The sequence below is a fragment of the Rhinichthys klamathensis genome, unplaced genomic scaffold (assembly GCF_029890125.1).
Source record: "Rhinichthys klamathensis goyatoka isolate OS25496 unplaced genomic scaffold, OSU_Roscu_1.1 h1tg000176l_1, whole genome shotgun sequence".
In the NCBI taxonomy this organism is placed as follows: Eukaryota; Metazoa; Chordata; class Actinopteri; order Cypriniformes; family Leuciscidae; genus Rhinichthys; species Rhinichthys klamathensis.
In genome coordinates, this window is record NW_026606705.1 from 11,258,395 (window position 1) to 11,319,900 (window position 61,506).

General features: G+C 36.5%; 2 protein-coding genes across 5 annotated transcripts; both read left to right on the forward strand.

Moving 5' to 3' along the window:
• Nucleotides 1-25,527: 25,527 nt before the first annotated feature.
• Nucleotides 25,528-45,479, forward strand: rbm17 (RNA binding motif protein 17). Of its 2 annotated transcripts, XM_056260446.1 has the most exons (14): nt 25,528-25,607; nt 25,947-26,094; nt 26,495-26,611; nt 30,619-30,785; nt 30,956-31,021; nt 34,498-34,613; nt 34,766-34,816; nt 35,123-35,249; nt 35,884-36,035; nt 36,252-36,299; nt 37,495-37,571; nt 38,220-38,318; nt 38,418-38,490; nt 44,649-45,479. In XM_056260446.1, exons 2-14 carry the CDS (start codon nt 25,972-25,974, stop codon nt 44,750-44,752), a joined length of 1,320 nt encoding a protein of 439 aa, XP_056116421.1. In that variant the 5' UTR covers nt 25,528-25,607; nt 25,947-25,971; the 3' UTR covers nt 44,753-45,479. The 2 variants fall into 2 exon arrangements, with proteins under 2 accessions (XP_056116421.1, XP_056116422.1); XM_056260447.1 differs by lacking the exon at nt 30,956-31,021.
• A 6,700-nt stretch (nt 45,480-52,179) lies between these two features.
• pfkfb3 (6-phosphofructo-2-kinase/fructose-2,6-biphosphatase 3) lies at nt 52,180-60,734 on the forward strand. Of its 3 annotated transcripts, none has more exons than XM_056260450.1 (16): nt 52,180-52,432; nt 54,533-54,661; nt 54,837-54,933; nt 55,096-55,162; nt 55,243-55,317; nt 55,399-55,455; nt 55,579-55,703; nt 55,788-55,995; nt 56,262-56,408; nt 56,498-56,602; nt 56,685-56,814; nt 58,071-58,133; nt 58,230-58,294; nt 58,391-58,570; nt 58,729-58,751; nt 59,966-60,734. In XM_056260450.1, the coding sequence occupies exons 1-16, from the start codon at nt 52,351-52,353 to the stop codon at nt 59,970-59,972; spliced, it is 1,560 nt and encodes a 519-aa protein (XP_056116425.1). In that variant the 5' UTR covers nt 52,180-52,350; the 3' UTR covers nt 59,973-60,734. The 3 variants fall into 3 exon arrangements, with proteins under 3 accessions (XP_056116425.1, XP_056116423.1, XP_056116424.1); XM_056260448.1 differs by lacking the exon at nt 59,966-60,734 and adding an exon at nt 59,431-59,596; XM_056260449.1 differs by lacking the exon at nt 58,729-58,751.
• The last annotated feature ends 772 nt before the right edge of the window (nt 60,735-61,506 follow it).

The window sequence follows — 61,506 nt, forward strand, 5'->3', positions numbered from 1 at the left end:
ATCAAATATGTGCAGTTGAGATGGTATTTCATGGACTGCTATGGGCAAAGTCTTTAACAGGAGCCTGTTTGTGTTGTCTGCACCATGGGCGGAACCTGTTTGTGGTTGATTTGTGTCTTTGACAGAGTCTGTTGTGGGCTTGTTGACTGCTATGTTTGATCAGTGCTCAGATGCACCAACTGTACGGGTATGTAGAACGCTTCTGGACTATCTCTTTCTCGATGTCTTAACCTGTGGGTTGGAGGGTGAAAACAATTCAATAAGAAGCTGCAAAAAAACTACAAAATAAAACATTCCACAATAGATTTTATACAACATACCTCCACCTCCACCAGATAAGGAATACTGCTGCCAGGCAGATGATAATTATGCTTGTAACTCCAACTACTGTTGCTGAGTGTTGAAGAAAGAAAGAAAGAAAGAAAGAAAGAAAGAAAGAAAGAAAGAAAGAAAGAAAGAAAGAAAGAAAGAAAGAAAGAAAGAAAGAAAGAAAGAAAGAAAGAAAGAAAGAAAGAAAGAAAGAAAGAAAGAAAGAAAGAAAGAAAGAAAGAAAGAGAGAAAGAAAGAAAGAAACCATTTTTTTTTTTAATACAATGAAGAGCACAAAGTGGAGAAATATTTTTTTTTTCAGGAAATAAACAGCATTAAATGGAACTCACATGTGTAATACCCAGTGATGGCTTCCGGTTTATCAATTTCTAAATTAAAGAAATTTGAATGGGTTAGTTTGTTCAAAAATAAAAATTCTGTCATGAGTTCCTCACACTTGAGTTGTTCCAAACCCAAATTGCTTTCTTTCACTAAAAATGATGAATAATGTATGCTTTTGTGGAAAAAGCATGAACCGAGCATGGCCAAAAGCTGTAGAGCTCCAAAACAATGAACACACCATAAACATATAGCTCTTATGATGCCTTCGGAAGCCATTCATCAGCTTTCTGTGATGGACAGACATATTTTTTTTTCATTTATCATGTTCCCTCTATCATATATTTAATCTCATGTGCACTTACTTACTTACTGTTTTTACATCTAGTGTGATGCATTACATGCAAGAACATGTCAAATGTGTTTTCATCTTCAATGTTTTAATATGCACATATGTAATTTACATTAAATAGCTATAACAGAGGGGAAGATTTCCAATTAATAACAACTTGAATTTCTGTCTGCTCGTATGGCTTCGGGAGATTTACTATATAGTGCACGAGTATGCATGAGTATGGACTACTTTAATGGTGGGAGCTTGACAGTACCTTTAAATTCTATGAACGCTTTGAGAGTGAAGCATACTACCAGAAAAAAAAACTTACTTTTACTTAAACATACACTAAAATTGTTCTACATTTCGTGCTTTAAATTATTATTATGTTTGGAATGATTGTGAGAGAAAGGAACTCCTTAAATGTTATAGGCTGCATCAGAAATCGCATACATAGAATGGAGGTGAAGCGAAACAACTAATGCTGGTAGGTAACATGATGTCCAGATTACATTCATACTACTACACTCTAAACAATGCTGGGTTGTTTTAACCCAAATTTGGGTCAAATATGGACAAACCCAAATGTTGGGTTAAAAATGTCATTTAAAATTTTAACCCAACTTCAACTTTCACTTTCAACTGTACATTTTTTAATTACATTTTTAACCCAACATTTGGGTTTGTCCATATTTGACTCAAATTTGGGTTGAAACAACCCAGCATTTTTTAGAGTGTATATAAAAAATAGTTTTAGCGCTCGTGAAGTAATTACTTATTAAAAATAAGTACCTACTCAAGAGAGTATGTGATTTCAGAAGCAGCCATACTGTTGTAATAAAAATGAAGCTGGTTGAGATAATGTCCAGAGATGTAATCTAGGCTGCTTTGAAGAATCCCAAATATAAGAGTTTTTATTTGTTTAACAAGTAGTCACTGCATAATACCTACTTCCATGTATGTGATTTTATTTGTAATGATTTTACTATTATTCTAAAGTGTATCTAATCTAATCTAAAATCTAACCTAATCTAATCTAATATAATATAAAAGTTAGAGGATATTTAACTACAAGCAAAGAAATTACCTTCAGAAACAGTAGAGGTGTTCACACATACATTGACTCCTAATAAAAATGGGAGAAGGAGAGAATTACAATGAGAGTGAGTTTTGACAGAGCGAGTGCAATAACATGAGGGTGAGATAAGTTTAGCATTATTATTACTGTCAGTTATATTGTAATGGTGATTAACTCTCTAGTTCATGGATTGAAAGCCAACATGTGGTAAATGTTAATCGACCATGTCAAAGACGTCATTCAAGAGGCCATATCATGAGGAATGTTTTGAGATAAAGGAGTTCATAAAGATGCAGCAGCAAAAAACAAACAAACAAAACAACCAAGTAATTTATTGTAAAGGTCAGAAAGTAAAATAAAAAACTGAAAAATGGTCATGAAATACGTATGTTTCGGCAAAAATACTTTACAACAATACAAGACTTAATTTAAATAATAATAAAATGATGGCCTAAATTATAAAAAAATGTAGGCCTACGATATATTATCCTTTTAAAGGTATAGTTCACTCCTATTGTAAATACTCACCATAATGTGAGAATCCACTTACTTATCACAAAAGGAGAAATTTTGAAATTTATACAAACATTTTAAAAAAATGAACACTATAAGTGTAGACACACTTATGTGACAGAATAGCATCATAAAATCAGTCAATACGATTTTTCTTCCAAGTCTTACCAAGTCGTACTATAGATTTATGTTAGGAGCAGCTGCTGTTAATAACTCATTTTATTGCATTCCCTCAAGTCAAATGAGTTTTGAAAAACAGGTGGGTGAGCCAATTTTGGATGACTTATTCCTTTACTTACTGGCATCTGCAGTGTTTTTTGTTAAAAAAAAAAAAAAGGAAGAAAAAAAGACTACGAGCCAGAACTCGCGCGACGATGCTATGTGTCTGAGCCAATCCCAGCTTCACGACACACCATTTTTATTAATCTCAGGGGGGTTTGCGGTTAAAATCGCATTCCAGGGGTGGGAGTAGGGGTGGTAGTAGGGGCGGACGGGCCATCTGGAGCACCGGGACATTTCCTGGTGGCCTGGCGGTCATTCTCTGGCCTGTCATGCAGTCAGCTTGACGTGTGATAGGCTGATATGTAGCTAGGAATAAATTGACGGACCTCAGAATCTACGAATCAGGCAATCCCGTGTGAAAAGGACACCACCACATGACACAACGTCAGCGACGCACTACCTGTTTGGCTATACGACAACCCCTGGCCACAGACATAGAAAGATGCTGAAAAATCACAGCCATGTTCGCCAGTAATGAGCAGATCGGTCAGAATTACCTACACACACGCTGCACGCATCTACAGCATCGCTAGCTATCGCCTAATAAGTCCACTTTGTGCAAGCTAATGGTGTTCCCAAAATATTTTTAAGAAAAAATAATGATAGAAGCTTTAAAAGAGCATGTTGTAACATCTTAGAAAATGACAAACAAGCACACTGTTTTAGAGACGGGGATACAGTATTTTCGAGTGAAAAATTTGACCAGGAATTTCCATTTAAAGGACTCTCTGCTATGTTGGGTGTTAGTGTACCCTAAACTAGCCTACAATATCTAGTAATGTACAGGGTTTCTGCGGGTCTTCAAAAGTCTTCAATTTAGTTGTAGCAAATTTAAGGCCATAAACATCTTAAACGGTACAAGAAAGTCGGATCACTGCCCACAAGGCCTAACTTTTCGTGTCAGTTTTGTGTGGTTAGTTATATAACATTGCGGGTTTTGCAATATGGAGGTAATTTATTCTGAAAAACAGGAAGTAAGATCTAAGCAAGTGTGGTTTACATCCTGTTTTGCTTCAAGTTAAAGTTCAACTAAAGTCTCTATATGTCAAATACTATTTCATCACAGTAATCAGTAAATAATGACTAAACAATCCCCACAGGAATCACTTAATTTTGAAAACATATTTAGATTTTAGGAATAACGTAGATCAGGCAATGGTGCAAACACACACACACAAAACAGAATTACTTTAGTCTCTTTTAACTAAAACAATGATATTTTTGTTAAAAATATCAGGGGTTGGCAATGCCTTCGGCTGGTTACAATTACCATTGCCATAATTGCTAGAAAGTGCACTCAAACGTCTTTTTTATATAGCTTAGGCTACGTTCATTTACTTTCATTTGGCAGTGATAGTGCAATACAAATTGTGCTGGGCAATTTTTGTGAATGTACCGCAATTTGTAGCCGGCCTAAAGGAGGCGTGTTTGCACAAAAAGGAGAGTCAACGGCTTTATTTAAATATTGAAGACGGAGTACAATATCAGCTCTGCACCAACTAAACTGCATTGTGGATGGTTAGTCAATAACAGTAATAGTAAATGGTAAGTATTATGCTGATGTACCATGTGCAAAAGTGGTGCAACTGTTTAGTGATTTTTACTGTATAAGCGTTAGTACATTTATATAAACATAGCTCTAGCGAAATTAAGATTAATAACATTTTAAATTCTGTCATCAATTATGTTTTTCCAAACCTCTATGACTTTTTCAAACTTGTTGTGACATATATTGCAGTAGAAAGTTTAAAAATTAGCTAATAAAGAGCTAAACAAATCTTGGTTATTATTTGTTGTGGAAAAGAGCAGTGTGAACATTCTGCTAAACTTCTCTTTTTGGGTTCTATGGAAGAAAGAAAGTCATGCTGGTTTGGAACAACACGAGTGTGAGTAAATAATGACCGGATGTTAATTTTGTAGGTGAACTATTCCATTAAAGTTAGTCCCATGCATTTCAACCCATCACAGTGAAAGGCGTCACCTTTTATTGAAGTGAAAGAGCTTGACGGGGTATGTGACGATGTTGTTGTCTTATAATCTCTGCTTGTGAAGTTGCTGGATGTTGAATTTGTTGAAGTGATTTCATTGGTTGTTGTAAAAGACTCTGCATCTTTTGTCGTGCTCTTCAAAGTTGTCTGGCGTGTAGTTCTTCTTGTTTTGGTTGTGACAACTTCATTTGTTGTTGTCAAAGATATATGCCCTGTTGCTGGAGTGTGTCATATAATAAACATAAATGTGGTTCTACCCAAAAATATCAACACATACAAGTATAATATAACATTTATACCTGTGGTTGGCCTGCTTGTGCCAAGAAATGTGGGATTCTTTATTTCTGTTCTTTCTGTGGTGGATGTTGTAGTCTCTGCTGAAGCAAATAAATAAAACAGGACACTTTAGTCTTGAGCCAATCTTTGTAAGTCATAGGGTTTAAAGGTAATGTGTGCAATTTTTTGTTGTTGTTAAAATACGTTTTATATCATAAGACATCTATACGTAAACTATTTGTTGATTAATTCCCCAAAAAATTGTAAACACACTGTAAGCGCTATTAAAAGATTGCTTGTTTAAGTATCCCGACACAGTGACTGGCTCAGTGTGACCAATGTTAATGTTAAAACCACTTAGCATGAATTACAAACTTCACTTTTCACTTTATCAACATACACAGAAAGACAGGGAGGAATTGATACTTAAGATTGTACTTACTTGTCACAGGTGGCTTTTTGGGATCAGCTGCAAAGAAGGAATAATAAAATCACCACATTGATCATCTGATTTCTGTTAGAATGTAAAACTAAACCAACTTATACATTTTAGAATCATCAGAAGAAAATGTGATGTTTCCTAATGATGTTGTGAGTGGTTGCCAAGGCATTGTTATGAAATTACTAAGGTGTTCCGAGTGTTTTTTAGCATGTCGTTATTGTCGTTATTTGTTTTGAGTGTTTTTTAAAGGCCAATTCACTCTGCACAAACAGACGACGACCAATGACAATGGTGACATACTATGGAGCTAATAATATGACAAAATGATTTGAATTTGAATTGTGTTAATTTGAATTATTTGCAAGTGTAATCTAACAAAATGTAATTTTAGGTGGTAGTTTAAATAGTTCTGAATTTGATTTTTTTTAAACAAATATTGAACATTTGAAATTGAACAAATTGAAATGTTTTGAATTTTATAGACGTATGTATTTTCAAACAGCTAGTTTTTTTTTTTTGGTTCTGAATTCTTATAGCTACTGCAAATATTCAGTTTAAAAAAATACAGATTCAAGTTTTCAACTTCAAGATGAAGAAATTCGGAACTTCAAATTCAGTTTTATAAAATTCAATCTCAAAAAATCAAACTCAAAAATTCAGATCTTACAGACAGTAGGTCACAGGTCATCCACAGGGAAGAGTAGATGATCTTAGAAAAGTCGAACAGAGCATTTTGGCCAATTAGGGACTGCAGAAGTTTTCCAGCGTGAACGTGGTGGTGGTTCATGATTCATGATCATGACACATGATTTTGTGTTTATATGTTAGGTTAGCGTTCTCAGCACGTGAGACATTTGTCTAAGCAGTCTCTGGTGTTTGTTTTAAGGTTTATTTTGTGTAAAATTGATTAGAACGCCACCGTGTCGGCGCATAAGGCAAGTAAGCTGTTATACCTTTTATTTTACTTTATTTGTATATTTGGAAATGTATTTGGTATTAATTTATCCTTGCACTCAATGGACTGAAAACTAGTTAACGTTATATTGTCCTAAAGTGTATTCTCAACGTGTACCACCTGCAGAAACACTGCATCCGTAGGGGCTGCCATTGTTGTTTTGTATGGTTTCGTGATGTCAGAGCTCGTAACTGGGAGTACATCGATCTAGTACGAGTTCACGGGTGGGGACTTGGAAGTCACGGGTTTGACTGCCGTTCCAGTGCACTTTTACGGGTATAAGGTTGGAAAAACACGGGTTACAGGTTGCCTGGAACACGCGCCATTATTCACGAGACAGCACTAGCCTTGAGTACCTTATTGCCTAATTCACTTATGCTTACATGTACGACGCAGTCTAGACCGGACGCTAGCGTTGCGACGCGACCCGTGAAATCCCCAACAGCACACGGATTCCCCATCCTATTTCTGACCTAGTATATAAATTATATTTATATTATTTTGCTGTATATGTGTAATTATCTGTACTTTTTCTGTCTAAAACTAAACCATTTTAAAGGTGCAGAATGTGAGATTGACAACTAGTGTTTGAAATGGGTACTGCAGTCCAAATTGAAAATTTTGAAGAGAGTTGTTTCCCCTGCCCCGTCCTGCTCAGACTCAATGCTCATGCGGGTTAACAGATTGAGGACACGCAACAGGAACAAGCGCAACTGACAATGGAAGGCGAAAAGACTTGCAAGTTGATGAGTTGATTTATTGATTTATGATGAGTTGATATCACATTTTATTATGCTCCTGTTCATATAGATTTCTAGATGGGTGTGGAGGCTTTTTAGGTCGGGTAGAATCTGCGATCTCTGACCCAGTTTGTTTGCTGGATTTCATGGCTGTAATATGCTGTGTTTCCCGCCCAACTGGCATCCCGGGGTGTCGAAATACTGTTGGGTAAATTGACAACGTGCAGTATCGCACAGACCAAAACAAAAACAAACACTCCGACACGGAACGCACATTTCAAAGTAAAATAACTAGCTGGATCATTGTTTCTCAGAGAAACGAGTATGTGAACTCAGCATGTTTCCTAAATATCTGCAAACATATTATGGTAGTTTTATGCTTTAGTACAGTCAAAAACTTACACAAAGCACCTTTAAAGGTGAAAAAAAAATCATTGTGCAATCTCTATTTTAAAACCAATCAGCCGCCACTGCTTTAGTCAAAAGAGCCAGACACAGACTCTGATTAGTACATTGATAATTCAGTGGCTTTAATTATCAATTTGCCAAAACAACTAAGACAAAAAATGTTAGAAGGAATCCATGGAATATCTAGAACCTCGCACATGACATTCAAAGTAAAAAATACAAGCCGTGGCCACAAAATAAGAATTCTGCCCCATGATTTATTAATTTGTTCCCTCATTTTATTGATATAGTGGTCATGATTTAGCTAAAGTAAAAAAAAGGGAGCAGACATGTCATGAGCCCTGGACATCTCTCTGCAATAAGCAAGAATCTTACGTATGCACTTGAGGGGAGGGCTGTTATGCCAGGATATGTTGCCATTATTTTCTTTGCAGATGATCAGGCTGGATGTTCCTGCTTTCCTCACGTAGCCCTCTGCACACTGAATGCGAATCCTCGTATTAACGGGTTGTTCCTCAACAGGAATTGCATCTGTTGTATTATTCCAGGCTCCACAGAAACCTGAGACAAAAGAGGAATAATGTCAAAAAATATCACACATGTAAACAAATACACTCATAGATAAAATCCAATTAATCATTATTGCATTGATATTATAAATAATTGATTCTCTGTAATGCGCACAAATCAAGATGCACAATCCATCTGTTAACAGAAAATACCACTGACTTTATGGCATAGTTTCTCTCTTTTTTCCCCTTTCAGTTTTTCTTTTTTTAAGGAAGAGTTTGGAGCTTGGAATAGAGGGGAAAAGTATACATCATCTACAGTTTTTATAATCCTGCATAGTTTAGTGCTACAAAAATGGAAAAATGGTAAATGGAAAAACTGAAAGAAAGACCGAAACTGGACTTTGAGCCAATTGGAGCTGCATGACTTTTTATTCATCTTTAAAGGGATACTTCACCCAAAAATGAAAATTCTGCCATCATTTACTCACCCTCAAGTTGTTGCAAACCTGTATGAGTTTCTTTCTTCTGCTGAACACAAAGGAAGATATTTTGAAGAACGATTGGAACTTTGGCACCATTGACTTCCATAGTAGTTTCTACTATGGCAGTCAATGGTGCCAAACAACTGTTTGGTTCCAATCGTTCTTCAAAATATCTACCTTTGTGTTCAGCAAAAGAAAGAAACTCATACAGGTTTGCAACAACTTGAGGGTGAGTAAATGATGACAGAATTTTCATTTTTGGGTGGAGTATCCCTTTAATAAAAATGAGTTTACATAATGAATCACATTTTGGAATACTTATATACAGCATCAAGTGAATACCGAAAGTGTGGTACCACAGAGTGGTACACCATTTCTTCACAGATTGGTAGGTGACACCGTTACAATGTAATGCACTGGGGCAGGAAGCATTATCACGGCTATTAAAGGTATAGCGGAGGATTTTCTTTATCCGGGTGGGTAGCCTATACTATTGGTCCACCTAAGGGTCAATCATTCTGGTGATATGTTTACGTAAGGCCGTCGTACGTGCTCGTCCCTGTGTAGTTTTCGCTTTCTGCGCATGCGCACTTTCAGGTGTATTATGTGTGATGAGTTACGGTTTCAGCCATTCCTTTGAAAATGGCTGAGGGTCGAAAGAGAAAAAATGTTTACGAAGTGTATGATAAGAAGAGAAAGGCCGCAGAATATAGAAACAAGACCAGAGTGATTTTGGGTGAATATTTCTCACGCTGGCGTGCGCTAAAAGCACATGTTGGGCTTCCCACTGATGCCGCAGTCGCGAAGATACTACTAGACAGGTAAAGTTTGTCATGCTATTTGGAGAAATCCATTTAAAATCACTGCTAGTAAAAGTTAATGTAAGCTATCATGCTCTCTCGTGCACACGTTTAATAGGCGATCCCTCTCGGGAGCAAATAGAGTGTTGCGCATGTGCATTTTTTAAAAAATTGGAGAGGGCGGGTCTTCTCTAAAATTCGGAAAGATCCTCCGCTATACCTTTAAGTTTTGGTACTCTCATTTCACTTGTGGAGAAGTCATTTATATCAAAGTCTTGAAGGGTTAGTTCACCCAAAAATGAAAATTATGTCATTAATGACTCACCCTCATGTCGTCCCAAGCCCGTAAGACCTCCGTTCATCTTCGGAACACAGTTTAAGATATTTCAGATTTAGTCCGAGAGCTTTCTGTCCCTCCATTGAAAATGTATGTACGGTATACTGTCCTTGTCCAGAAAGGAAATAAAGACATCATCAAAGTAGTCCATGTGACATCAGTGGGTTAGTTAGAATGTTTTGAAGCATCGAAAATACATTTTGGCCCAAAAATAACAAAAACTACGACTTTATTCAGCATTGTATTGTCTTCCGGTTCTGTTGTCAATCCGCGTTCAGTGACGCTGCTGACGTAAGACGCTGCTGACGTGTGTCTGGTGCGCCCGAGCTTCGTTTACAGTCTGAGGGAGACACACGCTGTAAACAAAACAATCTTCGCAAACATGTCTAAGGTTTTCGACACAGAGGAAGACTTGCATTTTTTTGCCCAGCCATATTTATTTGAACCTGAATACACGGGCGCACCAGACACACGTCAGCAGCGGCACTGAACGCGGATCGACAACAGAACCGGAAGAGAATACAATGCTGAATAAAGTCAAAGTTTTTGTTATTTTTGGACCCAAATGTATTTTCGATGCTTCAAAACATTCTAACTAACCCACTGATGTACCATGGACTACTTTGATGATGTCTTTATTTCCTTTCTGGACAAGGACAGTATACCGTACATACATTTTTAATGGAGGGACAGAAAGCTCTCTGACTAAATCTGAAATATCTTAAACTGTGTTCCGAAGATGAACGGAGGTCTTACGGGCTTGGAACGATATGAGGTTGAGTCATTAATGACATCATTTTTATTTTTGAGCGAACTAACCCTTTAAAGCCATGTAGCAAAAATCAGCCCATATTGTAAAGTTGAACTGTAACCTCAGTGTGTTTTCAGAGTTTGCTTTGGTTCGTGTAAAAAAAAAAAACAGTGGTTTTCCGAACTGGTGCAGACCCTGAGTACATTTGAGAAAAGAAAAAAAATGGGTCCATTTGTGATCTTAGCTCTTCCTGGTCACATGGAAATTTTGTTATTACTTTTTACTTGATGGTTACACTACATATTTCTTATTGTTAAATTAAAAAAAAAAATCTTTGACATTTTATAAAAAAAAGTCTGTTTAAAATCATTTGAAACCAACATGAAGTCTGAAAACACCATATGGTTCAGAGGAAGGTCATGATAAAACAAAATAATTGTGATACAAAAACCCTTGAGCACATTTTGCTGTGCAAAAACTCTCCAGTACATTTTTGGACAAGACAGTGCACATCTGTTAAAAAAGGAGAGAATAAAGTTACAGTTTGGAGGGGTATATTATTCCTCCTCTAATGGAATGAGGAAATAGTGAAACACTATTTATAATCATTTATCATCCACCTACACATATTTAAAAACAGCCCTGAAACACAATCACTTCAAAATAGTACTTATCAAACTAGCGTTTAGTGAATTGGAAACAAGCCTAAATTTTGACAACATAACCATTATTTAAAAGGATACAATACTGTGTGGGGAGCACTTGTGCATTGGTGCTTTCGCAATCTGTCGGACCCATCTTGAAGCACTATGCAACACCACTCCTAGAAATGCACTCTCCAGCTCAAATTGAGCATCAGAGTGGGGAAGAAAGTATATTTAAGTGATTTTGGCATGGAATGGTTGTTGGTGCCAGACAGGCTGGTCTGAGTATTTCAGAAACTGCTGATCTCCTGGGATTTTCACACACAGCCGTCTCTAGGGTTTACAGAGAGTGGTCCGAAAAAGAGAAAATATCCATTGAGCGGCAGTTCTGTTGGTGAAAATGCCTTGTTGATGCCAGAGGTCAGAGGAGAAAGACCAGAAAGGTTCAAGTTGATAGAAAGGCAACAGTAACTCAAATAACCCCTCATCACAACAGAGGTCTGCAGCAGAAGAGCCTCTCTGAACACACACTATGTCGAACCTTAAAGCAGAAGGGCTACAGCAGCAGAAGATCCCCCGGTCCCACTCCTGTAAGCTCACCAAAATTGGGCAATGGAAGATTGGAAAAAAGTTGCCTGGTCTGATGAGTCTATTCTGCTGCAACATTCAGATGGTAGGGTGAGAATTTGGCATAAACAACATGAAAGGATGTATCCATCCTGCCTTGTATCGATGGTTCAGGCTGGTTCTGATATTTTTTGGCACGGTTTGGGCCCCTTAGTACCAATTATTGAATCGTTTAAAACGCCACAGTCTACCTGAGTATTGTTGCTGACCATGTCCATCTCTTTATGACCACAGTGTACTCATCTTTTGATGGCTACTTCCAGCAGGATAATGCATGTCACAAAGCTCAAATCATCTCAAACTGGTTTCTTGAACATGACAATAAGTTATGTGATAGAAAGACCTTGAAGTTGTCTTCCATCACCGTTTGTACTGTGTTCTTACTGTTGCTATGCATTTTATAATATTTACATGGGGTTTGCTATTTTACATTTCCTGTTTTAGCTGAGTGGGCATGGCCATAAAGAAAGTGCGAACTGGAGGGGAGCGCTCATTTTAGCTATTTATGGAAATGTTTGTGCAAATGCATGTGGTGGTTTTATTTGGTCCCTTTTATTGCATTTTTGACTGGTTTTAACTCTTGTTCTTAAAAATCTTGTGTATTTATTTATTTATTAATCATGCTGAGGCAAGAGTTAGTTTTCTTTAAAAAATGGTATGCTCCAGTAAGTAAGCGGGAAAATGTGAATTTAAGGCAGCCGTCACTAGTAGAAGCGGATTGGAGGACGGATCATGGTATTTGAGGGAATTTGAACAAGGTTATTGTATCGCTGCTTGAGCCAGTCCTCAATAGATGAAGAGGAGAGTTTGTACTGTTTTAGTACATAACAGTTCTAGTTTTTAGACTGATAACCTGTTTTATTTATACTCTTAAAGGTGCAATGTGTGATATTTCTGAGGATCTATTGACAGAAATGCAATATAAGATCCATAACTATGTGTTCAGTGGTGTATAAAGACCTTACTCAATGAACCGTTATGTTTTTATTACCTTAGAATGAGACATTTATATCTACATAACCGCGGGCACCCCCTTCTATGAAGGTCGACATATTGTGACGCCATGTTTCTACCGTAGCCGACAGCGAACAAACAGCGCTACAGAGCGCGTTTCATTCATACCTTGAAAGAGAAGCGGCAGAAAGCTAGAAGCTAGCCATAGACAACGATTCAGTGACTTTTTGATTGTTTCATGTAACTCGCTGTATTATGGCTAGGACAATCAGCTGATTTACTATTGACCGTAAAACAGTAACGTTACAGGAGTCACCAACCCGTCGATCGCGGTCGACAAGTCGATCTTGGTAGCATTTTAAGTCGATCGCAAAGAGTTTTCAAAACCAGAGGTGGAGTCATTCAAATGCCTAGGCACTTTCATCACTAACAACTTGAAATGGGAAGAAAACTGTTCCTTCATTATCAAGAGGGCTCACAGTGGAATGTTTTTCCTAAGGCAGTTAACCAAACTGAACATTTCCAGCTCTTTTTTTCCTTAAGTCCAAGAGCCATTCCCTTTTTCCAAGAGCCATTTCCCTCCTGAATAGCGGATCCAGTGCCTCACTCAACCCTCTGGACTATTTTAAATTGGGACTATTTTATTTAATTGATATAATTTATTTTAAACATGCTGTATGTAACTACACGTATATATGGTTTGTGTCGAGTTACTGACTGCCATAACAAATTCCTGTGTGTCTGCTGCTGATGCATTTGGCGAATAAAGTGATTCTGATTCTGATTCTGAACAGCTCGTATTAGCCAGCTAAACTTTTACTACCCTGTTAGAAAAAATATGTAGTTGGATAGTTTCATGTGGTTCTTCTTCCTCGCTGTATTATGGGTTTGCTATGTGGGGAGAAATGTGCTGGTTACGTTCATGAGATAGTCAGCTGATTACTATTATTATATTATATATTAAGACCCTTGATCCTCACCTGACTATGGCTTTGTAAACTTTATCCATGATGTGATAAAGGAACAGAAACAGTGACAATGTTACACACTCTTGGCTTACTCTGGCTATTCTCTGCTGTCTCAGATGACACTATTTGTCCCGTTTTAGCCACCGTAGCTTCTTCGAAAGGGAGGGGTGAGCAGTGGGCTGAGCCCTTAGTGCAACTCGCAACCGAACCGCTAGATGCCGCTAAAATCTACACACTGCACCTTTAACCATATTTATTTGCACATCTGCTTTGCACACAGCCGCTCCTACGTTTACATCTTGGTGCGATTCTCCTTTTGACCGCTCTGGTCACACAAGTTCACTAATCTCAAATGGCCTCCGCAGTCACCAGATCGCAATCCAATAGAGGACCTTTGGGATCTGGTGGAGCCGGAGATTCACATCATGGATGTGCAGCTGACAAATCTGCAGCAACTGTGTGATGCTATCATATGGACCAAAATCTTTGAGGAATGAGCAACTTGTTGAATCTATGCCACGAAGATAGTTGAAGGCAAAAAGGGTGTCCAGGGCGATTGTAGGCTACCTAATAAAGATCCCGGTGAGTGTATACATTGTTTTACATCAAGGGTATAATACAAATACATGATAATATGTCTAGAGTGTATAAATATTGACTTTATGAATTGACTTTTTCATCCTCGAAAGTAGTTTTTTTTTCTCAATGGAACAGAAACGAATGATATAAGGGCTTTCGCACCAGAGGAACCTTTTCATAGTTCCTAGAACTATTTGCGGAAGTACCTGGATGTTGCCGTGTTGGTACTGTAGGAACTAGGAACGATTTTAGTTCTAGGAATTCCTTTTGGAGGAACTAATTTAGCTCCTGCTTCAGAGTCGGGTCTAAACCAGCACTTTAGGAACTACCAGTGACGTTAGTGTACGCTGATTGGCCGAACACACGCGAAACACTGGCACCCGCCATTTAAAAAAAAAAGCCGTGCACACACAGATTATAGCCTATATTTACTCTAGAAACTAACTCTACGAACATGAAAAACAGTGCTAGATGGACCTCTCAAACTTTACACTAAGGAGAAAATCCAACGCAACTTTGAGTCGATCGAGTGAAACATGATTTCTGCTCAGCTATCGACACTGGACATCAACCACATGGCAAACGCTAATACTTTTTCATATACTGTCTACTTTGTATAACAGTTCTATCTAATAATGTATTAGACAGGTCTGTTAAACAGATCGTAAACTAATGAAGATGGAGAATGGGAGCACTGTGTGCTCAGGCTTTGGCGTTCTCAGCGCCGTCAAAATAAAAGTCACAACAACAAGCGCGGCTTACGTCACTTCAGAGTTCCTACTGCTGGTGCGAATGCAACCAGGAAAATGTTCCTATGGGAACCTTTAGTTCTTGGGGATCAACCCTGGTGGCTAGTTCCTAGAACTACCTGGTGCGAAGGCCTAACCCTTACTAACCCCAACTACCTGGTTTACAACATCTGAAAAGTTACAAAAATGACCATTGCACTAACAATTATTTTGCATTTCTGTTACAATAAAAATCTCTTGGCAATATGTTTCAATAATTATAAGAAACACAAAAAAACTGCATGAACTAGCTGTTTTAAAGGTGAACTGAAGGAGATGTCATTTGTGATGATGCAACTTCCTGTGGCAGATCAAAAACTCGCCACACACACCACATCATTTGTCCACATTTCTTATAAAGTCCAAAAAAAGGCTACTCTGACTCTGATGACTCCTTAACTACTGAACATGAATAGAACAGATGTCAACCGTGCTTATCTGCTGGTGTAATAATTCCAAGGAAATCTGACAAATTATAAATGAGTTTTGTTATTTAAGGTTCAGTGGGCGGAAATATGTGGGCTTATAACGGAAACCATGTACAAACCTCAGCTATTTTTATTATTTCTAAATTATGGACCACAAGTCATCACTATTCTCCCCTTAATCAAGATTTTCTTATACATGATTAACCTCAGTATAAGAAGAACCACTAGTTTAAAAAAAGATTTGTGAACAATGACTCGAATGTAGTTCTGTTTATCACACAAAAAAAATATGGCTTTAGAAAACGAGTCATACACTCACCGACATCTTTATTAGGTACACTTACTAGTATCAGGTTAGACCCCTTTTGCCTTCAGAACTGCCTTATGGCATAGTTTCAACATTTCTCAAAAAATGTTGGTCTACATTGCAATATAGTATCACACAGTTGTTACAGATTTGTCAGCTGCACATGCATGATGTGAATCTCCCATTCCACCACATTTCAAAGTTCCTCTATTGGATTGAAATCTGCTGACTGTGGAGGCTGTTTGAGTTTAGTGAACTCACTGTCATGTTCAAGAAACCAGTTTGAGATTATTTGAGCTTTGTGACATGCATTATCCTGCTGGAAGAACTGTATATCCATCAAAAGATGAGTACACTGTGGTTATAAAGAGATGGACATGGTCAGCAACAATACTCAGGTTGGCATGTGGCCAAAAAATATCCCTCACACTATTACAGGAGCACCATCAGCCTGAACCGTTGATACAAAGTGGTATGGATCCATGATTTCATGTTGTATATGCCAAATTTTGACCCTGAATGTGGGAGCAGAAATCGACACCAATGTTTTCCCAATCTTCTATTGTCCAATTTTGGCGAGCCCGTATGAATTGTAACCTCATTTTCCTATTCTTAGCTAACAGGAGTGGCAGCCGGTGTCATCTGCTGCTGGCACAGGTGTACCGAGTGGCCAGTGAGTGTATGTACTTCATCTATGCTTTTTTGGAGCTTGACAGACATGGTATGAACTGCTGTTGTATTAAAAAGGAGGTAACACTTTACAATAACGTCTCATTTGTTAACATTAGTTAATGCATTCACTAAAATGAACTAACAACGAGCAATATATTTGTCACAGTAGCCTATTTATTATTCTTTGTTAATGTTAGTTAATAAAAACCAAGCTCGTGGTTTGTTCATTTTAGTTCAGTGCATTAACTAATGTTAACACATACTAAATTTAATTGAATAATTTATTAGTAAATTTTGATATTAACATTAACCAATATTAATCAATACAGTAGAGGTTTCATTAATTCTTAGTTCTAACAATTAACTAATGAAACCCATTGTAGTGTTCCCCTAAAGGACTAATTTTTGGTACAACATAAACAATATTAGCATACAGGTTTAAAAGAAACTTAGAAAAGGTAATGACACAACTTTCTTTTTTGGGAGAACAATTAGCTTAATTCCAATAGCCTACATATTGTAATGTAACAATATAAACTTCCAATTTCTCAATAACTACCTCAAGATCCCCAAAGTGGATAACTCAAATGTATAACTTGATACAAAACTGTACTGCTTTTTTATATAGGCTAAATTAATTAATACATTATATTTTTCACTATAATGAGTTAAGACAGTATAGGTCACAGCCTACTGAAAACCATTGCTGACTGTTTTGGATCAAATTCAGCAGTCTTTTAATCAGGCATTTACCCTCCCAATATTCCCAGTATGGAAAAAGGACAATATTTAATAATAAATAAATAAACAACCAAAGCTGCAAATCATATAATTATTATAGGCTATCAATAAGGCTATCTAGGAGACTAGGAGTTTTCCTATACGTCATATTTCAGTTAAAGTTTCTTCTAGTTTCTTTTTCTAAGACGTGGTTTCGTTTTTTTGTGTCTTTATTTTTTTTTTTTTTTTACTTGAAGGCCATGTGATGCACGAGCAATTAATGAAAAACGTTTTTTTTAGCCAAGCAATTCAATTTAGTATTTGTACGGTCCACAGTTACAAAGTAACGCTAAACCTCAACATAATATGTGCAATAACCTGAAATAACACTGTTCAGGTTTGCCGAACATATAAATGTATTTTTTCTTTTCCCCGTGATGTTCCTCAACTTACCGCTTGCTCTGGCAATAGTAGTATTATGCTGATAAGCGGCCGTCATTAAAATCAATATAACCAGCATATGCATGTCCACTTGTCCCGGTGAAAGGAACACAGACGTGTAAATCCTCACGTATGTGTATGAAATCGCACCGCCAGGCAGAGAGCTGCTACACATTTGTGTTTGATAGGAAACGTCACTTTCTGCCCACAGCATCTTTCACTTTCACTTTGAGGGCGCGCCCGTGCGAACTGCGCGATTGCAGTTCCTGCAGGAAATAGCAGAGCTTACAAGGCACTTACCCTTTTGAACTTGAATAGTACACAGTTAAGGACAAGTAGCCTATGTTTTACTCTTATGTTGTGTGTGTACTGTAAACGAACGCCTATACACAATGCTGCCACAAGACCGTGCCGCTGTCACGACGCTCAGTGAACGTCTTTTCTCTATAGGTTAAATTTAAGGCGAGATTGTGAAATAGCAATTATAAAGAAAGGACTAATCACAATTCATTATGCAAGTAGCTACACGCGAGAAAGAGAATCCCCAACGTGTGCAGGGAAAATAATAACGAACAAAGGCTTTCGAAATCGCAGCATATCATATTTCATAGCCTACTAGATTAGTCCACTAATGTCGTCCACTATAATACATTCGTCCGCTAATGTAGTCCACTTTAATACATTAGTCCATTTCAATGTAGTCCACTAGGCTACAACTGTAGCAGGGAAACGCCACACGTCTTCTACGTCCCAGTGCAGCTTACTATGCCCTAAAAGTAGGCTACTAGTGTTTTTGTGAAGAGACAGTATAGCCTACTATTGAGTGTGTGCAGGCACGCTTTAGGACAAACTAGCTATACATTGATTATTTAACGGACAGCTGAGCTCTGTCGCTTTAAGTTCGAGTTGACTTGCCTACGTGCATCCTCCCAGACAGACAGCAACATGTGTCGGCTTTGTGTCGGCATCATGTGTCTGGGCTGTCAGCAGGGACGGACTGGGACTAAAAAACGGCCCGAACACCTGCCCAAAGAAATCGGCGCGCGGAAACTCGACAACAATAACGCCTGCCGCCTGGCATGAGTGTCACATGACTTCAATTGTGGCTCATGATACTACCATCCAAATTATAGCAAACAGCATATTATACAATCTATTCCATGCTGTCTTAAAATGAATTTATTACTTAATAATCTTAATTAATGTATGCAGTAATTAATCTTAGCTACTGCACAAATAATAATACCACATCTTAATGAAAATAGGCTAGGCCCTACACTATTACAAATGTAACTTCTGTATTACGGTAAAAATCTTCAAAGTTTGTAAGCATTAACTGTAACGTTATCAACATTTTTAAAAGTAAAAGCACAACATATTTCTTATTAGCTACTGCATGTTGCATTTTACAGCTAAAATGTTGAAGTTTAGCTGTTTTAACTACTGTAATCATTAAAAATGTAGCAAGCTGAATATCACTTGCTAACATCATCCCTAGCAAGTAACTTGCAAATTAATTTCTGATTAATTCGGTTCGGGAGTAGTAAAGATAAAAGCCAGCCCGCACTGGTTGGATCCTTGTATGCGCTTTGTGAGGCACACACACACACACTAGCACACACACGCAAGGTCTCTAGCTCGCTCCCTCTCTCTGCCGTGCGCGCGCTACGCATGCGCGCTCTAGATTCCGGGAGATTTTAACTAATTTCCGGGCATCAGGGAGCCGCTATTAATATGCGGGAGACTCCCGGAACTTCCGGGAGACTTGGTATGTCTGTGACTGCGTGTGTGGCGGGTGGTGGGCCGGCCCACCGGCCATCCTGGAGTACCGGCTGTTCTGTGATTCTCCAGTTCACACAGATGGCCAGTCCGTGTCACCATTCAACTGTCCTGTCAATCATCTAGTCACAAGCTGCGTTTACATGGTTCAATCGGAATAAAATCAATCCGATTGATGAATCCGAACACGGTGTTTACATGAACGATAAATAAAGTAATCAGGTTGATGTGCGCGTTTATATGTCACAAGATTCAAATCGGAATTGATTTTTTGACATGCGCACACTGCACGAATATGCCGCTGTTCGCGCATAACTATTCTCCTCTATTGGTTCTTTATTTAAACAGCAGACTTAATATTTATTCGTCTCTGTCATGATTTGGAGACGATGCATGAACCGGTTTGCCACGCTGCTTATATTGATCACGCTGTAAAACCCCGCGCCCAAAACCAGTCGTCCGTCCATGGATGAGAGTCTGAAACAAGCACTGGTGGGACGTTGTCCTGCTCCACTTCACAGACGCTGAGTGAAATGAGATTTTTTTAATAACGGAACCTCATTTATATTCACTTTATTCAACAGGAAGAACAGCTCGTTCCGTGCGTCATACGTCATTACGCTATTTCAACGTCATTGCACATGCGCAGTCCTTTTAGTTTCGGTTTTCAATCCGATCAAGTGTTTACATGTTCTCTCGATCGTATTACAAAAGGAGTAAACCACCCCTTTCAATCCGATCGAAATTTCAATCGGATCGAGCTCAATCGGATCGATTAAGGTGTTTACATGAAGGTTTTTTTAGTCCGATTGAGGCGTCAATCCGATTATAAGTGTCCATGTAAACGCAGCTACAGTTAAAGTCCTCCATGGAAGCTTACGCTGCTATTTTGAACATTATTTACAGTCTATGTTTTGAACCAATAATCGGAACAAAAGGCAGTTGAAGGATGACGTGTATAATTCAAATATGTATCTGACTAATCTGACTCCATTAAAGTGTGTGTTATTCTTTAACCTCTTAATCTTTAAAGGTAAAGGTCTTAGAACTGATAAACGTAGGGTTTGACCTGAATGTTTAAATAACAAAAGTTATAATCACTTTAGCTTTTGACATTATCAGTGATAAAAGGAAAGATTCGCAAAGTCTTTAAAGCAGGCAAAGTTATTTATTAAGTTACATGTTTAAATATACAGACAGTAGACTGGAACAACACACTGTATAGAAAACTTAGTTGTAACAAGTAATTTAATGGTTGTGCAAACGAGGCCGTAAAAGCCTTTCTTGGAGTAGGCTGTGAGGTTCCGCACCGGTGTGCTGGAGTGGTGGGGTTAAAGCCTTTCTCCCAAATCAACAGTTACATTTCCTTCTTACGCCCTGAGCAAAGCATTGTTAAAAATGAGTGGAATACCAACACAGAAACCGACCTACAGGAAACCAAATGATGAGGCAAATGGGTGGTGATCAAGAGGGGGAGAAGAACATTAAAATATTCTCCTCAATGCATGTTTAACCAATAGCACCTACAAATGTCTATTAAGTTCACCACCATTCATTTCAGTGTATAAACTGTCAGATGAGACCAAACATGACATAATTACATATTAGAACACACTAGTAAATAAACAGTAGTTGAAAGCATGTGAACCAAATGGTACAGATGTGCCATTGAGGTGCAAATCTCGACAGAACCATCCCGTGCCTGGAGTGTCCCAACAGTCCTCAATCAGCATATTGATGAAATCCCTTGCACTAGATAGCCATTAGCATACTGTGATAATGAAGGCCATTGCGCCATGTTTAATTCACATGATGTATACCTTTAAAAGGCTTTTTGAAGTACTAGGGCAGTAAAGAGTTCTGCCCATATTTGCTCACCCCTACAGTAGCCTACCTTAATTTAATTTCCTACTGTTTCGGAGAGAAATGTAGTAGCACATTGATCTGTCAGTCGTGGGTCTTTCATGCGGAGAACTCTACATTGCAATTTGCAAAATGATGCATATAAAATTAAATGACTCATAGCCTATCTTTACAAAAGTTCACGTTGTTGCAGATGACAAATTAGGTGGATAACATTGAATTAATATCTTTACTGATTATTAATCACTCAAACCCCTTTATATAAACCTCTTAACCGTACATCCAACCGTTTGTAGTATTTTTACACTTTTTATTCGTGTTTGTAGTTCTAATCGAAAGTTATTGCAGCAGCTATTTACATTACACAGTTTACAGTGCTTTTGGATAATATTGACCCCTTCATCTATGCTAAAATGCTTAAATTTCTTTTTTAAACAAATCTATACTCCATAAAAAAAAACAGATTTCTTATAAAAAATTAAAAAAAATTAAAAGAAAAAATTTAACCTATTCAGACCCTTTGTGCGAAGACACTTAAAATTTAGCTCAGGTGCACCATATTTGACATGCGCTGCGTTCGAAATCGAATACTTCCCTACTCTCTGAAAATATTAGACATGCGCTGCGTTCGAAATCGTATACTTCCCTACAATCTGAAAAAAAGTTTTCCAGCAGAGTAGCCTATGTCCAAATACACAGTATAATACACTGATAGAGTCCAGCTGTGGCAAATTCAATTGATTTATGACATGATTTGGAAAGGCACTCACCTGTCCGAAAGCTGAAAAATGCTGACTCCGCAGCAGCATATGGCAATGTCCAAATCCAATGATCATGTAACATTCTGTCTATTGAGATTTTTGAAGGCAACATATGCATCATGTATTCTTCATTGTCTATGATATCTCACTATCTCATGCGTTCGATTCCATGACAGTTGAGCGAAAAAATTAAAATGGCATTAGAAATTGGGGCTGGTGGTCAGTTTGTGAGTAAAAGTATATTTTTGACCAACCTTTTCCACTTTTGATGTAATTTCTATCGAGAAACAGTGGGGTAAGCGCCACCTACTGTCAGAGAGTCAATATGCATTTTCATTCAGTCCGTCTGCTGTTTTTGTTTTGTGCAGTTTAATGTTGCATAATTATTTCACAAAGATAAAGTTAGACCATTCTGTTTTTGCTTTAAATCTTGAAATTCTAATTTAAATCAAAAACAACTGCTCATGCTACATGTGTGCAGCATCTTTTCACGATCCAAAGTTTGGATCGTGATTAAAATGCACTGCAAATAAGTTCCAGGCCCATGTTTGACCTGTAATATATAATAAACGACAAATAAATTAAAGAAGAAAAGAAAAGAAAACAGCTGCCGGTATCGGGACAGATCCCAAGAAGAGGTCTCCGACAGGTGAGAGTCGAGCCAGAGAAACGACAGATTAGACAAGCACAAAAACACACGGGCAATTATAAAGGACAGAAGGAAAAGACTATATAAAGCGGAATCAAGAGGGGAGTAGAGACAGTGAGCGGATGCCAACTGGAAAGAATGAAAACAAAAACAACTGCTTGAATTGATTAGATCGATTAGAGAGCAGACAGTTCAGCATACGGTTTACATTTGTAAAAGTATCTGTTCATTAGTGAATCCTGGAAAAGGACATGTGTTTTGCACAACCATTTTCAACAGTGATAGCATGTGTTTCAGCATATTAGAAGGATTGTGTAACACTGTTATAGTTTACTGAGTTACATTTTTTTTTTTTTGAATGCTTTGCACAGCTACTATCACGTGCTCAGGGCATATACATATTTTTGTCCAATAAAATGCTCTAAGAGTATCTGCACTCATTCTTGTGGCACCATCAGCCTGTCATGATATCATTTTCATGATACAATTAGTCCAGAACAATTTCATAACAATTAGTCACCTGGCATTTAAAGCTCAAGTGACTGGCCTAAACGATATTTGAGATTTGAGATACTTGGTTGTAGACTTAAAATATTAAAATATACTTAGAAAATTAAGCTTTTTCCCATTTGTTGTTTAATCAATGGGATCGGACACCAGTTATTTTGCGAAGAGATCTCTTTTATTTATTTTATGTATCAGCATGGAGAAAGACCGTTTACTGGAGAAATGTTCACATACCCATTTTTCTCATTCTCTGTCCCTCTGGACAAAGAGGTTGCGTTTTATATGCTCAGTGGAACATATTTTTATTTATTTAGCATGGAATGTGTACCCAATCATTATCACCTATGAAACAGTATATAAACTAAACTTATGTCTCCCACTCTCACACATGTTCATGTAGTGCTTGTCTCATGTCTCTCTTACACACATGCATTCAAGAACACTATGATTCACAAAATTGAATGATTACAAATGATTATGAATACTAATAAAGAATAATAATATTAAACAATAAACATTTTGTCTTAATTGGTATGTGCAAAAATACCACATTTCAAATTGCACATTTACGGAGGTTCTTGATCAACTGCCATGGAGTTAAAGTCCCCATGAAATCAAAATTGTTTTATGTTTTATGGCTTTTAGTATGAATATGTTAGCCTTACTGTTATCTATGTGCTTCAAAACAATGACAAAATTTGCATTTAGAGGATAAGCATTCAAAACTAACAGTCTCTCACTTTCGCCAATATGGAACAGTGATTTTGATGACATCACTCTGCACTTCAGCTTCTCATCGGATTTTCTGTCCAATCAAATGCTCTAAAATCTGAAGCATCCCGACCCCTACATTATACATTGATGTTGAAGCTGCAGCTGAAATTGGTCTCTTGTTCCCACATTTACTGTTTTCCACATGGTGAATGGCACATAGTGCACTATATAGGGGATAGGGATTGATTCAGACAGTGTAAATAGGCGAATAAAGTCTGGTTTCACGTTAGTCAGGCAAACCGCTGCAGTGCGCACACAGTCTGCTTCGGTCCAGAGACACGATAGCACAGAGCGGATCATATGCGCGAGTCGGTGCATACCAGAAAATGTATCAGAACCATTTGAATTCTGCACAGAATGCTATATTTTAAAGCAGCATATTAGGATATTAGTAGGAGAAACGGTTCGAGATTAGGAGGAAACTGCGGCTTTACCAAGCTCAACAGCTCTGGGAGGTTCAAAGGTAAAACTTGAACTCTGATTTCCCTTATGGAACAAAAAATATATGGGAATATACTGCAAAGTATAATGTGATATTACATAATACATTTCCATATGGGAAACGAGTGCTTATATTTTTCAATATACTGCAATATATGCTTTGAACATGTATTGCATTGATACATAAAAGATTTAGAAATGCATTACATGTAATTCTCATAAAGTTTTATCCTTTATTATGTACATATATTGCACATACATGTTCCCATATAAATGTGAATGTATGTGTACACACATTCACGGAATGAGTTATGTCAGTAGTTACAGACTTCTAGTTCCCAGCATGCTTTGCTTCTGACTGTTAAAGGAGAGTAAATGTTAAATTATAAGTGTTAATATTAAATATAGTGCTCAATATTATATAGGGGGGGAGATACATACTTCCGAGTCTACCGTACATACGTTTAATTCTTAATCACTGTTATAATAGAGGTGAAAACTGGCAGAACGGTAAGTTATTGAACTAATATTCATTTTCATGCTGTTCCACGGATAAAAATGTAAGTGCATTTTTCACATTAAATGCATCTTGAAATAAGACCCCCCCCCCCCCCCCCCCCCCAAAAAAAAAAACTCAGTAAGAAAAAGCATTTTTTTTGCTGCGTGAATGAAATGAATATGCAGTGATACATGATTCCAGAGGCGCCAGAACTATTGTTTACACTGTATTTTAGTTATCTCTTTGAATTTTTCAGAGCTCTTTAACTACTTTATTTGATTTTGTTTACCCTATTGTACTTTTATTTAGATTTTTATATTATTACCTTCCTGAAACTTTTTTTATTTATTTTTGCAGATGTTTTTTTTTCTTGTTTTCTTGTTCTGTTTCTGTTTTATTTTCATATGCATTATTATTTAATATTTGCATATGAACGAAAGTAAATGCATAATGTTAATGTTTATTTAAAAAGCAAGGCTCCGCACAATAAAAGAAAAAAAAGTACAGTGAAAGAAAATGAGATTAATGATATACGTGACGCGAGTGCGTTTGGCCCAGTTTGGCCACAGTCTGTGATGTCATCCGTCCGCGACATCATTCTTGTAGCATGATATGCTAACCAACAGTGCAGAACGAGTTGAGCATTTATTTTCGTAAAAGGTGTGTATCTAGCTTCAGATATTAGAACAGTTAAAATGCATGAGTGGTTTAAGCTTAGACATTAATCATTTAGTATATTTATATAGTACAATAAGCGTTGCAAGACGTTTGGAAGTGAGTGCTAAATGCATAAATAAGACTTGACTGTAAGAACCATGTTTTATCATTTTTGTAACGGAAGTTCTAACTGCAGGTTAATTTAGAATGTGGTTTAATGTTTAAAATACATATAGACGTCTAACTGGCTCCTTGTGTGATACTTTAGCTTCTGTTACATAGCACACTGATGTTTGGAACACGTTTATATGTATAATCCTGTTTCATGTTTGTGTATTTCAGTGTTTTTATTTGGGAAGGAGGTAAAATGTCTTTATATGATGATTTGGGGGTCGCAACGAGTGACACTAAAACAGAAGGATGGTCTAAAAACTTTAAACTGCTTCAGTCTCAGCTGAAAGTGAAGAAAGCTGCATTGACACAAGCAAAGGTGGGTCAGTGTTTATGCCACATGCTTGACAATAACACAGTGTGTCTCTTTCTTATATTAATAACTGGAGAGTATAGGCGTCAATGTTCCTTTTTATCATGTAAAACCTGAACATATTTGGGAATTTTAAAATGGTTTTCCATGGAAAAATCTGAAATGTCTTAATTTATTTTGTTTCTATTATTGGTTAGATTGAAATTATTTAATTGGCTAAAAATAGATCATTGTGAGTAATATCTCTTTCATATATTATGTTATTTATAATATAATATATCATACATATATTTTTGTGCATGATTATCCAGTAACCACAAATAACTTGAAAAGTTGTGGAAATTAATTCTTGAGTCATGGAAAGTCGAAAAGTGTGACCGACAAATGAAACTGACTTCTTTTGCAGACTCAGAGGACGAGACAGTCAAATGTTCTTGCTCCGGTTATCGATCTAAAGAGAGGAAGTTCAGGGGATGACAGACAGATCTCTGATACACCTCCACACATCGCTGCAGGGATGAAGGTAAACAATGTGTATATTGCCGGCTGATTATAGCCTGGGAAAACCCAGACAACTTCCGGCAAATTTAGATTTGCTCTGTAAGTTAGTCTGGCAAAGAGCTCATTCAAGCCCATTTCCAATCCGTCGAAATCGAGGCACCAATCAGAAAAGTTGGGGCGGGCTTTACACGATGACGACAGCGCTGGGATTTTGAAGCAGATTTTGTAGCCTACATTACAAAGATGGATGCCGCCGTCGAACATCACTCGTTCGAATCAGCTATCGCGTCTGTTTTAAGCGATTTGAACGTTTCTGTTTTGTTAAAAACCGAGCAAAGAACAACACTCGCGCCGCTCTGCATACGTCATCTCCTTCATCGCTCTGATTGGGTTTAGGTCTATCCGCGACGTCCGTTGGTTACGCCCCTCTGGAAATGATTTGTCTATGACGCTTTGCCAGACCATAACTCAGTTACAACTGAGAATGGTCTGGTTTTAACCAGGCTAGGCTGATTATGCACGATTTAGGGATTTTTTTTAAAAGATCCAGGTTAGGGGTGGGCGATATGAGAAAAAAAAATCATATCACGATATTTTTCACTGTCCGGGCGATATCGATATTATATTTCGATATGAGAAAAAAAATTCGGAATCACATTTTAGTACACCTTAGTTAAATTACAGGCAAAATATGTATTTTAACCCTATAACTAAAAAAAGATGAGGGATTTAATTGGACATAGACCTGAAAAATCTTTTTTTATTGTGCCATTGTTTTTCTCAAAAAGTGCAAACGTAAAGGTAGGCCTGAATTCACTTATGTCTTTCCACTTTTTATTTTGTGGGGGTCAAAATAATTCCTTCGTTAATAATTAATAACTAGTAACACTGGAGTTTGGTTTATTGAATAAGTTATAATCAATAAATATGAAATATTGTGATTTCAGAGAGGTTTGACACTTAGGCTTATTGAAGACAACATTATGTTAAAGGGATACTCTACTGCTTTTTCATATTAAACTATGTTATTCCCTTAACTAAGATGAGTTGATACATACCTCTCTCGTCTCAGTGCGTGCACTACATCGCTGTCTTGCGGCGAAACTTTGTTAGATCTTATCTCAGCCCTGTTCATTCAATACGTGCCAAGAAGAGAAGCGACCAAACACCTCCACGTTTTCCCCATTTAAATACAGTTACACGAGTAGTGTAACTCGACCTAGGACGGTGACACAAAATAAAACGTTGCGCTTTTCTAAGCGTGTAAAATGGATAACTATATTGTATGGCAGAATACCATAGCAAGAGCTTGGGAGCAATTCGACTCGGCGCAGTAATATCATCTCTCGTGAAAAGTCCGCTCCCGTTGAAATGAGAGGGAGGAGGAAAGGGAGCGGGGGGAGCGGACTTTTCACGAGAGATGATATTACTGCGCCGAGTCGAAGTGCTCCCAAGCACTTGCTATGGTATATATGGGCTGAGATAAGATCTAACAAAGTTTCGCCGCAAGACAGCGATGTAGTGAGACGAGAGAGGTATGTATCAACTCGTCTTAGTTAAGGGAATAACATAGTTTAATATGAAAAACCAGTAGAGTAGCCCTTTAACCGAGAAGTTTTTGCATACTGACCAAAAGAGAGAAGTAGGCTACGTTCTGCTAATTCAGTGGTGAGAATTTAATTGTTGTTTTTATTTATATTGTTGTCCATTTATCATTTATACTCTTATATAGTAATTATATATTACTATGTACCAATTTACTGCTTGGACACACTCTGTCTCTCGCGGAGTTCGCTTCGCTTTTGTCCAGTCCGCCGCCTCATAGACAGATGCTGTGTGTGTGTGTGTGTGTGACCATCTTATCTGACTCCCTAAAACCTCCTCGGCCTAACTGACTTTGACTGAAGGAGGAGTTATTTGTTCACAAACCGCTTCTCACAGCATTTGTAGATTAACTTTGAAACATCAGAGAAAGAAAAAAACATAAATGACAATATATCTGAGTTCTTCTAATAAGTGTATGACAGAAAAAGTGTCCCAATGCTCAGTGATATAATTAAAAGGGTAAGATATATATATCCCCATGCTTCAATCAAAATCTAACCCTTACATGTACGGCATAATCTCCGTTGGGACACTAAAGACCTTATTTTCAAGTGATAGTGTCAATAGTGGGCGAGACGTCTTTGTGAGACTTTTAGGCGGGGTTAGATTGCGGTCAGGTAACTTTAATTCTTGGGCATTCGGTAAGAACAGCTACGCTAAGGCGTCAACCCGGACATAATATTATTAGGTGTCAAGGACACCTGGTTCAACTAAAAATGAAAACTATTACAAACTGAAAAACGACTTCAAACTTTCTGGCTAGGCTTTTTTAAGCCAACTTTAAAGTTTGTCTTTTCAAACTTTACTATCTAGTTATTATTATTATTTTAGTTTGATTGTCATTATTTGATGATTGTCATTATTACTAAATAAAAATATTTTAAAATAAGAAATAGCCCTATAACTCTTGTAATATTACTATTACAATATTTAAGAAATGTATTATAATAACAATAATACATGTATTTTACAGTTCAACTGTAAAATTGCAATAATAATGTTTATGCAGCAGCAGGTTGAAAAGCACTTCTCATTACAAGTTTATGACGATGGTTGATGCATTCCCAAAGCGATCCAAACTCAGAGCAAATGCAGAGATGAGTTCATACGGAACAACATCTGTTGCGTCACTGAAAACACCAGATAATGAGCTGCTTGCATGTTAAAGATCACAGTTCTGTGCTGCACCCTGAAACATGCAGTTTAATTCAAGTGTTTGAAGTACACTATTCCGTAATTAATTCAATTACAGCAGGGGTCTCAAACTCGCGGCCCGCGGGCCATTTGCGGCCCGCGGGGTGATATTTTGTGGCCCCCTACTTGACATTAAAGTGTAATGTTAGTGCGGCCCGTCGTTGCGTGTGCCGCGTTTTAAATGGGCTACCATACGGTGGGTTTGTTGTCAATAGTTGCCATAGACAACCGCTAAGTACAAACATACTGCGCGCCTGGAAAAAATGAGCGCGTCGCTTCAATTATGAGCGCGCTTGCCGCGCACACGCACCTACATTTGAAATAACGAACTTGAGCGCGCAAAATATGTGAGCGCGATATGTGAACTGCCCCTTGTCGAGAGCGACGTGTTGGAGAGAGACCCTGCTTTAAACAATGTGAGAATAATCATTTTGAGCTTGTAATATGTGTCTAACAGGTTGATAAGAAGGTTTGCTTTGATTTGTGCAGTCAGTAATTTGCCTGAGACACTATACATGTGTAGAAAGAATTCAATAAGACGGGCAGACATGACTGCAAATATTTGTATTTCAAAAGCAATAATTGTTTTTCTAATTATATAATAAAAGGAAATGTGCCTTCCAAAAAAAACATTCAATATCATTAATGTGTTGTATAAAGAAAATAAAAAGGACATAAGCAAATATAAATATTACATAGACAAAGAAAGTTTGTAAAATGAACTTCAACTGTCAGAAGGACAGCTCATGAAGAACCAATCATGTACAGAAAGGAATGTTCAAATTCAGAGGAACAGTTCAGAAGAAACGTTAATAATAAAGATTGAGAAGATTGGATCAGTTATGCTCCTTTTTTGGAATACTTGAATACTATTTTTTGTGGAATACTTGATGCGGCCCAGCCTGACCCAGACTCTACCTCCAGCGGCCCCCAGTTAAGTTGAGTTTGAGACCCCTGAATTACAGCCTTTGCGATTTGAAAAGTGCACTAAGCCATTGCACGATTTCTGTTTGATCTTGATTAATCTTGCAGCCCTACTGGCACCTCTTAGCTCTATGCTTTTAAAAAGGTGACATCACAGCATTTGATCTGTTAAAATCACAACCCTTCCTCCCAGTAATGTTACATTAAAAAATGAATGAGGGTTTGTCACTAAGTGGTTCATTATACTAAGATGCTCTTCTTAGAACATTAAGTTTCATTGACTATGTCTGTGTGTGTCCATTTTAGGACTCTGTGTCAGGTGGGTTTTCATCCGGAGATGTGCTGATTCCATTGGCTGACGAGTATGACCCCATGTTTCCCAACGATTATGAGAAAGTGGTGAAGAGACACCGAGAGGAACGACAAAGACAGAGAGAGCAGGAGCGGCAGAAGGAGATTGAGGAGAGAGAGAAGTATGCACTATCCACTATTGAAGAAAAATGCGATGTGCGATAACTCGTTAAATAATGCGATTTACGATAATGCTTTGTGTGTAAAATAAATTTATAATTTTATTTAAATATATTGAAAAACTGAAAATGACATAACCAATATACATGTTTTACATTCTATTTTTTTTAAGAGAAGACAGCATCTCTGCAACTTCTGAAAGTCAACAACAGTGTTTTACTGTAGCGTTACATAAAAAGTAAGTGTCATTTTAACGTCAGTGCAAACGCAGGGTTTAAGGTAGGCCTACATTAGGTTTATTTAACGACAGAAATTGAATAATCAAATGTAAAAATAAAAAAACGATCACTGTATGAATTAAATATAGACTGATTCATATTAAAGTTACAAAATGTATTCAGTCAAGAGCAGTGAGTGATTTTCTCTTTGTCTGTTGTTGTTTGATTAACAATAAGCAGGTTTGTTAGGCTGCAGTCACTTTAAGAGCTGCACGGATCCAATATATTGTTATATGCAGGCTTTTTTTCTCAACTGTTTACTCCCCTTACTAAATAACTGATTGTTTTTACGTTAATACTCAAGATGGCATTTTGACATAATGTTGTGTGTATTTGGTCATATAAACTGTGGAATAGAACTAAAATCGGTATTATGCTGTCTGAGAGGCGGCTTTCTGTGCGCGTGTGTAGGCATTGTCAGATGTATGTAACAGTCATGTGTCTAGTCTATTCTCTTCTGTCTGCATCAACCTAAGACTTAAGTATTAAAACCATTCAGTTATTGTTAGCCATTGCGATATGCATATCGCGATATGTACATTTGCGATATTCCGATAATTTAGATATATCCTCCTGAGACCCAGAAAAAAAAAAGTTTTTTGAATTTAGTTTTTTTCCATGTCATCACACTGTTTAGAGCACAATAAACAAATGGTAAAAAAACACATATATAAAATAATATTTTATTCATACGTTATGCTATGTCCTCTGTAGTGGACGCCAGGACTAAGTTGTTTAAAAAATAAAATGACATGAAATTATATGTATAGGCAAAAGCAATGGGATTTTTTTTCAATCACCAATACATTTTGGGGTTTCAGGATTTTTTCAACCAAAATTTGTATAAAGATTATTCTCAACTATGTTATGAAAGAAATAATGGAATGAATTGATACACCATTTTACTTTTTGCAATATGTGGGTAAAATGGCCATAAATTAATATTCCCATTCAATGCAATGTATCTACACACTGTATCTAATTTGCACATTAATGTGTTCTTGGAGCAACATTTAATGAAAAAATAAGTGTAATAATTGGAGTAATAATTGGCAACATTTTAATAATAATATCTAATATTTCATAGGAATATTGATGTATAATTTATTTCCATATTCACTTGTTGTGTCTCCCAGAATGCCTGATAAACATGATTTTAGTCCTGATGTCCTCTACAGTGGACACGTTTGAAATCAATGCCCTGTTCTGTAACAGAAAGTAATTTTTTTATTTGAAACCCCTTAACATTTTCCTGAGATGTTGTTTTATGAAATACAATTTGAAAAAGTAGTCCAATTTAAATATAATTACAATATATTATCATATTTCCATAAGAATGCTACATTTGATCACTAAATTAATGTCAGACATTTTTAAAGACCAAGGAGAAGTTGTTTTCATGGTGAAACCTCCAAACATTTGGTATCTCTCAAAAGTCCTGAATGTGCTCTTTACAGGACACCCAGGTTGTGTCATGTGACATGTATGATGTCAGAGAAATTCACTAAAATATAATGTCCACTACAGTGGACAAAAGTCTATTCTTGGGTCCCAGGAGGATATCATGCAGAAGGGCTGCACAATTAATCGAATTTCTAATCGCAATTATGATTATGGATGCCACAATTACGTAATCGTTCAAATCCGCAATTACAAAATAAAAGTCCACTTACATTATTCTGCGTGCTTAAGAGGTGTGTTTAGAGCATGTTACGTTGTAAGAGGAAATCACGACTACTTCAGAGAACCCAGCACAATAGGAACTATCAGTGGCGTAAGTGTACGCTGGTTGGTCCAACACACGCGGAACACCAGCACCCGCCATTTTTAAAAAGCCATGCACACAGCCCATTTACTTTTAAAAAGTAAATGGGCTGTAAATGGGCTTATTGTTAAACAGATCGTAAACTAAAGTCACAACAACAAGCACGGCTTACGTCACTTCAGAGTTCCTACTGGCAGTTTCAATGCAACCAGGAAAACGGCCATAGGGGAACATTAGTTCTCCGGGAACCACCCTGGTGGCTAGTTCCTATAACCACCCAGTGTGAAAGCCCCTATTATTAAACCATGCATATTTTTTTTTATTAAAAAAGAAACCAAACCATTGTTTAGTTGACATTTGAGGCTTAATGCTATAGAAAAGCAATACAAGTTTTCCAGGAAGAGTGTTTCCAGCTTGTTTTTTATTTTGCCATGCAGTTGCTTCAAACAATGGTATAACACTATTCAAAACATCATTCGATGTAAATTGTGAAAAGTTTTGACTGTTTCTTTAAATGCTCAAGCTTTTTAAAGCATGATGGGTTCTGATTGGCTGTCAATGTTTTTGTAATTTATCAGCTGGAAAAATCGTTCTGAAAGGGATTCCAACTTTATTGTTCTTCTGATGTTATCGTTGTTGTTATAGTTGTTGTGTGGACTTCCCTATTCTCACAGAATTAGAACAATTATTAAAACACACAATTCCAATCAGTTTTGCCAATTGAGCCAGAGCAGGTGGTTCGGAACAGGTTTGTAAAAATCAGGATATTTTTGCTGTTCAGATTACACAGAATTAAATTTATTTGATATTTCTTTTTCCATAAAATCTTATTTTTGCTGCCTGTCTGAACACAGCCTTAAAGGGTTAGTTCACCCAAAAATAGTAATTACTCACCCTCATGTTGTTCCTTCCAACCCCGTAAGACTTTCGTTCATCTTCGGAACACAAATTAAGATATTTTTGATTAAATCTGAGAGCTGGATCACTCCTCCATAGGCTTCTTAAGGGATCGAAACTGACCGGCCCAAAAGTTATAAAAGACATCGTTAAAATAGTCCGAGTGACTACAGTGGCTCAATCTTAAGTTTATCAAGCAACGAGAATACTTTTTGTGCGCCGAAAAAACAGACAAAAATAGCGACTTTATTCAACTAATCATTTCCTTCTCTGTTCGGCCGTGATATTTCACGTAGTGATATTGCGCAAAGCTTCTAGGTTGCATGTCACACGTAGACTCACTATTGGCCGACGCTGGTCATGTGTGTGATGCGTGACTTACAACCTAGAAGCTTTGCGTAGTTTCACTACGTGAAATATCACGGCCGAACAGAGAAGGAAATGATTAGTTGAATAAAGTCGTTATTTTTGTTTGTTTTTTGCGCACAAAAAGTATTTTAACGATGTCTTTTATAACTTTTGGGCCGGCCAGTTTCGATCCCTTAAGAAGCCTATGAAGGAGTGATCCAGCTCTCAGATTTCATCACAAATATCTTAATTTGTGTTCCGAAGATGAGCGAAAGTCTTACGGGGTTGGAACAACATGAGGGTGAGTAATTGCTGACAGAATTTTCATTTTTGGGTGAACTAACCCTTTAAACGTTTGCCTGATCTGCACAGATCAGTGTTGTTTTGTTGTCCATTGTGTTGTGACCATTTTGCCCTGTCTGTCAGGAAACGTAAAGAGAGGCATGAAGGAGGGGGAGCTCCAACCGGATTTTCACGTTTCCCGAATCCCGAAGGCGAATCAGATGAGGAGGAGGATTTTGAGAGAGAAAAGAGGAAGAGGAGTGAGTTCCCAATGAAACATTTCTTCATCTCAATATCTTTTATATGAAATTGATTGTATATTGACAATTGTGATTAGATTATCCATGTTTAAACAAGGGCCCTTGGTATAATCTTCTGTGTGGTTATAAGATGTCGTTTATATGGCATACAGGTATGGGTGGAGCTGCCATCGCTCCTCCGACATCACTAATGGATCGAGAATGTAAGTACATCCCATAGACCTTTTAAGAACTTTTATTTTCCTGTTTTGCCACATTTGAAATCAATATACACTGATGGGACGAAACATTATATACCGCAGGACACATTCACGGGTCTTGTAGAGTCCATGCATCAGCGGGTCGGCGATGTTTTGGCAGCGCTCAGAGTGCTAACAGCATGTTTTGGCTCATCTGTGTATGATTTTGTGTTTTCGCTTTGTCTCTGATAGGGTTCAGCTTTACACAGTCTTAAATCCAGCTGCGGGAAATGTGAGTAAGTAACAAAACTGTGTTTGTTGTCATGACAGCATCATATTCATATGACGAAGAAGGTCGCCAGAGGTCGAAAGCTGCTATCCCACCCCCTGTGTTTGATGACTTGGATAGACCACGGTCTCCCCCTGGACCAACTAATTCATTCCTGGCCAACATGGGGTAAGAGTCCTTCCATGCACTCAGAAACAAAGAATCCCTCCCTAGACTCATGAAGTCATTATGATTTATAAATGTTATTGTTGCACTGATTTGATGAACGCTTTGGTTCTAATTTTCAGCAGAGAATTTAGATTTCCAGAACATTTTGATCCACAACAACTTTTTTTATATATATATATTTTAAAAATAATAATTTAAGATTTAAGTAATTTTGGTTTCCCCAAAAAATCTTTTCAACAAAAGAATCTGAATGTTACTAGAAATAAGGAAATGTAAGAAATGGTTCATTTGAATTTAATCTAAATTATTTTAATTTTTAACAAGAACATTTGTATCATTAAATTTAGCTAAAGCATTTAGATTTAATCAGAACATTTAACCAAATAATATTTAATTTAAATGATTTAATTTTTTTTTTAGATTTAGATCTTAATTTAGATTTCCAAATAATTTATTTTAAACAATTTAGATTTAACAAGAAACGTTTTGATTTAACAAAATAATGAATAAATCTTGTAATATTTAATATAAATGAAGATTTAATCAATTAATTTAGATTTCCAAATAACGTATTTTAAAGAAATTAATTAAAATCTGTAATTTAAAGTCCAGTGTCTGTCTGTGTGTTTTTCAGTGGTACCGTGGCTCATAAAATCATGCAGAAGTATGGATTCCGTGAAGGACAGGGTCTGGGGAAACACGAGCAGGGCTTGAGCACGGCGCTGTCAGTGGAGAAAACCAGCAAGCGTGGGGGCAAGATTATTATTGGAGACTCAACAGAAAAGAGTGAGATCACACACACACACCCACACACAAACACCCAGCAACCATGTACAAGCTCACACGTCACATCAAGGATTCTTCTTTTTTTTAAAATGTTCCTTTTTATTGTTTCGAGTGTCATGTTTGTTTTCAATTAAATGTGTTGTCATTTGCGCAACCATGTACCCACTGTGTGAGTGTATCATTTGGTTCATTCACATTTGTTTGTGTTTGTTTCAGCATCTGCATCCAGTCAGAATTTGGCTGATCCACATGGCTCTAATTCAGGTTCGATTTTATTTGTATTTTTTTCCCATATCAATCATTGACTTACAACAGTTGTTTTTTTGCATCTGTATGTGTGAACATGCATCACATGAACACATCTGTGCTCTATTAGTCATTAGGAAACAGAATTTGTGCCTCTCATGCCTGTTATGTAAACAGTGGCAACAGTGACTTCCCTAACATGGGCAAACGGGTGTTATAGTAAAGTATAGTCAGATGTCCTTTCATAGAGTATCTTTTCAGGGTTTTTATGTATTTCTTTCTCTCTCTCTCTCTTTTTTTTCATTTGAACCGTCTTTTTAACCAAACAACCATTAAATTCATGTTTAATGCAAGATGTAAAATACAGTAAAAATAATCAAGGCTCGTTTCCCTTTTCATTGCATGAACACAAAGGAAGCATCATATTTAATCATTTTCATTTATATGCACCAGTATAACAATACATAGTCATAAACAGCAATATTTACATGCATATACAGTACCATTCAAAGGTTTGGGGTCAGTGAAAATTATTTTTTTGAAATAAATTATTACTTTTTCAGCAAGGATGCATTAAAATGTTCAAATGTGACTGTTTTCCGTTTCAAATAAATGCTGTACTTTTGAACTTTGTTCACCATGGAGTACTAGAAACTTCAAAATAAATTTTATAACAAATCTTTATATTGAGATGATAATAATAATAAGAATTGTTATTATGATAAAAATAATAATAATAAGACATTTTTATTGGGCAGCAAATCAGCATATTTTAATGAATTTTGAAGGATCATGTGAGACTGAAGACTGGAATAATGATGCTGAAAATGAATCTTTCCCATCAAAGGAATAAATTACATTTTCAAATATATTAAAATAGAAAAAAGTCACTTTAAATTGCAATAATGTTTTTCCAAATTGACTGTATTTTTTAATGAATAAATGCAGCCTTGGTGAGCATAACAGACTTCTTTCAAAAACATTTTTTACAAAAATAAAAAAGTTGTACTACCCCAAACCTTTAAAAAAGTAGAGTATATATTTAGTAATACTTTCTAATACATGAGAAATGCCACACAGAAAGTGAGTGACAATGGGCAACTCATTGTATCAGAGTTTTGAATTAATTGACATTCATTCAAAAAAAGCTGACTTTTCTTTTATATGAAGTTTTGATATAAATGTAAATTGAAATATGATATCTGTTTTATAGCGGATCCCTCAAAGAAAAACGATACCAACCCTCTTACAGAGATTCTCAAATGTCCAACAAAGGTGGTGTTGCTGCGGGTAAGCTGTGTCAATCAGTCTAAATTAATAAATGTGTGTTTTGGAAAGCTTATTGAGACTCAACGAATGGGAGACTAGAATGCATTGATTTCAATAGAGTTTGACATTAGCATGTTGCTAAGCTATTAATAAGAATAATATTGCATAAAATAATTTTAATACAATTATTTGTTTTTTATTGAGACACTTTATTTATTGAAGTAAAAGTATCTCTTATCATCTTTTAACATGTTTCACATCTTTGGATGAATTTTCTTTTTTGTGATGATACATGCAATTTCTCCTTACATTTCGGTCCAAATCTTGGAATATAGCAGCTGCGACATATGACACCGTTGCACTTCAGCTGACCAAAGTCAAGTCCCAGCAAAAAATGCCTCTAATAAATATATAAAATAAATAAAAATTGAGAAGTAATTGTTTTTCCCATTTATGTTGAATCACTATAATTATTTACTTCATTACCAGAACCCCCAATTAAGTTCTCACTTCAATAGAGTGGCAGTGCAATTTATTTTTTCATTTTCGGTGCAATTTTTGCTCCCAGTCCTAGTTAATTTCTGCCCTCTTCTGACTGTATATTGAATGAGATGCTATTTAGCCAAAAGCATTTGTTGTTTAATCCGCACATAAAAACTATGTGTGTAGAACATGGTTGGAAGGGGAGAGGTGGACGAAGACCTGGAAGGCGAGACTAAAGAAGAGTGTGAGAAATATGGCAAAGTCACCAAGTGCGTCATCTTTGAGGTGAGGGTTATGTCGAGCAAGTTTTCCTTCTCGTGTATGTAAGCTGCAGATGTCATCTCTCGCTGACATGAAACCTGTGTATCTGGCTTTTGTTTTCAGATCTCAGGTGTGACTGACGACGAGGCCGTCCGCATTTTCTTGGAGTTCGAACGGGTCGAATCGGCTATTAAAGGTGAGTGATTAAAGGACAAACTTGAAGTGTGTGTGTAGATGGTCTTTATTTCAAGTGCCCCAGATCTTGCTTAATAAAGCAGGTAAGTGTGTGAGGACCGTCCCTTAGGTGTTAGATCACCTGGCTGGTTACATCACTTCCTCAAGGGATTGCAGACCAAACCAGTTTTCACTCACTCACTTTCAAACACTGACCGAAATATTAACAAGCTGGAAATTAACTCATCCTTCAAAACATTAGTATCCTCAAAAAGGACAGTTTTAAATTAATAACTTTGTTTGTATATTCATATTATACCGGTATTAGTTTGTGATATATATGTGTGTGTGTGTGTATATATATATATATATATATATATATATATATATATGCAATGCATGCATATGCATATGCACGCATATGCACACACACACACACACACACACTCACACTCTCACTCACTACCGGTCAAAAGTTTGGAATCACTACTATTTTTTATGTTTTTGAATTATGTATCTTATGCTCATCAAGCCTACATTTATTTGATCAAAAATACAGGAAAAACTGTAATATTGTGAAATATTATTACAATTTAAATTATTTTTTATATATTTTAATATACTTAAAAATATAATTTATTTATATTTATGCAAAGCTGAATTTTCAGCATCATTACTCCAGTGTCACATGATCCTTCCAAAATCATTCTAATATGCTGATTTATTATCAATGTTGGAAACAGTTGTGCTGCTTAATATATATTTTTTATAACCTGTACCACCTTTTTCAGGATTCAGGAAAAAGAACCGCATTCGTTGAAAAATTAAATCTTTTGGAACAATATACACTATCTATCTATCTATCTATCTATCTATCTATCTATCTATCTATCTATCTATCTATCTATCTATCTATCTATCTATCTATCTATCTATCTATCTATCTATCTATCTATCTATCTATCTATCTATCTATCTATCTATCTATCTATCTACATGGCAATTGCACTTGTGAATTTGAATCTCAAGCATCTCAAACAGTTCATAGAGGACTGAAAATTATAATGACACACTTTGAATTCCTTTGGAATCAAAATAAAGTAAAACACACTTAAATAACAACAGAGATAACCCGCACCTTTTGGGAGAAAAATTCTTATTTACAAATACAGCAGCCCAATAAATATTTTAACAGTTTTTAGCTACACTTAAACGTTTCTGAATGCCACAGTGTTAGATAAAAAGGTCAAATATCAAATACTGGTCAACATCAGTATTCTTAATTAAGAATTAATTTCTTAATTTCTTAATTATGCAGCTAATTACACAATGTACTTCTCTAATTACTTTTTGGGGCTCGAAAAAATGTTTTCATGTTTTTGAAAGAAGCCTGTTATGCTCACCAAGCCTGCATTTATTTAATTAAAAATAACTAGTAATATTGTGCTACATGATCCTTCAGAAATCATTGTAATATGCTGATTTGGTGGGCAAGAAACATTTCTTAATAATGTTAAAAAATATTTTTGTGGAAACCGAGATACTTTTTTTAAGAGTATTAATAGAAATTTCAAAAGAACACCATTTGTTTGAAATAGAAATATTTTTTAACATTATAAATGTCTTCACTGACTAGCACAATCTGTCCTTGCTGAATAAAAGCATTGTAGGCCTACTAATACTTTAAATTAAATAAATGGCAGAACCAGTGTTTGTTAGGAATGACGAAGGAGTGTTTGGGGGAAACCTGCTTTAAACAATCATCATTTTTGCAATTATGCAGCTAAGATTATACACTTTAAGTCCTAAAATACTGTTTTTGGCTACTGCAAGTCAGCTATCGGAAAACAAAGCAAGCCTGAAAAAACACTCGGAGTCTGGCATCACATGCAGGAACACCTGTTTTACTTTCCAGGGTAGGGCTGAAGTTTGAACAATGCAACAAATATATAACCGTTGTTGGAAAGGCTCTTGTTTGTGGCGTTTGTTTAATCTTTTCTTTTTTTTTAAAGAGCTGTGGATTGCCCCTTGTTTTTTTGTTTTTTTTTTAAATAAGGGTATTTTTGATCATAGACCAGATCATTATATCAAGATACCACTATCTTTCGCGTTTTAAAAGGGCTTAATGTGATCTCATCGTCACTCTGATGATATCACTGGGGAAAAACCAAACATTTTTTAATAATAGATTTAGCAGGAAAGCATATGTTCTTATTCGTCTTCTGCTTTTTGTGGTTGGTTGTCTGGGTCAGCTTTAAGAACCGTATATATTTGGCACTATATAAATAAGAGTCTCAATATTCCAGGTTAGGGATGTCCCGATCCGATACTCAGGATCGGTATCGGCTCCGATACTGCCATTTTTGCGGGATCGGGTATCGATCTGACATCGATCAGACGAGGCCGATCCAAATCCGATATTGTGGGTATACTATTATGTGTTATTGTTAAGCCCCACAAAATGCACAAAAACATTCTAAAGTACCATAACGTTTTCGTGCACTCTATTATAAGTGTTCTGAAGCTATTATGTGAGATATAAATTAATATTTAAGTAATTAAATTCAAGATCACGTAAATTTTTCCCTCTCGCGGCTGTCAGTCATTCTCCATTCAGCATTCAAACAGCGCGTCGCGTTCGGTTGCAGTCAATGATGAAACTATCTTCAAGATGATTCAATGTTAATACTATTATACTTGATCTGTAAGATAAAGGTCTATGTTTTCGCATAAAACAACTTTATCTTGCTGGACTTTATTGCTGTAACTCAATCGTGTTACTCTCTACCGGGTGTCGGACGCTGTCAGTTTGATCACAACACTAGAGTCAGAGCACTATAATTGTTCTTCACGCGCACAGTAACTGAAATTTAAAACTGTTAAAAGAAAAGGCTCAATAAACGATTGCATAGATAGATACTGTATAATACACTGTCCATCAAAATGTATCTCCGTTGTGCTTTGAACTTTTCAAAGCGGACTCGACGCGCTGCGTGCTGGAACTCCACGTGGCTTCAAGCGCATCATTCTCCGCTCGGGATGCGCATAAGCAGAGGCGGCGCCAGGGGGGGTCTTGGGGGGTCTCAAGACCCTCCCAAAAAATGCTTTGACCCCCCATTTGACCCCCCACCCCCTTCCTGATTAAAAAAATATATATCCGGGATAAATATTAAAAAATGTTTATCTTCAAACTACGCAGAACAATATTAATTAATAATTTATTCGACATACAAAATATATAAACATAAGAATCACGTTCCCTCTAAGCTGCGCGCGTGCGCGGTCGTGCACTTCTGATGCCGCGGCCGCGCAGAAAAGAATAATATGCCACGCAGAGGACTGACGCGAAATGTGTGGGGAAATCCAGTTGATTGTATGTGAGAAATAATTGCAGTGCTCAAACTGGTGAGTGCAGTTAACAGGTTTCAAAGAAAGAGAATGATGTGAGCGCGTGTGATTGGCAGTGAGTCGTGTGTGCGGACCAAATATCTCAATACGAGAGGCGACGAGAAACGCAAAGAAATGTGAAATAAAATCACAATATCATGTTTTAAAGAAGAGTGGTTTGATTAAAGTGGTGGAAATAACGGATGATGGACACAGAACGGTAACAATTACACCCACCCACCCGCGTGCAAACTCAAAATACATCATTAGTTTACATAGATTTAAATAGTTTCAGGCATGGTTAGATGAGGCTACTATAAAAGAGTTCACATATTGACTTTTCTTGAAAATATTTAGCTATTAGATCTAGCTATTTACAGTAAATGCTTCAGTTTGTTTTCATATTATAATAATATAATATGAAAACAAATTGAAGCATTTAAACTATCACTTCAAATACTTCAATTCATTTTTTTATATTATATTATATTGGGCATATATTTTATTATATTATAAGCCTAAATAAAGAATCTCACAAGGGTATTGTTTAGGGCTCATTGCCATTAAAAAGTTTGAAACCCCCTGCTAAAAAAAATTTAGGCTAGGAAATTCATAAGCTATAAACAATCATTTAACTTTGATGGTTTAATGCTGCCTGTACAATTAATTGACTGTACAAAAACACTTTATGGTTTTCCTAAACCATCTCAGTGTAACAGCTTAATTTTCTTTTATAATATATTATATTATTGTAAAGAATTGAACTGTCCTGCAGAAGATTTTGTAAATAATTTTTCATAGGATTTCTTAGTATAGACTGGAAACAGAGGACACCGAGGAATTGGAGGATGAGGAGGATACTATTTTGTAAATATGTTTTCTGTCATGGGTGTGGTTATGGCAATTAAAGTTCGAGCATATTGTTTGCAAACTGCAATTGATTAATTAATTAAAAACAAAAAACCGTCGGTGTGTGAATGGGTGAATGTGAGGCAATATGTAAAGCGCTTTGGTGGCCATTGGGTCTGTGAAAGCGCTATATAAATGCAGTCCATTTACCATTTACCATTTGTTAAGTAGCAGCAATATGCAGTTATTAGCCGTGTCCACTGTATTTTTTGTTGGTTTTCATGAGACCCCCCTTGAAATGACCAGGACCCCCCATTGCCCCCCCAATCAAAATTGTCTGGAGCCGCCACTGCGCATAAGCGCTTTGTGCCGCACTGTATTGGAGCCTTTCATATCATAATGCATTGACGCAATTAAAGCTTATTAACATTAATAATTATTAATGTTGCTGCCTCATTAAATAGCTGTGCAATACACTTAAAACATGTCTCAATTTTATAGCAGATTTAGCTATATCTAAAATAATTATCTTTTTCATTTTTGTTATCTTGTTTTTCATGAATGTATTTTACAACAATAAAAAGAGCAATGTGTATTATCCACTAATCTAGTTTATAATAGCATTTTTGTCATAGATTATGATCATATATTTTGGGGATTTGTTGTTTATCTTTATAATGAAGCTGTCTGTATTAAGTAGATTGTGTTTAACACACACAAGAGTGATAATCAGTTTAACACACAGTTATAGAAATTCTAATTGATTTAAAAAACAAAAACTGTACTGGTATTTACAATGTAGAATGCTGCTGTTTAAATTGTTTTAACTTTAAACCTGTTGGTAGCTAGCTAGCTTTAAGTACTGAAGTACCTGTATTTTCTTTCATTTATATATTTCTTTATTTTTTTGTAGTGTTTGAATAAAGGGTGGCAATCTTTCATAATCAACTGTTGTTGTGGACTATATAGGAGGTATATTTTAGGTGGCTAATTGAGAAAATTGCTATATTTTTTATTAGTTTAAGAATAAAATAAAAATATCGGATTAATATCGGTATCGGCAAAAGCCAAAGCTGCGGCATCGGTATCGGTATCGGAAGTGAAAAAGTGGTATCGGGACATCCCTATTCCAGGTGCTTATTATCAATGTTGAAATCAGTTGAGCTGCTTAATATTTTTTGTGAAAAGTTTTTTCAGGAAAAAAAGATTAAGTTCAAAAGAACAGCATTTATTTGAAAGAATCTTTTGTAACATTAGAAATGTATTTACTGTTCCTTTCGATCAGTTTAATGCATCCTTGCTGAATAAAAGTATTAATTTCTTAAACTTTCTGACCCCAAGCTTTTTGAATGGTTATATTCTTTTTGTTTTTGCTACTACTACAAATCAAAATTTTGACAGATCATCACATTAAATGAGCAATTGGCATTTTCATTTTCAAACGTTTGCCTGTAACACAACAACAAATTAACTGCAAAGAGACCGAACAGGAAGTGAAAAAACATCCTGGCAATACTTTGTTAAATTGAAACAAAGCTCAGTATCTTATAACGAGACGATGGCCTTAGAGTCTGTGTAACATTTTAGGACACAGTGCCATCAGCTGGTCAGAAGTTATAAACAATGGTAAATCTATCCATAGCCTTTGAATTTCTTGTCCTAAAGTCACAGATGTTATAACCAAACAATTCTATTGTGCAATTTGTGCTCATGGCCTCATAATTGCAGCTTTATTAGAAATTGTATTATATATTAGAATAAATATAACATTTTTCTTCATATTTTATATAAAATCTTATAAATTAAATAATTTAGATTAAATAGCATTTAATATAATCGTTAATTTGTGTCCTGGTGCAGTTCAATAGTATATTTACAGTTTAACTACATATACATGTTTTGGTCTTTTTGAATGTCGACATGTTGTTTGTTTTCCCTCCTCAGCTGTGGTGGATCTGAATGGGCGGTACTTTGGAGGTCGGGTGGTGAAGGCCTGTTTTTATAACTTGGATAAGTTCCGTGTTTTAGACCTGGGGGATCAGATGTGAGTGGGAGATCCAGACCTACACAACCAGGAAAGAGTAAACACCAGGAAGAAATCGTTTCTGTATATAGCACGAGTAATTTTATACACCCTTGTAAAACATTAGCTTATGTGCCCCTTCCCGCAATGCGTTTTGTAATGAGGATTTAATTTGCTCTTTTTTTTTTTTTATTCCTTCTTGTCTCTTTCCCTCTCTAACGTCACAGTTAAAAATATCCTTTTGTCCTGTCCTTGTGAATAAGATGTGATGAAGAACCCAGAATTAAAAAAGCTTTTGGGAGAATAACTTTGAGGGTTGGTTCTGTTTAAAAAGGTAAAATGTGTCTCTTTAAATGTTCAACTTTTTCATATCTCTGCACTTTTAGACTTTCATTGTGGTGCTTTCAAAGCAATGGTGTGGGTTTTACGCGAATACTCCAGTAGTTACTACATGGTTTTACAGAAAAGAACAATTGCATACTGATGTTGAATGGGGTGATGATGATGATGGTTATAATGAATGAGTCCTGGTTCATGATTTATATAACCAGACACCTTGTCCCTGTGCGACTCTAGAAAGTAGGAAACCTACATTCCTCTGTTGTGACATAACGGTGACTCCCATGAGCCCTCACTCTATGATCCACACACTATTGATAGACTAAAAGTATTAAGCTTTTTCTTAATGCGTGTCTTGACCCTAATGGAAATAGGGTTTTGTGTGTTGCTCAATGAACAGTGACTTCAGTACATGCCAAGTTTTTTAAAAACATTTCTGTAGGATGTTTCAAATGCCTATAAATGCATCACATAAATAATATTCGTGTGTATTATCAGATGTATTTTCATGCAGAATGTGTGCGGATGTGTGTTAGACTGGGTCAGTGATGGTGTGATGTTCTGGTTTGGTGAGAAGGACGCACTTACGCAATACGAAGGTGCTGGGGAATAAAGTAAAGAATAGACTGAACTCCATGAGGATTGACTCAAACAGAACAGATCCTCATCAAATGACTCTTATATGAGCAGAGAGTCTGAAACATGTCAGAACAGGGTTGAGCTGTTCAGGTCACAAGTTCAGCACTGGGGATTGAGCCGGTACGCGGTGTAAAAGTGCTAAGGTATTACGGACCATTGTAGATGGGTTATGGCTTTGTTTGGATTAGTACTTTTTGAAATTTACAATTGTTCATACTTATGGTTAGGGGTTTGAAAATCAAACCCCAGATCCTATTCATATTTGTGTTGCGGTCATGTATGAAACAGTAGTTCAAATCGTGCTGCTTGTTGAAGTAAGGCATACTTTTCTGGTGCATACATTTTTTTTTTTTTTGCAAAAATCCAGCCGGATCACACAGTAACGTATCTATTTTACAAGTGTGCAATTGTGTACGGATTTGCTCCAGCCCTAAACCCACCCCTCATTGTGGCGAGAGCTGATGATAAAAAAAAAGTATGAATTAATTCATATGAATCTGCATCAATTCAACATATTTACACGTTCCCGTTTAACTGTGTTGGAAAAGCCATAGACTTTCAGTGTAGGAGTTATCTAAATGTGGTTCTCAGCCAGGGGGTCTGGGCCCACTAGGAGGCCTCAGTAAACTTTTAAGAATATATGAATACATGAAACCTGGATATATGAGGTAGCCCAATTCTAAAAGTGTGATTTCTAGACCTGGAAAAGTCATATAAATTAATAAAATGGTTAAAGCTAATATGCACTTTTCTAGTTAAGCTAAGCTCTAAAATATTTTATTGGGTAGAAAAACTTTTATATTTTTCCTTAACCCGTATTCACTAAATCATGAACAACTGGAAAAGTCATGGGGGCTTTGAATGAAGGCATGTAATATGTGGTTTCATAAGGACAAAGGCTTCTGGCTTTATTACTGCCAGTTCCAACCAATGAGATGGTCGCCACACACCTTAATTCATCCTAGCATGTGTGGGGAAATAATGGTAGAGGTGGATATTTACAGTTTTTTACAGTTTTGGTGGTTTGCAGCTTAATGACATACTATTTTAGGTTTGCCCAATTTTCATTTTTCTTTTTTTTTTTACCTGGCAAAATGCTTAAATTAAGGGCACTGTTCACCATCATGTTGTTCCTAACTTGTTTGCATTTCTTTTTTCTGTGGAAAACACAAGAACATTTTATGAAAAATGTTTTTTGTGTGTTTTTCTTTTCCTTTTGTTTTGACGTCTCAGTGTTTTGTGTCTCATATCTAAGTGTTTTGTTTGTCTCAGTGTTGTTTTTGTTTGTTTCATGTATCAGTGGTTTTTTTTGTTTTGTCTGTTTTGTTTGTCTCAGTGTTGTGGTTTTTGTTCGTCTCATGTCTCAGTTTTTTGTTTTGTTTATCTCATGTTTTGTGTTTTATTTTGTTTGTCTCATGTCTCAGTGTTTTGTTTTGTTTGCTACTATATAATATGCGAAAACAGTACGCCAACAGAGTAGTATGTCCGAATAAATAGTATTCGAAAAACAGTAGACGAAAAGTCCCCGGATGACCTACTACTTCCGGCGAGATTCTGAAGTGCTCATTCGATGGACACGTCCGGATTACATACTACCCACGGTCATATTATATAGAACATACTTTTTTTAACGGTCGCGAAGTACAAATTCAAATGTAGTACTCAGTAAGCGATTTCAGACGCGCCGTCAGTGTTTTGTTTTTTGTTTGTCTCATGTTTCAGTATTTTGTTCTTTTGTGTGTCTCGTCTCAGTGTTTTGTGTCATGTCAGTGTTTTGTGTCATGTCTGTGTTTTGTCTCAGTGTTTTGTGTCATGTCAGTGTTTTGTGTCATGTCTGTGTTTTGTCTCAGTGTTTTGTGTCATGTCAGTGTTTTGTCTCAGTGTTTTGTGTCATGTCTGTGTTTTGTCTCAGTGTTTTGTGTCATGTCAGTGTTTTGTGTCATGTCTGTGTTTTGTCTCAGTGTTTTGTGTCATGTCTGTGTTTTGTCTCAGTGTTTTGATTTATCTGTCTCTGTGTTTTGTCTGTCTCTGTGTTTTGTTTTGTTTTGTTCGTCTCATGCCTCAGTTTTGTTTTGTTTTTCTGATGTCTGTGTTTTTTGGTTTGTTTGTCTCGTGTCTCAGTATTTTTGTTTGTCTCACGTCTCAGTGCTTTGTGTTTTGTCTCGTCTGTTTTTTTTGTCTCATGTCTCAGTGTTTTGTTCTTTTGTGTGTCTCATGTCAGTGTTTTGTGTCATGTCTGTGTTTTGTCTCAGTGTTTTGATTTATCTGTCTCTGTGTTTTGTCTGTCTCAGTGTTTTGTTTTGTTTGTCTCATGCCTCAGTTTTGTTTTTCTGATGTCTGTCTCTGTGTTTTGTTTTGTTTTGTTCGTCTCATGCCTCAGTTTTGTTTTGTTTTTCTGATGTCTGTGTTTTTTGGTTTGTTTGTCTCGTGTCTCAGTATTTTTGTTTGTCTCACGTCTCAGTGCTTTGTGTTTTGTCTCGTCTGTTTTTTTTTGTCTCATGTCTCAGTGTTTTGTTCTTTTGTGTGTCTCATGTCAGTGTTTTGTGTCATGTCTGTGTTTTGTCTCAGTGTTTTGATTTATCTGTCTCTGTGTTTTGTCTGTCTCAGTGTTTTGTTTTGTTTGTCTCATGCCTCAGTTTTGTTTTTCTGATGTCTGTGTTTTGTGTTTTGTTTGTCTCGTGTCTGTGTTTTGTTTGTCTCATGTCTCAGTGTTTTGTTTTATTTATCTGTCTCAGTGTTTTGTTTGTCTCATGCCTCATTTTTGTTTTTCTGATGTCTGTGTTTCTTGGTTTGTTTATCTCATGTCTCTGATTCTCATGTGTTTTGTTTTGTTTGTCTCGTGTCTCAGTATTTTTGTTTGTCTCACGTCTCAGTGCTTTGTGTTTTGTCTCGTCTGTTTTTTTTTTGTCTCATGTCTTGGTGTTTTGTTTCTCATGTCTGTTTTGGTTTTTTTTACCCAATTCTCTTTCATTGTATGGACAAAAACAGTTTATCTTTTGTGTTCCACAGAAGAAATAGTCATATAGTTTGGAACCAGATATGGTGAGTAAATAGTGACAAAATTTACGTTTTTGGGTGAAGTATCCCTTAAATGAAGTCTCAAGTCATAGCCTTTATTTCACACTTTGATCTCCTGTTCATTGCATATGCTTAACTACGCTATAGGGAGGTTGATTACTTGCTGTTTGTTTTTGATTGGCAGACACTGCTTGTACGTGTTGTGTGAGATTAGAGGTGTTGGGTTACTAGTTCCGTTTACAGTAAACAGCACATCAGGGCACCAGTCTCAACCCTGTTTACTGGGAAGTGATTCCCTACACATTAACTTGCGAAATTAATTTATAATGCATGACTCTATTTTAATCACTGTACAGTAACGTCTGGGGAGTTCCATAAAAACACACCTGAACACTACATTCATTAATATGCACAACCATATAAGTTAATTTCCATGTACACTTCCGATAAAAAATTATAATCTCAAAGGCTCTCCAAGAGAATAATTTTTTTCCCTTTAATAAAAGGTTAATTCGTTGCACTATAACATTAAAATGTGTGTGTGTAAATGTGTACACTTTACTGTGTGTGTGTTTCATGTTCTCTCTGCTGGTCTATTCCTGGTTTTGACATCTTATCCTTGCGAAGAGTGAATCCGCTTGCGGGACAACATCAGTATCACTGCGTCACACTTGCTTTTCTCACCCTGCTATTTTATTTTCGCTATAAGCGAGTCGGAAAACACTTCACACTGTGAACCCCAAGACACCTGTGTACTGTTTAGTGTTTACTTGAGACTTAAATTTCTTGTTGTAGGCCTACATGCCTGCTTCATGCATCTAAACAAATATGATTCTGTAATTACAACCTCTTTATAAGTCTAAATTTCAAAATCTCACATGAAACATGTTCTATGATGTGTTATTTTGTGTATAAGTTAAATGACAGCTCTAGCAGTGAATGAAAAGCCATTACCGCTATGAGAGTTAACCCAAATTCCAGTAGTATAATCTCCTGCGTGGAGCTGTCTGAGAGTGTCCTCATTAATGAGAAAGAAATGAGGTTTTTTTTAGAAACAGTTTTGAGGATTGGTTTTTGTGTCTCTGGACAAAAATTATCTAGTGATGTACTATGTTGAATATTTTTGTGTTTATTTGTTAATGAGGGATTTGTGGACACATTCATGTTTTTAGATTTGTGGAAGTTACAGTTTTTATTCTGAAGAAAAAAGATAAAATTAGACCCTTGGGGTAAGATGACCCCCTCAGAATTGGCACAGAAAGCCTGTTGTTATAGTGTTATTATTTTTAAATGTAATACTTATTTTAATTAACGGGGTTATTATTTAATATTTCCATGAATTAGATGTACATTTCAGACATCTTTGCTTTCACAAAAAAAACCTATAGTCGAGTGAAATCGTTTAATTTGCATTCATAGTGTTGGTATTATGAGTATCTTCAATTAAAATATGGGCAATTAAATGTGTAGATATTCATATATAAGTCTCAGAATAATTTTACCTTTCAGATTAATCTATTATACTGCACTGTAAAAAGTGATCAGTTGACATCGGTTATTCAATTATTCAACTAAATTATCAAAATTCAATTTTAAATAGAATTTAGTTAGTAGGCTATTTTACATTTGACACTTTAAAAATGTATTTTTAAAAAATAATAAGAATATCAAAAGTCATTACATTCTGTAAAAGTTTAGCTAATTGAGAAAATGTTTCTTATAATAACATATTGGCTGATGCATCATCATTCTGCACATGCTAAACTTGTTACGAATTAAAAGTAAATGCATTGTTCTTTGTTTGTTACCCTATTCATATATCCTAGAAATGCGGAAGTTTAATGTACCCTAAATCTTTTTTTTCTGCTTGTCTTAGCAAACACGAAAGAAAAAAAAAAAAACTATACACATTTTAGAAGGATATTCATTTCAGAGTGCCCGCAAATATCAAGCAGCTAAAAACATCTTTGAGAGCTCAGCCAGACAGCTATCTGGAACTGGGTCAGCACAGCAGCCAAATGGAAACAGGCTCACTGTGCAGTAAGTTACAAAGGCTTAAGAGTGGGAATTGGGAAATCACAAGAAAGTGACATTAAGCTTGAGGAAAAGCCAACCTGTTCTCACATAACTTGCAATTAACTTTCTTTCTTTTGGTATCGCATTTCTCTAAGAGAATGGATTAGATAGAAGAATTGTTTTCCGATACTAAAACGTTAAACATTGGTCACGTGAAAAACTGTGAGAATTAGACTCGAAAAAAGTCATTTTTTGTCATGTTTTCCTACTTAACGCAGTAATATTTGCTTAAGGAGAGTAGTGAGGCTGGCACAGTGATGTCACTCCTGCAGTTTTCATCCTGTACGTGCAGATGTGCGAGTCACCAACAGCTCGGCATTTTAGTGAAGATCTCAGACCCAACAAAGGCTTTATTTTTTTAACATCAGAGGATTAAATGCATCGCAGTCCTTTTTCTCGATACGTGCATATAGCCTATGATTCCCTTCCCTCTCACGAGCGTTGCAACAGCCTATTAAAAGGAAAAAACAACAACAAAGCAACCTTCAAATAATGTAGACTAATGAAACGAAACGATGTTCAGCAACGTCACATTTTATTTAATGCACCAATGATGGGGAACTTTCATTAGGCTTTAGAAGTTTTATTTCGAAAGTTTTAATTAAATTTTTTAGGCTGTTTTTTAAAAATACATTTTGGGAATAAAACAGCGTAGGCTACTGCAAACATTGATTTCTCTCAAATCACGGTTGCTGTAAATGTCCTACAAGTCAATAAACGTAGAAATGACACGTTCATTAGCTAAATAAAATTCGATTTGACTTCTTTTTAATTCATAAGTTAAAACTAACAACCTTTTTACAGATACGGAAATACAATATAATTTTACAATTAACAATTACAACTGACCGTTACAATAGGCCTAGTTTTAATAAGGGAAATTTTCAAAAAAAAAAATCAACAAGCAGCCAATGATTTACAGCTTGAAGGTGCTTGCTGTTATTTCAGGGGTTTATGGATGAAGATTGATGGATTGATGCAGTGACTCCCCGCACGTAGGCATGTGTGGGGATGCCCACTCGATGCGTGACCTGCATCTTTAATGCTTTTGAGCACATGCCTTTCTTTCCCTTTTACTATTATCCGAGGCTATCATTAGCATCCAGAAAACAATAATGTAATATCAAAATAATAATTTTCGTATTATTAAAACGCATGGATGAACACGAACAGCATAGTTGTGTGTATATTTATTTTAACCAATGTTTTGCATTTGGCCGCCGGGTGGCGCACGTGAACGCGCTTCACTGATAGACGCGCCTCCGCAGTGACGTCACCCTCGCGTGTTGCCGGTTCCGTATTTAAAGCGCAGAAGATGAGAGACGTGATGTGAGATTACCGGAAAGCGGAGAGAAGTGGTGTTCTACATTAGCCTATAACCGATGCAAATAATCAAACAGCTTTTAAAGAAGAAGAGTTACAAAAGAAGAGCATCTTAATTCTTACGTTTTTGTTTATTTTCTCTCAACTAAACAACATTCTGTTTTGGAATTCCCGAAGCCGGTGTTTCCTGCCGCAGTTTTCTTGCTGATATTTTTCCATCCTAAAGGAATGCCAAGGGAACTGACTCAAAACAGGATCCAAAAAATCTGGATTCCCTCTAAGGATGACAAACCTTCAATGCCCCGCATACGTAAGTAGATTATTTTCACTTTTTCTTTCATATTAAAGAATGGTGAGCAGCACAAAACTGCTGTCCAGTATGCCATAATGTTTCTGCAGATAGGGCATACATACTACTATTAGTAGTAGTAGTAGTGGTATAAGACCTAATATTATTATTTTCAACGGTAAAGCGCTGTTTACATGTAATAAAGTGAAATATTTGGTTAATATAAATGAACATGTGACTTACTAACTGTCGCGAGCACTTTCATTTCGTGTGCATTGAAACAGTGACAGTGATGGTCTTCGGGTAGCCATGACAACAGAATTAACTGGTTCTACACATTCTTAATTCTCGATTCTAAGAGCCTCGCGTGATTTGGTTGTCATGGAAACCCTCAAGCTTCGCCTTTGTAAAGACTTTCTTACTCAATGGTACACTGATGACGACATCGTGCACTGAATCAAGCTCTGAGTGGGGATTCGACAGGAATGTGGGAATTTTGCGTTTTTCATTCATTGTGGGCTATGATTAGTCGAATATATTTACCTGCGATTGGCGTGAGCATGATGACTGTAGCAGATGCTTATGAATTAGTCATTACACGTGCATTTTAATATCTGCTGCGTCAATGATGTCACTGTGGCCTTAGGCATCATTTACTGCAATATTTAAAAGCCCTATACACAAGAAGAACTCACGTTTTGTGTGTGGATGTGTGAAAGTGAACAATTACAAGAAGTATAATAATAATTTGAGCTCTATTTCGTCTAAATAATAATATAGTATAGCATTTCATTTAATTAGCATTTTCATTTCATTATTCAAAATAATCTGATTTTAATCATTTATTTAATGATATATTGTACAAGTATTTATTTGGCATGGTAGTATTTTTGTAATACCTTGAATTTATGCAGATTTTAATGAAAAAACATAGGATCCAGAACAGTGTTTTTTAATATCTGTTTTACAATATATTGCAGAATATAATGAGAACATAACGAATAATGAGAATTATAAACACACACACACTCACATGTTTACTAAATGGATTATCTAAATAGTATCCCCTTACATTAACCCGACCCCCAAACCTACCCATCACAAAAAACGTTCTGCATTTTTACATTTTTAAAAAAAAACTTACTTTAATTTTATACCAGACGGCCCTAAAGGGAGGTTTTTGGAGATTTGTTAGGTTTTGGTCACTTCTGGGTACAAATTTGTCCCCAAAATATAATTAAGCACACACACACACACACACACACACACATTAAATTTGGGGTTAAACATCCTTAAATGTCAAATAACATTAACACATGTCTAAAATGTTAGTAGCTCTAAAAATAGGCTTCAAAAAATATACTAATATAATTTAATACAATTTTCTTTTAATTTTGGGGTGAATCATGACCTACACATGAGCAGTTTCTGTCTGCTCAGTGTACGTGGACAAAAGCCTAATAAGATCATTGTCTCTGCTGACTGAGCTGAGTTTGAGGATCTTCTGAAGGATTAACCCCGACTCCTCTGGTTCACACTGCCCATTCACGTGGCCACCTGCCAATGGACATCAATAATCCAATGAGGAAAAACAGCTGTGTCCTTTCTCACTCCATGTTAGGGATCACTCTAACCCATAAATGATATGATGAAGTAGAAACACAATCAAAATATACGAAATTGCTTGAATCCTAGCCTAATGCACAACTGCGTAAATACATAAGTTTAATGGAAATTAATTTGCCACAAAACATAAGACATACTCACAAACATTTACTTTCTAGAGGATTTATATGTCTGTGTGTGTACGAGAAAGTGAGACTTATCTTGGTCTGACCCGGTTAACGTCTTTCTGCTGGCGGCGTGGAATGTGCACGTGCATTTAAGTGTAGTAAATGTTTAGTTTTTAAAATGCTTCTGTGCGCACATGGCCCGTGCTGTTTGATTGGCTGGCGAGGAGGGTCGCTAACAGGTTCCCAGGCACGTGATGAGAAATCAAGCGGGCACACACTGGAGTGACATTGAAAAAGCGTCCATACCCTTTAAAACCCTTAGGCTAATTGCATTTCTGTTGTTTCAGGAAAGTGTGACCATGTATTTCACTTCATCTTTGCGTTTCAGCACATGGAGGCCCCCACCTGGCAAACCCTCCAACGGTGATAGTGATGGTCGGGCTTCCTGCACGGGGCAAAACCTACATCTCAAGGAAACTCACACGCTACCTCAACTGGATTGGTATTCCCACAAAAGGTACAAAAATACCCAAAAATATATCACAAAAAGCAGCAGTGGAAATAAATATAAACTTTTATCACTCTAATTAATATTAAATTAATATATTTATATATTTGCTTTATTTATTTCACCTATACACAATAGTAACATTTTGCATGAATTCTTAATGGTTGAATATGTGTATTTGTAGTCTTTAACGTTGGCGAGTATCGTCGAGAAGCGGTGAAACACTTCAGCTCCTACGACTTCTTCAAATCAGACAATGAGGATGCTGTAAAAATTCGACAGTGAGTTGTGTGCTAAAGCTACACAATGCCATACTACACACAATTCTTCTTCAAATCATTTATGGATGGAGGAATTTTTATGGATATATATTGAGTAATATTAATTGAGTAATCCATATATAAATGGATTTCTACAGTAATTTCATTTCGTTTTGTCCCCAGGCAGTGTGCTTTGGCCGCTCTGAGAGATGTCAAGATTTATCTCACTGAAGAGGAAGGTCAAGTGGCTGTAAGTATCTGCCGCAAATGCATAAACAGTTTAGACACGCTAAAAGACGAGTAGATCATCACCACCATATCTTTCCACAGGTTTTTGATGCTACAAACACAACCAGAGAGCGGCGGGATATAATCCTGGAGTTTGGTGCCAAAAATGGCTTCAAGGTCAGTCGTATTCTCTGGAAGATTGCTTTTGAGGACAATTACAGTGATGAAGAAGACCACTAATACAAATGTACTTTGCAGATTTTCTTCATTGAGTCTGTTTGTGAGGACCCAAATGTAATCGCCTGTAATATTTTGGTAAGTCGTATGATAAAGATAGTTTAGTCTTATATGTATTTCGTCAGATAACTAGTAATAATCAAAGCCTTTTTGTATATAAAGTTTGCAAAACCTCTGAACATTACAATAATCCCTAAACAGGAAGTGAAGGTGTCATGTCCTGACTACCAAGATTGCAACAAGACGGATGCCGTGGAGGACTTTAAGAAAAGAATTGAATGTTACAGAGTGAACTATCAACCGCTTGACCCTGACCAATATGACAGGTACACTACCTTTATACTTTCTTTGGCGCTGACTTTGTGTCTTTAATATCACAGGCTTAACCACTTTTCCTTGATTATCCTCAGGAATTTGTCTTTCATCAAAGTGATAGACGTCGGTCGCAGATTCCTGGTCAACCGTATTCAAGACCACATCCAGAGTCGGATCGTCTACTACCTGATGAACATCCACGTGCAGCCGCGGTCTATTTATTTGTGCCGTCACGGTGAGAGCCAACACAACTTGCAGGGCCGACTGGGCGGAGACTCTGGGCTGTCTACACGTGGACGAAAGGTACTATGCTCTTAAATCTCGGAAAAGAATGCAGTACGAAGGTACGACTTGGGTAATTACTTTTAAATAGCCCTTGCCTCGTTATGAAATGACACATAACTTCACAAGCCTTCATAAACAGTCATGTTCTGCCATGAAGCTCAGTTTGGTGCCAAGGATGGTATTTGTAAAGTTTAAAAACAGTGTGTTCTTGTACAGAGTGCTAAATTACCCATGTGTCCAATTTGTCCAAACTCCCCGGAATAATAAATCGTCCCACTCTGTAGTTTGCAGGAGCTCTTGCTAACTTTGTGGAGGAGCAGAACTTGAAGGACTTGAAGGTTTGGACGAGCCATCTGCGTCGTAGTATCCAAACCGCCGAGGCCCTCAATGTGCCGTACGAGCAATGGAAAGGCCTGAATGAGATTGATGCAGTAAGTTCTCCAGCATGCATCTCTGGTTTGGTTTTTGGGCTACGCTACTCGATTTCCATTCCCGTTAAACGTGTGTATGGTGTCTGCAGGGTATGTGTGAGGAGATGACCTATGAAGAAGTAAGGGAGAGATTTCCAGAAGAGTTTGCTCTGAGAGATCAGGACAAATACTACTACCGCTACCCTTCCGGAGAGGTACAAACAGATGAAACACCTTCATTTGAATATGACAAAGTAGAAGAAAGTGTCCTTTAATGAAATGCTTGTGTTTCCCCAGTCATATCAGGACTTGGTTCAGCGGGTTGAACCATTGATCATGGAACTGGAACGACAGGAGAACGTTCTTGTCATCTGTCACCAGGCTGTGATGCGCTGCCTACTCGCCTACTTCCTGGATAAAAGTGCAGGTGAGATTCTTTAATCGATAGATCATGCAGAAATACTAACGCTCAAGTCATTCCAAACTCATATGACTTTCTTTCTTCAATGGAACACAATAGGAGAAGTTCAGCATATTGTCCCACGTACTCTTTTTCACACTAATGGAAGTGGAAGTTGAAGAGAATGGGAGTGCTGTTGAGCTTCGAAAGTAGTCCAAATGACTTCTGAAACCATTTGTAGGTTCACTGCAAAAATATACTTTAATGTCATCTCTATTGAAACGTGTGTGTCATGTACATTTGCAATGACGTTGCAATTTAGAACATTTAAAAAATATTAACTTTAAATGTAAAAGTGTGCTCTCTTTAAGTATACTTGTTAGCTTTTATTTCATAAATATTTTCTTTCTTTTTTTTTTTTTTATGTATTTTTAAGATTTGAAGTACACTACAAGTGCACATTCAGTACAATTAAGCACACTTGTTTTTCCACAGTGGTCAGGTTTGATTTTTTTCCTGAAAAACAACTTAAATTTTTTTTAAGCTATTATATGACTTTAGGGGCCAGTTGCATAAACATAGCTTCTATGTTAAGACCATGTCCTAAGAACTAGTCTTACCAATTAGCAGTTAGCCAAGGGGTAATTAGACTTATTTTTTCAGATTCAAATTAGGGGGATCTACATTTTTATGTAGCTGTTATGACCAGGCTTAAATAAAAAAAAAGTCAGATATAAGATTAGTCTAAGCATTTTATTCAACCAGCCTAGAAGTCATACGGACTACTTGAATTATGTTGTTTTGGTTGTTTTTTTTAGTGCGACAGCACCAATAACTTTCCTAGTATGGAAAAGAGCAGCATGAACATTCATCAAAATGTCTCTATTTGTGTTTCATGAAAGAAAAAGTCAGATTTGGTGAACTATCCCTTTAAATTCACCCCGTCATCTTCATCAGCTGACACTTTTCCGTCCTCAGTAGAAGTGCAGGTAACACTAGTTTAGGGTCCAATTCTCACTATTAACTAGTTGCTTATTAGCATGCATATTACTATTCATATTGTCTGTGTTTATTAGTACTTATAAAGCATATATTATTCTGCATAACTAAATTCTACATCCCTTAATCCTACACAATACCTAAACTTAACAACCACCTTACTAACTATTAATAAGCAGTAATTAGGAGTTTGAGCCCAAGTTGTAGTTGATAGTGAGAATTGGACTCTATTCTAAAGTGTGAGCAAAGTGCAATCATACTAACCTTTAATTTCATGTTGGCAGATGAGATGCCATACCTGAAGTGTCCACTCCACACAATCCTGAAGCTGACCCCAGTGGCTTATGGTACGATTTTTTAACTTATTATCTCTGACATATCTAATCTGAATAATATTGAAAAGTATAACGCTAACTAATTGTGTTATTTTTGGTATTTTAAAGGGTGCAAGGTTGAATCTATCTCTCTGAATGTGGAGGCAGTGAACACGCATAGAGACAGACCAGAGGTAAGCACAAACTCACACACGTGCATATACATACACACAAAAGATGTACCATTTCAGCTTCTGATATCTTCTTCTGTATTCTCTCTCTCTCTCTAGGAGGTGAAGAGAGGCCCGAGCACTCTGATAAGGAGAAACAGTGTGACCCCTCTCACCAGCCCTGAACCCAATAAAAAGCCTCGCATTGAGGGTCTAGATGACCCGACCATCAGAGAAGTGACGCCCGCCCAGCTGACCCTGTGTTCAACATCACACACCACACTCGCTCTGTCCACACAGGTGAGCCACAGTTACTGGTCATAAATCTATAAGCTGTGTCATATCTTCACTCTCATCATAACCCTATAGTGACATATTAATCATTTCATGCTTCGCCCTTTCATATTCTCTTCCTGTTTCCTTCCATATCCTTCCTCTTTCACCTTTATGTGCTACAGCACTGGCTTAGTGAAGCTTGTCTGTAAGTATTTCCTATTTCTGTTTCTTTCTTCTTTAAATAATTTCACCTCGTCGAACCTTTCCAACTTGACTTTCACATACTTGTGCCACATCCTTAAATGGGCCATAAAGTATAATGGATTTTTCTTAAATCGGTGTATCGACTTTTAAACGCAACAAGAAAACATTTCTCATATCTTTCGTTGTTGACATCCAGTCAAACTCAAACTATATCTTAGTGCAAATGTCACTTAGTTATTTACTGAAATTACGCTACAAAAAGGGGCCAATCAGAAGTCTTTGTGATTATGATGTCTCAAGTTCATTAACAGAAGACAACCTTCATTTACATAACATTACCTATTCAGTATTTTACAACTTGGCCTGCCCTGATGAACGTTATTGTGAACCATGGTATAAAGATTAACCAATCATAACCAACCTTATTTGCATATATAAGTCTAAAAGGGTAGAAGAGAGGGTGGAAAATGGCCACGTAAAACCAAATTATAACTGATTATGCTGTAATCTTACAATATGGGTCCTTTAAATGTGGTATTGATGAAGAAATACATGTACACAAGCACAGTAGTTACACACCACTTCATGTTTATATCTTCATAACATGTAGATACCAGCTTTCTCATTTGTTCTACAAATGGTCACAGTCTGTCTCTTGCTCATCTTTTCCATGCTTAAAGACGCACTTTTTTACATTACCTACAAGTGGTTTCAGTGCTGCTCTTTCAGAGGTAATGCTCACAGAACCTAATAATGTAGAGTAGCTAAATAGTATAGCAATTTGTGAATAAGAACTGATTTTGGGACTAAATCTACAGAAATCCTGCAGAATACATCTGAATGTGGTAAAATGTGTGAAATGGAGGTAGAATTACACCCTGTTTTATAACCGGTATGAACATCTGGTACTTACATTTAGTGCTTGCTAACCATCCGAAACATGTCAATTACAAAATACCAGGTGTAAACAGGGTCAAATTAGCAAAATATTCAATAAACAAACGCGAAAGGCGTGTAAAATATGTAGAGCTTGCATTCGTTGTTCGAATTCTCTGAAAATATGTGAGCGTGCAGATTCCATGTAGACTTGTATAACGATAATAGCAAGTTTCTGTTATGCTAATTGCTAAATGCTATTAGCTGGCTAGCTGCTAGCTTGAGTAGACCAACTGTTCAGTAATTAACCGAATGTTCTGCATCATTTTTTTTCCGCAGAACCTGAAAAAATGCTCTATGGAGTGCCACGAACCCCCTCAGCTCTGCCTGTGACATTGTTCGGCTATATGGCTTTACTCAACGCGGACGAGTTTCCTGCCAAGCTGCTTCCTCTTTTCCTCTCACAGAGGAGTGTGCATCCTTCTCCCAAAAAAATGGACACTGAGTGCCACCTGGGTTTTTCTATTCGTCTATGAATTCATGATTAATGTACGTATTGTTTGGTTTGTACCAGTATGGAGATTGATGTTTTCTCTGTGTGTTTTGTGTATGAAGAGAAATCAGAGCCCAGTGGCAGGGATTAAACATTCGGCTAAGTGATGTTGTCAACCACCCCCACATTTTTGGACACTATTCCCTGTTTACATAACAGGATACCACTTGTAGATGTTTTTATTCTAGTCTCGGCTAGTTTTTTTTTTAACACTGACGGTAAGAATATGCCCTGAACTTTGAAGGATGACACTAAAACAGACCAAAGATCTCCTGCAGATGCTTGCGGGCTGATTTATGTCTATTCTGCACTCACTTTCAAAGATATGCTGCAAATTAATTGCACATTATAATTGCACATTTAGATTATTTGCATCTTCTGAGTGCAACAATGAATCTTACCATTTTTTTATGCTGCTCAGTTTTGAAGGCTGTTTAAAAGTTCTCATGTTGTCCACTGCAGTTTCAGATGATTTGTGTTATGGATTGTGAGTGTTTTTTTGTGTGTTTCGCGACAAGGTCACTGTGCGAGGTTATAAAAACAGGGTGTTTTATGCATCTTGGACAAAGTGAAAGTGTTTATATTTGTTGTTTATAATTAATGTATTTTATGGCGTGACGCATATCAGATACATTTTTATACCGTTCATTGATTGATTCCCTAGAGTGCCTAGTGCTTGAGCGATCAAGCCAGACCTGCTTTTTTACATTCTACTATGAGAATTATGTTTAAAAAAAAACAAAATTTGAATGAAATTAATACGTTTTTTTTTATTTCAGTTTCACTTTTGTTAGCATGTCTCAGCCTGAACAAGAGATTAAACTTGTAGCCTATTTGATAATTTGTGTACAGATTTACCCTTGTAATTCAAATGTTTACGGTTTGTTTTAATTTTTAGAAATAGTCCAATTTTAACTCTTCGAATCTAAGTACCAGCTTTAACTGTAAATGTATGGTTTCTATGTATTCTATTCATCACACACCTATAGGTGCAATGTTGTACATTGGCTCGAAATGGTAATTCATTTGTTCGCTTCTTAATACTTGAAACTTATTTTGTAATATCTTTCCTTTTTTTGTTAAAATAATATTTATTTATTTGTACTAGACTTTGTGTTATTAAGCACTTTGTTCATTGCTGAGTTTATATAGCATATCATCAAGTCTAATTGTCTCTTTCTAAAGGAAAGTGAATCATTTATATGCATTTACTGAATCAATAAACAGTCTAAAAGAGAATTTGTGGGTTTTTATTTGTTTTCACAGAACTGCATTTTCTTATCTTGTCATTTTTCCATAAATGGTCAGATACAGGGCGACAGTTTCC

Bases quoted from the DNA above. Each gene is read 5' to 3' on its own strand.
- rbm17 (XM_056260446.1), top strand. From the start codon at position 25,972: ATGTCTTTATATGATGATTTGGGGGTCGCAACGAGTGACACTAAAACA. The intron at 30,786-30,955 runs GTATGCACTATC...ATTTTTTTTAAG, and splicing joins GAGATTGAGGAGAGAGAGAA to AGAAGACAGCATCTCTGCAA. The intron at 38,491-44,648 runs GTGAGTGATTAA...TTCCCTCCTCAG, and splicing joins GGTCGAATCGGCTATTAAAG to CTGTGGTGGATCTGAATGGG.
- pfkfb3 (XM_056260448.1), top strand. From the start codon at position 52,351: ATGCCAAGGGAACTGACTCAAAACAGGATCCAAAAAATCTGGATTCCC. The intron at 55,318-55,398 runs GTCAGTCGTATT...TGTACTTTGCAG, and splicing joins GTGCCAAAAATGGCTTCAAG to ATTTTCTTCATTGAGTCTGT. The intron at 58,295-58,390 runs GTAAGCACAAAC...CTCTCTCTCTAG, and splicing joins CGCATAGAGACAGACCAGAG to GAGGTGAAGAGAGGCCCGAG.